Here is a 70,829-nt window from a genome sequence, read left to right as displayed (position 1 = left end):
CCCCCATTCCCATACACCCCTCAGAGAGGGTAAGGCACATTGCTTTGCAGAAAGTCCGAGGCCCTCCCTACTATATCTAGGCTGAGCAAGGTGTCCATCCAAAGAGAATGGATTCCAAAAAGCCAGAACAAGCAGTGGGGATAAATCCTGGTGCCACTGCTAGTGAGTGGCCCCACAGTCTACCCCAGTCATACAACTGTTACCCACATTTGAAGGTCTAGTTTGGTTCTATTCTGGTTCCTTCCCTGTCTGGCCAGAGTTAGAGAGCTCCCATTAGCTCAGGTAAGCTGTTTCAGTGGGTGTCACCATCACGGTCTTGAAATCTTTGCTCATATTCTCACTCCTCCCACTCTTTGGACTTTGGGAGCTCAACCCATTGCTCTGCTGTAGGTCTCTGCCTCTGTTTATATCAGTTGCTGGATGAAGGTTCTATAGTGACATTTAAGATAGTCATCAATCTGACTACAGGGCAAGGCTAGTTCAGGCACCCTCTCCACTATTGCTTAGGGTCTTAGCTGGTGTCATCCTAGTGGATTCCTGGTAATTTCTCTAGTGCCAGGTTTCATGCTAGCCCCATAATGGCTCCCTCAATCAAGATATCTTTTTCCTTACTCTTTGTTTTTGTCCTTCCTGCATCTAGAAGATCCCATTCCCTCAAGTTCTCCTACCCTTCCCCTTTTCCCCTCCTCCTTCGTTTCTGCCCTTCCTTCTCTCCCAACCCCCATGTTCCCAATTTTCTCAGGAGATCTTGTCTATTTCCAATTCCCAGAGTTATCTATATATGTTTCTCTTAGGGTTCACTTTGTTACATAGCTTCTTTGGGGTCATAGACTATAGGCTTGTTATCCTTTGATTTGCAGCTAGTATCCACTTATGACTGAACATATTCCATACTCATCTTTCAGGGTATGGTTTTCCTCACTCAGGATTTTTTTCCAGTTCCATCCATTTGTGTGCAAATTTCAAGGTGTCATTGTATTTTACCACTGAGTAATACTTCATTGTGTAAATGCACCATGTTTTCTTTATCTATTCTTCAGTTTAAGGGCATCTAGGTTGTTTCCAGGTTCTGGCAATTACAAATAATGCTGCTATGAACATAGTTGAATAAATGTCCTTGTAGTATAATTGAGCATCCTTTGGGTATATGCCCAAGAGTGGTATTGGTGGGTCTTGAGGTAGGTTGATTCCCAATTTTCTGAGAAACTGCCATACTGACTTTCAGAGTGGTTGTACAAGTTTGCATTTCCACCAGCAATGGAGGAGTATCCCCCTTACTCCACATCCTCTCTAGCATAGGCTACCATTGGTGTTTTTGATCTTAGCCATTTTGACAGGTATAAGATGGTATCTCAGAGTTGTTTTGATTTGCATTTCCCTGACAGCTAAGAATGTTGAACATTTCCTTAAGTGTCTTTTGGACATTTGAGATTCTTCTGTTGAGAATTCTCTGTTTAGATCTCTACCCCATTTTTAAATTGGATTATTTGAGATTTTGATGTCTAATTTCTTGAGTTCTTTATATATTTTGGAGATCAGTTCTCTAATGTGGGGTTGGTAAAGATCATTTCCTATTCAGTAGGCTGCCTTTTTGTTTTATTGACAGTTTCAGGAGGTCCCATTTATTTATTTATTGTTGCTCTCAGTGTCTGTGCTACTGGTGTTACATTTAGGAAGTGGTCTCCTGTACCCACACATTGAAGGCTACTTCCCACTTTTTCTTCTACCAGGTTCTTTGTGGTCAGATTTATATTGAGTTCTTTAATCCATTTGGACTTGAGCTTTGTGCATGGGGATAGATATGAGTTTATTTGTATTCTTCTACATGTTGGCATTCAACTATGCCAGCCCCATTTGTTGAAGATGCTTTCTTTTTTCCATTGTATAATTTTAGTTTTTGATGACAGCTTCTATTTTCTTGCAGGTTATAGGTCTATTTAAATTGTCCAAGTGGTCTTAATTTAATTTTGGTATGTGGTATCTATCCAGAAAATTGTCCATTTCTTTTACATTTTCCAATTGTGGAGTTCAGGTTTTTGTACTAACGATTCTCTGGATTTCCTTGGTGTCTATTGTTATGTCTCCCTTTTCATTTCTGATTTTGTTAATTCGGATGCTCTCTCTCTGCCTTTTGATTAGTTTGGAGAAGGGTTTGTCTATCTTGATTTTCTCAAAGAAACAGCTATTTGTTTCATTAATTCTTTGTATTGTTTTCTTCTTCTATTTTACTGATTTCAGCCCTCAATTTGGCTATTTTCTGTTGTCTACTCCTCCCAGGTGAGTCTGCTTCTTTTGATCTAGGGCTTCCAGGTGTGCTGGTAAGTCGCTAGTGTGAGATTTCTCCACTTTCTTTACGCAGGCACTTAGTGCTATGGACTTTTCTCTTAGCATTGCTTTCTTAGCATCCTATAGGTTTGCACACGTTGTACCTTCATTTTTGTTGAATTCTAGGAAGCCTTAAATTTCTTGCTTTATTTCTTCCTTGACTCAGGGGTGGTTCCATTGAGCACTGTTCAATTTCCATAAGATTGTAGGCTTTCTCCAATTCGTGTTGTTGTTAAATTCTAACTTTAAACCACAGTGATCCGATAAGATACAGGGGGTTATTCCAATTTTTTTTTGTATCTGTTTAGATTTGCTTTGTTGCTGAGTATGTGGCCAATATTTGAGAAAGTTCCATGAGGTGCTGAGAAGAAGGTATATTTTTTTGTGTTTGGGTGAAATGTTCTGTAGATATCTGTTAAGTCTACTTGAGTCATGACATCTGTTGATTCTCTTATATCTGTTAAGTTTCTGTCTGGTTTACCTGTCCACTGGGAAGAGTGCAGTGTTGGAATCTCCTATTATTAGTGTGTGGGGTTTGATGTATAATTTAAGCTTTACTAATATTTCTTTTACACATGTGGGTTATAGCACAATGCCTGCTCTATGTGCTACGTGCTACTGTACAATTCACGAGCTGGGCAAGGGCCTGGAGATTGAAACACACACAGACACACAGAGACATGGGTAACACCAAGAATACTCCAAGAATGCCCTCTTTATTGTGTTCCAGCTTATATAGTGCTTTTCCCTGACTAATAGTATTGCCCTAACTCTCAGCTGCAAGCCCACCAGAAACCACTCCCCTGCCATCAGGAACACTCATGCTCAGAGCAGCTGTAAAACAAGTTGTTTGCTCAGAGCAGCTGCAAACATAGGAAAACAAATTGTTTACTCTGGCAGGCAGGGGTCACAGGAAATTCAGGGCTTGGGGATCCACAGTCCCCAACAGTGGGTGCTCTTGTATTTGGAGCATAGATGTTCAAGACTGAGACTTCATCTTGATGGATCTTTGTTTTGATGAGTATAAAGTATCTTTCTCCATCTTTTCTGATTGATTTTGTTTGAAGTCTATTTTGTTAGACATTAGGATAGCTATACCAGTTTGTTTCTTAGGTGCTTTTAATTGGAAAATCTTTTCCCAACTCTTTACTCTGAGGTTGTATCTGTCTTTGAGGTTGAGGTGTGTTTCTTGTATACAACAGAAGGATGATTCCTGATTTTATATCTGTTCTCTTAGCCATGTCTTTTTATAGGTGAATTGAGTTCACTGATATTAAGAGATATTCATGACCAGTGATTGTTAATTCTTGTTATTTTTTTATTGGTAGTGTTTGTGTGTTTCCCTTCTTTGGTTTGCTGGTGTGAGGTTATCTGTTGCCTGTGTTATTGTGGGTGCAGTTACCTTCCTTGGGTTGGAATTTTCATTCTAGTACTTTCCTGTAGAGCTGGATTTGTTAATAGGTATTGATTAATCTGTTTTTTTTCACAGAATATATTGTTTTCTCCACTGATGGTGATTGAAAGCTTTACTGGGTATAGTAATCTGGGCTTGTATCCGTGGTCTCTTAGTATCTGCAGCACATCTGTCCAGGACCTTCTGACTTTCATGGTTTCCATTGAGCAGTTGGGTGTTATTCTGATAGGTCTGCCTTTATGCGTTACTTGGCCTTTTTCCTTTGCAGCTCTTAAAATTCTTTATTCTGTATGTTTTGTGTTTTGATTATTATATGGCAGGGGGAGTTTATTTAATTCTTTGATCCAGTATATTTGGTGTTCTGTAAGCTTCTTGTACCTTCATAGGGATGTCCTTTTTTAAATTGGGAAAGTTTTCTTCTATGATTTTGTTGAATATATTTTCTGTGTCTTTGAGCTGGAGTTCTTCATCTATCCCTATTATTCTTAGGTTTTTTTTTTTTATGATGTCCCAGATTTCCTGAATGTTTTGCTATAGGCCAAAGAAGCTTTTATTATCAACCAATGAGAACAACATATATTTACAGTGTACAGAATGGTTATCCCGCAGCAACAATGTGTTAACGTTTTCTTTAACCAATGGATCTATTTTCTTTACTGTATCTTCCTCCTGAGATTCTCTCTTCCATCTTTTGTATTCTGTTGCTTATGCTTGCCTCTGTAGTTCCCATTCATTTACCCAGATTTTCCATCTCCAGCATTCCTTCAGTTTGTGTTTTCTTTATTGCCTCTCTTTCAGTCTTCAGTCTTGAACTGTTTGAATTGTTTGCTTCACCTGTTTGATTGTTTATTCTTGGTTTTCTTTAAGAGATTTATTTATTTCTTCCAATTTTTTTGTTTCTCTCTTCCTCCATTTCTTTAAGGGAACTTTTCATTTCCTCTTTAAAAACCTCCATCATCCTCATAGAGTTACATTTAAAACCATTTTCTACTGCTTCTTCTGGGTTAGCATGATCCAGTCTTTCTGTTGTATGACCACTGGGTTCTGGTATTACCATGTTTCTTTTTAGGTTGTTAAATAAATTCATACATTGGCACCTATCCATCTCTTTCTCCAATTGGTGCTGGCAGTGTCTTTGCCTCTTGATCCAATTTTTGCAGTTGCTGTCTGTGTGTTTGGGAACTGTTTTTGGTCTGCTCTGTAATGTCACTGTCTATGTCTCAATGAGCTTCTGAGGTCTCTTTTGGCCAGCTCTCTTGGTTTACTCTCTTAGTCCACTCTGTACAATCACAACCTGTGCTTCAGTTACTCTCTTGATCCTCTCTGTGTAGTTGTAGCCTGTGCTTTAGAGTTCCTCTGAGGTTATAGAAGGGTTTGGGGGCAGAGTGGGACTTGAAGTTTACAGGGTCTAATTGATGGGGTAGGACTGTTGGAAAAAGCCTACCTGCAGGAGACTTGCCCGCTGGCTGGCTAGAGAAGCTAAAATTCTGCAAATGATGCATTTATTTTATATACTGACAGTCATTACATCTTTAAAGTTCTTCAGGTCATAGAAACTGTCCCCTGCATTGGAACTAGTAACTGTCAAGTTAAAATACTGTTTCAGCAAATTCAAGATGTCATTCACCTAGATAGTGTGGCTAACTCCACACTCCGATCTTCAGCCAAATTTTATTTGTTACAGCACAAACAAAATATCACCACAACTGCTGATGTAGCTTAGCTTAGTGTATGGTGGTAGAGCATAACAAAGCAGACTATTTTTACCTATTATTTAGGTTTATTACTAACTAGCTCTTACATTTAAACTAACCTATTTCTATTAATCTATGCATTGCCATGTGGACATGGCCTTTACTGGTCTGTTGGCATGCTGTTTCTTGGTCAGCTGCTCAAATCTCTTGACTCTACCCTTCTTTCTTCCTGTATTCAGTTGGGCTTTCCCATCTAGCTATATTCCGCCTTGCTATAGGCCAAAGAAGCTTTTATTATCAACCAATGAGAACAACATATATTTACAGTGTACAGAATGGTTATCCCACAGCAACAATGTGTTAATAAAACATCTGGTTTCTCTAGTGCCGTGAGCGTGAGGACATTTTGCCTTAAACAACTCCCACCTGGAATGGAATCCTGTTACCTCTTATGGTACACTACGTATCTAGACCTGCACATCCCACAGACCTGGGATTTTGTCTTCTAATCTCCATTTCTGATTTTCCATCCCCACCTTTGCCCTGGCATCCAACATTTTGTTCTCTGCCCATGTAACCCCCATTTTGTTCTCTATGTATTTGAGTGCTGTCATTTTCAGATCATACCTGTATGTAAGGTTGCACAGCGTTTGTCTTTCTGTCTGGCTGTTCACCTCTACACAATGACCCTTCTCCATCACTGATCTCCTCTTCTATGGAGACAGGGTGCTAGATAGACTCGGGAGCTTACCTTCAGTGGAAAGCTGACTACTGGGACTCATTGACTGTCCTGAAAGGGACCCATAGGGACAAGAACTTAGAGTTTTCATCACTGACTCCAATGCAATACCAGCATCAAGTAGAAGCTGACATACAGTTATCAAGAGGATCAGGGGTTCCAGTGTAGGACACATTGGGATGAACAAATGGAAGAAAGAACAGACAGATGCATAAAGGCAGGTTTAGTGCCCCAGGAAGGACCTGGAAGGTGATACAGTGAAAGCAAAGAGATTATAGGACAAAAACCTTGAGTCAAGTTCATGGAGGCCAGCAATCAGCTGGCCATGGCTAGGGGCCACCCACCCTATCCTCCCTGTGGGAGCAGCTAACCAGTCCACCATGGGCAATAAACTGTCAGGACCCCATGGAAGATATAGAGAGTCCAATAACAGTGGGGTCCAACCCTTAGCATCATTACTCTCAGGACACAGCTGTCCCCACTCTCGTTGTCTCTTACTCAGTTTCTACTTGCCCCCTTTCACTATCTCTTCTTCCTCTTCTTCATTTCAATAGCTCTTCCCTCTTCTTTTCCTTCACTCTCTACTTTTCTTCCTCACATGCTCCCTGTCAATCTCTCCTCCCCCCTCCATTTTATCACCTTGCTTTTTCTTTTCTTTCACCCTTCTTTTATCCCACAAACAGTTGTCCCCAACTGTAGCTCAGGTTCCAGCTCTAAAGACAAAGACAGAAAAAGCAAGACACTTAGCTATCCAGAAGCTCGGAGGACACAGATCCACCTAAAAAGTCTTTCTAGGTCAACTTTCTGGTTTCTTTGAGAGCTTTCAGCAAATGCTCAAGGAACAATCCACAACACAAGAAGAATCAAATCCTGGTTGAGAGTGGGCAAGACCTTTGGTTAGTTCCCATCTTCCAAGCCAAGGCCTGAAGGGCTTTTTGTAACCCAAATTCAAGACCAGGGCAACGTTTTGGTGTTTGTTTTTAAGATGTATTTATTTTATGTGTAAGTGTCTTTGTTTGCATGTGTTTATGTGCATCATGTGTGTGCAGATCCCTGAGGAGATCAGAGGAGAGTTTGATATCCCCTGGGACAGGAAGTTACAAGCAGTTCTGAACTGTATTATGGGTCCTGGGAATCAAATTCTGGCCCTTTGCAAAGCAGTAAAGGCTCTTTGCTGCTGAGCCATCTCTCTAAGCCCAGTGTTTTATGTGTATAAATAATATTTCACCATGCAAGATTGGCATTCCCGAAAGTTAAGTGAAAATCTTTAGACTCTAAGATTATAGAGTTTAACCAAGTGCTGCTTTTAGTTTTGATAAAATTGTATGTGCTTGATTTTTTGTTACTTTTGTTTATCTTACGTGCAAAGGCTTCCCTGCTGGTGGCTCTAATGTGAGAACTGGGGTAAAGCAGATGAATTATCTTTCTTTCTCTGCCTCTCTCTGCCTCAGTCTCTCTCTTCCTCCTTTCTAAAAAATATTGCAGCTGAGTTGTAGCTCAGCAATAGAGAACTTGCAAAAGTGCAAAAGGACATTGCATTGGTGTGCGGTGTTTTAGGATAGCTTCTTCTGTCCTGTGAGGAGGGTCTGGGGGCTGTTCTGTCCTTATAGGCAAGGAAAGTCTAGGGAGCAGAGCCCCTAAACTTCAGCCTATCCTGGTTCTTGTGTGGCCCCAGTACTACAGCTTGGCCTCTCTGGTCTCAGTAGCCTTTTACAGACAGGGAGCTGAGATGTGTTTGGGAACAAATACCAGCTCATTGCTTAAGTGCTGGAATCATTGGGACCAGGAAGTTGCAATGACTGGTATTAGCAGTCACGTCAGGAATAGGAAATCCTAGCCTGGGACAGATAATCCTTAATGCCTCACTGAATATTTTCAATGAGAAATTTATTCCACGACCCTTATGGGCCCAGTTTTTGTCCCCAGCAGAAAAGTACTTTGCATTCTAGAAGACTTCCTGTATACAAAGAGGGATATTTCTTCCAAGGTATCTCAGAGCAGCCAGCATAGACCTGGGACGGCCTCGGACAGTCCAAACTCTCCCCAACAAGAGCCCATTATGTGAGCTATGTAACGTAACTGCAGACAGTACTGTCAGCCAGCCCAGTGTGAGCACATTCACATGTGTTTCTCACCTGTTTTCTCTGCACGTGAACAGCAGGGAGGTGAGGTGCAGTTTCCAGTTCCACTTCACAGAGAAGGAAGAAACCCCATCCCAGGTCACACGGCCAAGCAGTGGAAGGAGTGATTTGAACCCAGGTCCTCCTGGTCCCAGTGACAAGCTTTGATCTGATCCCTCAAAGTCCTCTCACCACCCTCATGATGCCCCAGTCACTCCCCTTCATATAATTCCAAGAACATCTAGGTACAAGTTGTTAGTTAGCCTAGGTGAAGTAGGGCTGGTGAACTAGGGCTGGTGAACTAGGGCTGGTGAACTAGGGCTGGTGAACTAGGGCTGGTGAACTAGGGCTGGTGAACTAGGGCTGACCCATCAACAGGCCTGAGGTCACCACTCCAAATCCATCACCCCAGGCTGTGTTGCTGGGATGGGAAAAAAAAAAACCCTCTAAAGGAGATTTCAGCATGACCCTTCTCTCAACTGGGAACAGTTTGTGGAACACGGTGACAGGGAGACAGGAAGGAGTTTTGCATACAGAAGCGAGACATATCAAGGCCACAGTAGAAATATGATTACCGTAACTATCAGAATCACAAGGTCATAATATCCTTTGCTGGGCTTGCTAAGTCACAGTGTCCCAGTTCTATGCTACTCCTACCACCGCCCACCACCACCCCACTTGTTTCTCTGTTTTTCCGGCTTGAGATGGCCTCAGGGCTTGGTGACCAATTCAAACAATGGGACCTGTGGAAAACAGGACATACAGGCCTAGGAACAGCCCTGCCCTGCCAACTGGCTGCAGTCTGTTGGAGGAAAGACCCAGGCACTGGATTTCTGTCCTTGTATGACCTTACACCTGTGGGCCTTTCAGAAATCTGTTTTTTTCCCACTGGAAAATGAGGCTCTCACAGCTCACAAATCTGCCTCCTAATGACTTGCAGGCTCAGGAAAGACGTGTATCTAACCTGATGGTCAGACAGCCGGCAAATGGCTATATCTATCTCTAGGAAGAGTACTGATCACTGCTGACCCCAGGAGACTGTGTTCTGTTGGGGCAAGACCCTGCCTTCCCATCTCACCAAAGCCCCTTCCTGTCTGAACCTCCTTCAAGGTCGTTGGGAGGTAGAACAAGATGAAGCAAGGCAGTTCCTGGTGGCAAATAAAGGGCAGAAATCATTGCCAATTGTCTGCCTATAGAGGCTTGTGCTTCTGCAGTCTACACTCTGAAGAGCTGTGCACATGAGCCACACAGCCACAGGGTTTGGAGGTAGAGCTGGGGATCTGAAATTCATAGTGGGGTGAGCTCACCAGATGTGAGATGGAGCTCACCAGATATGAGATGGAGGTTACCCTTGAATCCTATTGTTCAACTATTTCTGCCACTGACATCCTGGGGAGCCATATACCAACTTCTGTCAGAGTCCACAATGACATAAGTCTTTTATTTTTGTTTCTATTATTTTGTGCTTGTGTGCGTATGATGTTCATGTGTGAATACAGATACATGTGTGACTATATACACATTGAGCTCAAAGGACAACCATCAGGAATTGCTCCCTCTTTCCGCCATTCTGTGGACTCTGGAGAACAAGCATTGGTCATTAGGCCTGTGGAGCAAGTGCCTCTCCCACTGACCCATCTCTCAAGAATATGGCATTTAGATGTTTTAAAACTTTAGGACATTTTATGATAGTGAGACACATCTGCTCCTGGCAGCACCAGTCTATTTCAAGAGGAAGGTGGGCATTGAAGAGGCTCCTTTTGGAGTTTGTTAGATGAACTGGACATGCAGGATCCATAGAGAAATGACTGCTGAACTCACCTAAAGGTGAGACGATCCTTCAGGTGTAGTATTGAGCGCGGGGCCCCTTTGTTCCGTCCCGCCCAGCTAGCTTACAACCAAAATAATTACACAGAAACTGTATTAATTAAATTACTGCTTGGCCCATAATCTCTAGCCTCTTACAGATAACTCTCACATCTTGATTCAACCCATTTCTAATAATCTGTATGTCACCACGAGGTCGTGGCTTACCGGCATGAGTCTAACCAGTGTCCATCTTAGGCAGGAGAAGCATGGCGTCTGCCTGACTCTGCTCTCCTTCCCAGCATCCAGTTCTGTCTTTTCCACCTATCTAAGTTTCTGCCCTATCAAACGGCCAAGGCAGTCTCTTTATTCAACCAATGAAAGCAACACATCCTACACCATTTGGGGGTTCCTGCTTCATAAAAGAGCCTGTGAGACTTTCTGCAGGATACAGAAGAAAGTGACTGCAAACTGCAATAGAGGCAGAACTGTCTTTGAAATTTTCTGTTTTGTGGGAAAGTCTAATGGACACTATAGACCTGTATGCTGAAGATGGATGCCCCAACAGTACAGAAGAACTGTGGTGACTGTCCAGGTAGCGAGATATCTGTCAATTCTAGAGTTTTGAAAGTTGCTTACTTAGCTTCTCTAGGATCATGAATTATAGGCTCAATGTCCTGCTAATGAGTGAGTACATACCATATTCATCTTTTTGGGTCTGGGATACCTCACTCAGGATAGTGTTCTCTATTTCCATCCATTTGCATGCAAAATTCAAGATGTCATTGTTTTTTACCGCTGAGTAGTACTCTAATGTGTATATATTCCACACTTTCTTTATCCATTCTTCCATTGAGGGGCATCTAGGTTGTTTCCAGGTTCTGGCTATTATAAATAATGCTGCTATGAACATAGTTGAACAAATGCTTTTGTAATATGATAGGGCATCTCTTGGGTATATTCTCAGGAGTGGTATTGCTGGATCCTGGGGTAGGTTGATCCCGAATTTCCTGAGAAACCACCACACTGTTTTCCAAAGTGGTTGCACAAGTTTACATTTCCACCAGCAATGGATGAGCGTTCCCCTTACTCCACATCCTCTCCAGCAAAGGCTTTCATTGGTGTTTTTGATTTTAGCCATTCTGACAGGTGTGATGATCCTAGAGAAGCTAAATAGAAGGTGAACCTCCCCCCCCCAAAAAACATGTAGTTATCCTCCTGGATATTGGAAGTATACAAGATTTCCAAGCAAAAATAGAGAGCTTGGGCGTGGGGGTGGGACGGGGGTAAGGAGAGATGGAGAGAGAGGAGTGAGAAGGGGAAGATGGGGAGAGCGTGGGGGAATGGGACAGTTGGGATGGAGGAGGAGTGGATATGGGAGCAGGGAAGTATATATGTATATATCTTAATTAAGGGAGACATTTGATGGTTGGCAAGAGACTGGACTCTAGAAGGGTTCCCAGGTGTCCAAGGAGATGTCCCCAGCTTGTTCCTTGAGCAGCTGAGGAGAGGGAGCCTGAACTGGCCCTATACTATAGCCACACTGATGAATATCTTGCATATCACCATAGAACCTTCATCTGGTGATGGATGGAGATAGAGACAGAGACCCACATTGGAACACTGGACTGAGCTCCCAAGGTCCAAATGAGGAGCAGAAGGAGAGAGAACATGAGCAAGGAAGTCAGGGCCGCAAGGGGTGCGCCCACCCACTGTGACAGCGGGGCCTATCTAATGGGAATTCACCAAGGCCAACTGGACTGGGACTGATGGAGCATGTGATCAAACCAGTCTCTCTGAACGTGGCTGACAATGAGGGCTGACTGAGAAACCAAGGACAATGGCACTGGGTTTTGATTCTACTCCATGTACTGGCTTTGTGGGAACCTAGTCTGTTTGGATCCTCACCTTCCTAGACCTGGATGGAGGGGGGAGGACCTTGGACTTCCCACAGGGCAGGGAACCCTGACTGCTCTTTGGACTGGAGAGCGGGGGAGAGGGAATGGTGGAGGAGAAGGGAAATGGGAGGAGGGGAGGAGGTGAAAATTTGTAATAATAATAATAATAATAATAATAATAAAGAAAGTTGCTTACAATGCACTTCCTGTTTACGTAGGTAATATTGTATCCTTCTGGAGTCTTTGATAGAGTTGAAGAATAGATAGATAGTTATAGTTATAGTTTTCCTTAGTTATGATAAAAGATTAAGTAAATAGAAATATTTTAACTGTAATTTTTGCTTGATAACTGTTTTGTTATGTGTAATTTTACTATATTAAAGTTAAAAACCTTCCTTTTTATTTAAATAGAAAAGGGAAGGTGATATCAAAGTCCCCTCTGTGTGCTGTGATTAGCATTAATGAATAAAGAAACTGCCTTGGCCTGTTGATAGGGCAGAACTTAGGTCGGCAGGGAAGACGGAACTGAATGCTGGGACAAAGAAGGGCCAAGAGGGATGCCATGGATCCGCTGCCAGAGATAGACATGCTGAAACCTTGCTGGTAGCTCATGACCTTGTGGTGATGCGCAGATTATTAGAAATGGGTTAAAGTAATATGTAAAGTTAGCCAATAAGAAGCTAGAGCTAATGGGCCAAGCAGTGATTTAATTAATACAGTTTCTGTGCGATTATTTCAGTTCTGGGTGGCCGGGACGAACAAGCCGTTCCTTGCAACACAGTTAAAGTTTGTGAGCTTTCATCTCAAATCAGTTCTCCCTAACTTCCTTGGCTTATTCTCTTAAATCAGAGGAACTGGATTCCTCCCTCTCAGTCCACAAGCATCCTGACTTGTACATTCACACATCATCACCTCCTGCCCAATGGTAACGTGTGCCACACAGTCACACTATAAACATGGCTGATATTGGTCAATCATTCAACCATCCTTGTTGGCTCTGTAAGGAAGAAACACTCGCCATGGTCGTGAACTCACTTATTTTTCTCCTTTTAATTTGTAGCCATTGGTATTTTCTACTCAGAGAAATAATCACCTTAAGGGTAGATTAAACAAAATCGCATAGGCAGCTAGTTTATAATAGACATAATTCTGTCAGCAAGATGAAAGAGGAACTTCGTTATGGCCTCTAACAGAAAGCACCACAGTGGCTGACTCTGTTCAGGAGGGTGACTGGAGCACTCAGAGAGAGGGAGCGTGCCTGGGAGGGTGGATAGAGCAACACGAGAGCCACAATTCTACTGTGCTCATTGATCAACCAAAGCTGGTTGTTTCTCCTCTATGAGTTATCAAATTATGGGCTAGCCTTGACAAACACTAGGAGCCTTCTCAACAGAGTATTCTTCCATGGATACATTCTGAGTCTTCTTCCCAGCACTTACTGAATTGTTGTTACCCCTTGTTGGCAGCCTCAGGTTCAACAACTTGGGGCCTTAGTGTTGGCACAAGGTCCGTCACTGCCACTCAAGCATCCTGGGTGACCTTTGGGTTGGAATAACTTGGCTAACCTTAGGTATTTTCGTTGGAGTCTCCTTGAACTATCCTAGAAACTGGGGTTGCATCTCATCCTGCCATCACAATATAAGGGCCACTGTCACCCCTGCAACCCTAGAGAGAAGCAAGCATTCCCTGTGCATCCTTCGCAGATCTGTGAGTATGAGTTCTCCTAGAGTGACCCCTATGCCAGGGGTTGCAGGAGGCTTTGGGGGCAAGAAGCAGAAGGAAGACACTGTTTGTGTCAGGGAAGTTTAGACTCTAACAAATTTGAAGACACAGATGACATTGTGTCAGACTAGTGACAGCCTAGGTTCTTGTGGGTTCTGTTTACTGTTCAGATTTTATTCATCAATGACTTGTCTTAGTGTATGGAGAAAGGCTTCTTACCGGGGTCTAGGCTTAATGGTGACACAAGCTGTACCTATTTCCCTAAAGATAGTGTTGTACCAAGCTTGGTGGAGTCATGGTAGTGGGAGCCTCAATCTGGTTTCTGGGGAGGGACCTGGAATTAGCTTCATGGAAGGTGTGAAGTTTCACTGACTCTACAAAACAGATTTAGATGGCAAAATGAAGAGGAAATCTATTTCAAACAGAGAAGGCAGCAAGCACAAAGGTCCCATGCATAAAGAGCAAAGGCTAGAGTTGATTGGTTTTCCAAGCCCCACCCTCTACTCCCTGACCGTGTCTCTAAAGTTTCTCTACCTTCCCTGCCCTGCTTCCTTATTTTATTAAGTTATAATTGTATTTAATTATGTTTATAACTTTTTAAATTCACCATACAAATTGATGGGCTTACTGTGGCTTTTTCCTACATACTCAGTTCTTGTCTCTTTCCCTCCCCTGCTGTCCTTCCCATCCCCACTCCTTGCTACTGGCTTCCTCCTCCTTTTACTTTCATGTCATGTGTATTACTAGCTCTTTCCCCCATCTTCTCTTCCCTCAAGATTTTTTCTTTTCCTCTCATAGTCTCCTTATTTTATGACCTCACACAGTCAACACACACATATATGTATACAAACATACGTACACAAACTGGAAATTCGGCAGAAAATAGGGTGTTTACCTTTCTGAATCTGGCCAATTTTGCTAAGCACAATGGCTCCAATTCCATGATTTCATTTTTTTTTGTTATGACAGAATAAAATTCCATTGTGTACTTGGTCTCACTTTCTCTATCCGCTTCTGAGGGTGGGCATCTCTGCTGGTTTTATTTCTTACCTATTGTGAACAGAATCACGTCTGTCTTGTAGGAAGGTTAAGTATGAGATGAACAGGAGTTCACTGTAGGTTCCTGTTCACTCTTCTTCCTTCTATGACCATCCAGGTATCAGCATCAAAGATGTTCCAACTTGGGAGCCTTGTTGTCCTCTGTGGTCTGCTCATTGGAACCTCAGACTCACTTTTGGGTGGCTTAGGAAATGCTGTGAAGGATTTGGACGTTGGAAATGTTGTGAAGGATTTGGACGTTGGAAATGTTGTGAAGGATTTGGACGTTGGAAATGTTGTGAAGGATTTGGACGTTGGAAATGTTGTGAAGGATTTGGACGTTGCAGGTACTGTTGGAGGTGAGTCAATATAGGTCCCATCTGCCTGCTGGTCCTAGGAGTAGCCCTAATAAACACTATGCCTTCAATAGCAGAGGCTACTGGGAGGAGGCAGTGTTGTCTTCTATGGGTATCTTACTGAGAAATGTATAGCACTTACTTATCATATTAGAAATAAACAGTGCCATGACATTACATCCTAATAGAGTCTTGTGTATATATATATATATATGTATATATATATATATATACAGAATAAATTCACCAAAATGAGATTTCAAAATTTTAAATAGTATGTACATCTTAAGTAATGGTACCTATCCCACTTTCTCTAGCAATCTGTGGGAGCCTGTCCCCCAACCCTGCTTCATTTTAAGCACTAATATGGACAGCATTAACTGGTTTGCTATTATCAGAGATGAGCAGATGTAACTCATCTCACTTTCCATTTCTCTAATCCTAACCTGTTGTGGGATTTCCCTCTGTATGCTGTGAATACCATTGGTTAATAAAGAAACTGGCTTGGCTGATAGGGTAGAACAGAACTAGGTGGGGAAAACTAAACTGAATGCTGGGAGAAAAAAGGCAGAGTCAGGGAAAAAGCCATGGAGCTGCTGCTGGAGACAGACACGCTAGAACCTTGCTCGTAGGCCATGAGCCTTGTGGTAAAATATAAACTAATAGAAATGGGTTAAATTAATATGTAAGAGTTAGCCAATAAGAAGTTAGAGCTAATGGACCAAACAGAGATTTAATTAATACAGTTTCTGTGTGGTTATTTCCGGAGTCTGGGCAGCCAGGAAATGAACAAGCAGTCTTCCTACTACACTAATCATCCTCTCATTTTTCTCATCTTTACTACTGGTTTGCGCATTTTAACTATAGTGTGTATCAAAATTATTAGAATATGTTTCTGTAGTTAGTTTGACATTTTCTTATTGGTCTTCATTGACTGGCTGGAAGTGACATCAACCCACCTAGCTTGGATGTTCATAAACTTCTTAACTTCCTACTTAATTGCCCCTCTGTTCTCTGCCATAGAAGAACTGGGCTAACTAACAAGCAGTTCCTATAGGGACAGGAAAGCTCTGCACACACTGCCTTCAAACCTTGCCAATAACTTTGAAAGTTACCTAAGAGCATTCCACAGCTGGGGAACTGCAGCAGAGAGAAAAGGGTGTCAGATTCAAGGTTACCTAGGGAGTTGTATGGCAATATGGAGTTGTCTAAGCAATGCTAGCTGCATCATCATCTTAGGTAGATTCTGTCAGCACAGAGCCGAGTAGAATTATTGTGTTTATATCTGTGTGACTAAAAGTGTTCTTAATATTTATTTTCAATTGTATGTATGTGTCCCTCTGTATATATCTGTCTGTGTGCCCCCAGAAGCCAGAAAAGGGTGTCAGATGCCCATGAGGTACACATAGTGATGAGCCATTCAACATGGGTTTGGGGAATGGCACTCTGGTCTTCTGCAAAAGCAGCAAGTTCTCTAATGCTGAGCCATCTCTCCAGTCTCATGTCTGCATGGAGAACACAGAGAGTGTATGGTCATATATGAATACTTTTCTTTAAAAAAATCAAGTACACACACACGCATGCATGCACATATGCACACACATACAAACATGTGCACACACACACATTACAAACATTCTTAAAGGAAGAAGTGAAATATTTTCCGTGGAAAAGATACTCAGTACAGACAGGAAAGCTGTCTTCAGAAACAAAGGTTAATCTTTGTCTTCACGGTTGTGCAATTTCATTTCAGCAGTTAAAGCTGGAGAATGAGCTGAAACATCACAGTAAAACTGGGGCAAAACATATACAACACCAAGTTTCTGATCCAAGTGCTTTCCACACAAAGAAATGAAACAGGTTACAAAATGTGGAGAAATTAGTAGCATTATTGTGTTACAATAAATATTCCAAGGCAGCATTTTAAGCCGTGTGTCCTCTTGAAGATAAGGGATTGTTGTTGTTTCATTTTGTTTGTCCCTAAGCTGGGATAACTTGTTTTCACGGTAGAGATAATTTTCTGCACAATCATCCCTCACATGCCCTCACACTTTACACACGCCTCTGGCACACGCCATTCATTTCATTAATTCCCTAGCTGTTCTCTGAGATCTTCTGTTAGGATGCTCTGCCCTCTTCCTCCAATGTCAATTTATTTTCTCTGGACCTGATTCCAATCCATCTTTGAGAATACCTGTTTTTCATTTTTACTGGCTGGAACAGTATTCTCCCTCTATGTTTTTTCTTGGTTCTAGATTATTCCATTTCTTAGTTTATTCTCTCAATTGCTTGATTAAGTCTTTCAAACCCTTGTGAGCATCTCACTAAAAGGGACAGATCCTTAAGTCATCCCTGAAAACAGGTATACACAATCAACTTCAACTGCTTGATTGCTTTTTTTTTGATAAATGCTCAATATGTATTAGTATTAGGACAACCTAGAATCAGTGCATGGAGCCATCTCTGTGGACACATTTCCTAACCGTAGGAGTCTCGGGTTTCTCTTCTGCACAGTGGAGATGGTGGCAATCCCTCCCTCACTGACCTGATGCAGAGACTGATTGCCACAGCACAGGGAAACTGACTTCCTTGAGGCCAGGAGGATGGGAGCTCCTTCCCTAGTGGTGCAGGCACTCATTGATGACTGTTTTGACAGATGTCCTTCAGAACCTAGATGTGGGATCTCTTCAGAAAACCACGGATTGGGCATTAGCCAAGAACAACATTCTAGGAGCTTTGAACTCATTGGACCTCAGCAAATTAAACCCCTTTTCATCTCAGAATGGTTACGGGTGAGTCGGTGCTTCTTTGCTCCCAGAAAAAGGACTATCTGACTACCCAGTTTCAAAGTCAAATGGATAAACCTTGTCTTCCCACCCCAGAGCTGAGGACTTCTGAGGCAAGGCTCATTAGAGCTTGAGTTAGTCTGAGACAGGGCTACAGGGCCAGTTTGGAGAGTTTACACATCTGGATTCCCACATTCTGTAATTTCAGGTTGAAGGTGATTGTTTGTATCTTGGTACCTAAAGCCTTTCTTTAAGAATGACACAGCTCTTCTTGAAAGAAAGCTGGGAGTAAAAGTCCAAGTTCCTTCAAGGGACAGGAAACTAGAATCCACACTCCTTAGTCCCAAGCAGTGGCTTCATGAAATTTAGAGTCATACAGTCCTGGGTTGAAGTTCTGTCTCTGCTGACTATTGTTTCCCTGGCTCAGTCCACAGCACCTGAGAGTATAGAGGCTCACACTTGTGACCAGGATGTGGTAGAACAGGAGGGCGATGGGCAGAGTTGCAGGGCTGCAGGGAGAAATGACCAGAGGGCGATGGGCAGAGTTGCAGGGCTGCAGGGAGGAATGACCAGAGGGTGATGGGCAGAGTTGCAATGCTGCAGGGAGGAATGACAAGAAGGCATTTGTGGATTTTGGGCAGGTTGCGAATTAACAAACTCAGCTTCCTGAACTTGCAAGCTGAACCATCTTCCAACCTCCAAGGCATCAATCTGAAGCTTCCCCTGGTTTTGGATGCCTCTGTGACTCTGTGAGTATGTCACTTGGATTAGGGGGTGGAGTACAATATAACCTATGTAAGTAGGCACTTAATTCCTAGTTACTCTTTGACCTCTGACCCAAATTTCCTAATCTCTAAAAGACAGGACCCTCTGAGGCCTAAAATCTCAATCTTTAAATAGTCTAGTGAAAACATGCCATGTTAAGTGATTGAATGTTGATACAAAATGTGTGTGTGAAGCCGGGCGGTGGTGGCGCACGCCTTTAATCCCAGCACTCGGGAGGCAGAGGCAGGCGGATCTCTGTGAGTTCGAGGCCAGCCTGGTCTACAAGAGCTAGTTCCAGGACAGGAACCAAAAGCTACGGAGAAACCCTGACTCGAAAAATCAAAAAAAAAAAAAAAAAAAAAAAAAAAAAGAGAAAATGTGTGTGTGTTGCCTGTGTTCACTCGTGTGTGTAAAGTTTTACATGCTCACTCACATTTGTTTGTGGAGTTGTGAGGTCAACATCATGAATCTGCCTCAACGTGGTAAGTACGCCAGACTAATTTCTCAGATGGATTCTCTCACAGTACTTGGAACTCATAGGTTTGGGCTAGACCTCCTGGATAAGTAAGATACAATTTTTAAAGTTTTTCCACTTAAAATGAGAGACACAGAAAAATGGCCAAGTCAAGAATCTGTGTAGCAGAATCTCTAGAGATTGGGGGGGGGGGTACCCTTCAAAGAGAGCACTTGCCCAGTATATGTGAGTCTCTGGCCTCAATCATCAAAACTGGGGGAAGTGGTGTTTGTATCTGATACACTTGTGAAGCCATGAGCTGTGTGATCCTGTGGTAGTTGTTCAGCTTCTCTGTGACCAGGATTTCATGCTCAGAATTCAAGAAAAAATGTGATTTGTCTCCTAGAACCATTATAATGATTAGATGGAGTATACCAGATATAATATTTTAAATTAATGCCCACAGGTAATTTGTGTTACACAATGTTAGCAATTAATTTTTATTATTTGTCTCATGCCAAGTAAAAATCTTGCATGTGATAATGATGCATGGCCCAGAGAAGTCTAATTTAAACATGTAAGTTTTGTAGAGTATTTGTAACATGTTGACATTACTGTTGTGATACTGACATTGTCCATAGACATCCTGCACTGTGTCCACCCACGTAGATGAAAACAGTGCAGAGCCTTCTAGACCTCTGCCTGGTGTGACTCCTGTTTTCTGCAGGCCTATCATTGGATCCATGGTTGATGTCTCTATTTCCTTGGACCTTGCAACTTCACTCGGTGTTCAAACCGATGCCAAGACTGGCCTTCCCACACTGAGTATAGGGCAATGCTCAAGTGATACCGACAATATCTCCATTTCCTTGTTGGGCAGGTAAGGCTCATCCATCTCAGTAGAGCCAGGCTCTCGGGGGGCTTTAGGACCTCTGACTTTAATCCTATTCGTATACCTGGGAAGTAGCATCGTAAAATATACAATAGGACCAGCCTCAAGTGTCAACTCTGCCACAGCCATCAGCGCTGTCACTCTATATCCCTCTTTCGCGGCCTCAGTTTGCACATCCGTGGGTCTGAACAGTAGAGATCTATACTCATCACCTTCTGGGATGGAGATATGAGAAAATACACATGTTTAGCCTACAGCCTGCAACATGCTAAGTGCTCAAGAACCATGAGATGTACACTGAGTCTATAGACTATGTCTTTCCATTGCTGAGGCAGGAGGATGAGCCTTTCCAGCCATACTATGCATGTGCCTATGGTACCTTTCAGCTGGGTCAATGTGCCTCATGCTTCTGAACATGTTAACATTACATCCACCTCCAGAGGGAGGCATTTGGAAAATTAGATGCTAGCATGGTCTCTGCTTGTCCTGAAGTAATCTCTACCCTCAGGAAAATCCCTAGAGTGGAATCTTGACATCCTAATCCTGTCATTTTCCATCACTGATTCCTGTTGATACTCATATCTGCACTTTTAATTGTGTGCTTAATATACAGGTTTGACTCAAACAGGGGTCAGAGGAGGTGAAGGTACCCAGTGTCTGGGGAAGGAAACATTACCCTTAAGTCAAGGACTGGGACTGGGAAGATTGGTCATGAATAGAGGGATGGCCCCTGATTCCAGCCTTGATAACTATGTCCTAAGGCCAACCAACCTCCCTCTACCAAAGACCTGATCTCAAACTAAAGACAGAACCACAGTCTGCGAAGCAGATCCAGGGAACTCATGTTGTTCCACTGGGTCTGAATACCCATGGCCAAGAATACTCTCCTGAGGCTGGTCTGCCCTCATTCTCCTTTAGAACCACTGGCTTTTGTTCTGTGCTTCAGGCAAACGTTTTCCTACCACAGATAGTCTTGTTAAATAAAACAACTTACTTGAACTCAATGTATCTTCTCACCTCTCAGGGCCTTTGCTAGATTTTTTCTCTTTTTCTTATAAGAATATTCTCTTGTCCTTCATAGTACTTGTTTCTGTTGTCACCGTGTGCATACACACTTTGTGACAGGGTCTCACTGTACAGCTCTCGTTAGCTTCAATCTCAGAGCTCTCCCTGCCTCTGTCTCCTGAGTGGTGGGGTCATAGGTGGGTGACACCAGACGAGATGTCACACTGTGTATTTAACTGTACCTGTTCTTTGATTGTTTTGTGTGTTGGGAGATGGGGTGTGTGCCTGTGGGCACACATGCACATGTGTCAGTGGCTGGAGATCACCACATAGGCTAAGATGACCAAGGAATCTCCCCATTTCTGTCTTCATGGTGCTGGATTACAAGTGTTTGTTATCAATTGGCTTTTCCTTCTTCCTTTTTGAAAAATATGAATACTAGAGAGGAAACTCAGGTCCTCATGCTTACATGTGGCCTAGGCTATCTCCTTGCCCCTTCACTCTTTCTTCTAGTCAAATATCTGTGATGTTCCAGGCAGGCATTTTTTCTGAGCCCTGGAGATGGATTTGGTGAAAATGAACAGGCTCTCTGTTTCCTACAACACATCCTGAGGAAAAGGCGGGCCAAGGACTATTTGGTCCATCAGGGAATTTAAGGAAAATGGAGATCCCTACACAGACCACCCTACTTAGCAGGACACAATGAGAGCAAACCTTCCCTTCAGTAAACACTCAGGATGGGCTACCCTGGGAAAAGGCAGCTGGGTGAAAGTTGAAGGGGGAAAGGCAACCTCAGTGAGACTTCTTTATAAAAGAGGTTAAAAACTTATTAGTTATTTCCCCAGTGTCCCAAAGCTCAGTCTGGTGCTCTATAAATGAGGCTGGATGAATGATGCACTGAGGAAGCAGCTACTTAGGCGTGAGATGCTCAGATGTTCAGTGATGGTCCTTCCTGACATGGGCCACTGGGAAACAAGCTGAAATGAGTCCAAATGAGTCTGCAGAGGAGAGTTGTGTGTCACATGACCTCTGGAGGACTATTTGGGTCACGCTGAACTCTTGACCAAGCTTTGTAAATCTCTTCTTTTTTTTTCCAGACGAAGCACCCTTATCAACAGATTATTGGATGGTGTCTCTAGCCTTCTTACAAAGTCAGTGAGCAGCCTGCTGCAAAACCAAGTAAGTCACCAGTTCTTGGCACCCAGAGCCAGGCCTGCTGGAGGCACCTCCTCTACCCTCAGTAGTTGGGCTACAGAGAGAGGAGGCAGAAATCACAGGTGCTGCCTTGAGCTGGATACCACATCCATGCCCCACCTGTGCGCGCCACCCGTGCGCGCCACCCATATGCGCCACCCGTGTGCGCCCCGTGTACACTACCCGTGTACTTTAAGCTAATGTTTTCCTGTAATCAACACACTTTTCATTTAAACGACTGTATTTAAGCACCTGTGAATGAGAAGCTGCAGGGAACTGGGCATTGGGGCTCCCCAAAGGCTTAAGCCTTCCGAGGATCTTGAATTTCCAGGCTCAAGAGTTCAAGGTTTAAGGAGTCGGGGGTATAAAGGTTCTGGATGGCGGATCTTCAGATCTTGAACTTCTGAGGTGGGGGGTTCTCAGAAGCCTGGGAGAGTTTTGTCTTGGGCTGCTGCAATTTCATGGTTCCAGATTGTTAAGGTTAACTGTCTTCAAGTTCCTAGAAATGAGCCCCTCTGCTTGGAGAGGCTGGGCAGTGTGTTCCAGCAAAGTCTCATTTGTTTTCCTTCTCTCTCCCCTTTTCTTTCTCTCTGCCTCTCAGATATGTCCTGTGATCGAGTTCATATTCAGCCATGTGAATGTAAATCTTACTCAAAACCTCCTCTGTAAGTCACAGCTTGGGGACTGGAGTGCCTTCCATGGGCTAAGACAACAGCTGTGGGTGTGCCCCTGCCAGGGACCTTGCATCCTGACAAAGTTGGGTCTTTCACTTCTCTTCCCCTCATTGGGGCTTCTTTTGAGGCTTCAGGTCTCCATGATTGACAGGGTTGCTGGGGAAACAGGAATCAGGCACCAAGGGTGTCAGAACCTGGAGGTGATCCTTTTGTGGTTACACAGTCCCTTTAAACAGCCCGTTAGTGTCTTGTGTGTGCTACCTCATTGTGTCCTCAAGAGAGTCTGTATAGTGGGCCACTGTCATTGCCCACTTTAGATGAAAAGTGACACACTTGAAGTCACAGAAGTGACAGAGGAATGAGCAGGAGGGAGGTAACAAGTTGGGTGGGCCTCTGTTCAGTTTCCCATGGTAAATACTGAGGTTTTGATCATGACTTGGTTCTTTCAGCTAATCTACAGTTGCCAGTCTCCCTCTGAAGAGGAAGGAGCCAAAGGAGGGATGCTATAGCACTCCTGCTGGTATGGGCAGTGTCCTACTTACTTTTCTATTGCTGTGATGAAACAAAGTGAGCAAGGGAAACTACAAAAGAAAGCATTTGTTTTGGGATTCAGAAGCCCAGAGGGTTAGAACTCACGACCATCAGACTGAGGGGCATGGCATGCAGCATCAGCTGAGAACTCATGTATTGAGACACAGTCACCAGTTAGAGCGAGCTAACTAGGAGAGGCATGGTCTTTTCAAATCTTAATACCCATCTCTAGTGGCACACCTCCTGCAACAAGGCTGTACCTCCTAAACTTCCCAAACAGTTTATCTCACTGGGGACCAAGTATTCAAACACGTGACTTATGGTGGCAGTTCTCATCAAACCCACAGGCAGACCCTGTCCTGTGCACAGCAGCCTGTCAGGAGCCAGGGCTATGCTCGTTTTGTTTCTGTCACAAGACAAGAGAAAGTGAGACCCAATCCTGACTCCAGGCTGAACTCTGATTTTGAGTACATTGTATCACGGCTAATAGAAACCCAGAGACAGAAATTGGGATTCAACCTGAAGGTCAGAAAAGCAAAGCAGCCAGTCACTGGCTCCTACTTCTACCTCAGTCTGAAATGGCGATTCTGCCTCTAAGAATCTCAGAATGAGACTGTGAGCGAGAGCTGTCTCCTCCCGTTTTATATTCCTCTCTAGTTCTGGGATTAAAGGCATGCACCACTATTGCCTGGTTTCTATGGCAAACTAGTGTGACTACTGGTCACCACGGGTGTGTGTGTCACCACTGCCTGATCTGTAAGGCTGATCAGTGTGACTGTTTTACTCTCTGAACTTCAGGCAAGTTTTATTTATTAAAATACAAATACAAATGAAATATCACTACACTACACCCTGAACCCTGAGCCTGCATCATGAAGCCAGACTGAGCTGGGGTTTTTGCTACTAAAAGAATTTCCTGGGTGGTTTTGACTGAGTTCTGACTTTGAGCATAGACAGTTACCCATGGCCTACATCCAGACTCTGACTTTGTGGGCATGGCTTCTACTCAAAATCTTTTCCCATCTGCATCTGATTCAGAGGAAGGGATGAGAAGGGTCAGGGCCACGGGGGAGAACAAGGCCCCAGATCTACAGCTTTCCCTCTCTTCTCCAAGGACTAATGCATGTGGTACTTCAGGGATGAGTGGATATGGTGAGGCCAGGCTTCCTGGATCTTCTCACTGCCACTGTGACAGCTAATGGCCTGAGGCCGTCTGTTCTCATTCCAGGTTAGTTCCCAGGGCCGTCATCTGACTTCCTGTGGCATTTCTCTCTAGAAATTGCAGCCACCATCTGTACAAGGTCTGCCTGAGCCCGCCTGAAGGACCCTCCCAGACTCCAATCTTCCTGTCCTCACCACCCCAGCATTAAACTATTAACTGCACCTTGATGTATGTGGCTTCTTTTAATCCTTGCAATAGAAGTGGTTGGTAGGGTGTGTGGTGTGTGGGTGAGAATGCAGCTTAGTGGATGAAGCAAATCCAGAGCTGGAAGGCCCATTAGGGCCCTCATCACAGCTCTCTTTTATGGAAAGTGTGGTGGAAACATGGAGAGAGTAGCCACAAAGCCGCGGTGTAAGTGCAGCGGGACCCCAGCCACCAGTCATACATGCGTAACTGTGTATTGACATGTGCTGTGTGCTAGCCAGGCAGTGGGACTGGATTACCTTCGGTCACAACTTTACTCAGAGCTTTGCCATGTCGCCTCTATGGTCCTGAGGACTGGGGTAGAATGAGGACCACCCTGCTCAATGAGACCCAGAAGCACGGACAGACAAGTTCGGGTGGCTATGGTCTTTCCTTCCTGTCTCGTCCTAAGAGCATCTCAAGCTCTTACGGTCTCCGGCCTCACTTATTAGTCCTCCATTGCTACTCCATTACTGGATATCAGAGTGATATATAGGAATCTTAGTCTCCCTGGAGATGCCATGGATCTTGGCAACACCCAGCAGTTCCTGATTCCACTCTAGTCGGGGAGGCTGGCACTAGAGTGGTCTTAATACTTTTCTACATCCTGATGACATGAAGATGAAACTGAGGTTCACCGAAGCAAAGTGATTCAGCCAGGTCACACAGTGAGCAAGAGCCAGAGCCAGGATGACATCGACCCTCATTTACATAATTATGGCTTTGCCTTTAAAACGCTATTCCTGAGCTTCAGCACCAGAAGACCCCAGGCATGAGCTCACTCCTAGTCCCCAGCCAAAATTAAAGGACTCTTACACTCTTCATTGGTTAATTAGTGTTGAGGTCTATATCTTTCTCAGGTGGATGATATCACTTCCCCTATGGGCTATGAGAAGCACGAGGAAGTTCTTTGGGAGCAGAATTTGTGGACATTCCACCTTCTCCATAAAGCCTCTGTTGGATAAACCTACCTACAACCCAGAGACAGTAACTGTTGGTTTGGTCCTTCCACGGCTTCTATGATTTGAATCTACAATGCTCTTTGCCATCACTAAATAACTTGGGTGCCTCTTGCAAGCCCCCATGTCAAACTTGGTTTAACTGTTCCCTTTTACTGTTGGGGGAAACTCCTCCCCAGAACAATTAAACAGATAAAACAAAATTTTCAGGAGAAACCATTAATTAAGTATTATGAAGATTATATCTGAACAAGAGAGACCTCTTGTTTAGAAGAGATGATAGCTCATCAAACAGTGTGGCCTTTCAATCTAAACTAACTTATAAAACTAACAATGCTTTGTTACATGAGGGCCTGCTTGTTGGGGTTTATGTCCTGCCCAGTTCCCCACAGCTGGCAAGACCCAAAGAAAATTCCCTGCCCCCACAAACACTTGTCCCCAACTGTAGCTCAGGTGCCAGCTTTAGAGACAAAGATGAAAAAGTAAGACACTCAGACATACAGCAGCTCAGAGAACACAGACCCATCTAAGAAGTCTTTCGAGGTCAACTTTCTGGTTTCTTTAAATCTTTCAGCAATTTCTCAGGGAACATTCCACTGAACAAGAGGAAGCAAATACCAGTCAAGTGTGGGCAATACCCTTTTTTAGTTACCATCTCCCAGACCAAGGCTTGAACGGTTTTTTGTAACCCAGATTCGAGACCAAGACTTAGAGCAATGTTTCATTTTTTGCTTTTAAGATTTATTTATTTTGTGTGTAAGTGTCTTTGCTTGCATGAGTTTATGTGCATCATGTGTGTGCAGTTCCCTGAGGAGGTCAGAGGAAGGTTTGAATTCCCTAGGATCCTAACTAGAGGCAATTGTGAGATGCTATTTGGGTTTTGGAATCAAATCCTGGTGCTCTGCACAGTAATAAGTGCTCTTTGCCCAAGGGACATTATTATAGGTAAACAAATAACAAGTCGCCTGAAAGTGTCAACATTGCTGAAAGTGAAATAAAAATCTTCAGACACTAACATTATAGAGTTCACTGTCTCTTTCAGCCGTGATAAAATGATGGTGTTTGAACATATCATTTTTGCTTTTCTAATATGCAAAGACCTACCCGTTGTTGGTAAAGGGAATGGATTCTCTCTCTCTCTCTCTCTCTCTCTCTCTCTCTCTCTCTCTCTCTCTCTGTGTGTGTGTGTGTGTGTGTGTGTCTGTCTGTCTGTCTGTCTGTCTGCCTTTCACTCTCGTGTGTGCTCTTTCTCTCTTTTTCAAAAAACATCACAGCTTGGTTGTATCTTGGCACAAGAAAAGTTGCAATATTGCAAAAGACATTGCATTGATGGCTGGTGATTCAGGCTGGTTCATGCTGTCTTGTCTGTGAAGAGGACCTAGGGCCTTATGGGTAAGGGAATTCTAAGGAACAGATCCTCTAACCTGCATCTAAGCCTGGTTTCTATATGACCCCCAACCATATTGCTTGGCCTCTCTGGTCTCAATGGCCTTGCTCAAAAATGGGGCTGAGTGGTGATTGGGAACAAATACAAGCTCATTGCTTAAGCATTGGGGTCAGTGGGATCAGGAAGCTGTCATGCCTAGGATTAGCGGTCATGTTGGGTATGAAGTCTTAGCATGGGACAGACAATGCTTCCCAGGAGACTCTGCATGAGACACTCATCCCACGACCTTTGTGGCCCGGTCTTTGGCCCTGACAGACAAGTACTTTACATTCCAGGAGACTCTCTGTATGCAGAGGTGGATGCCCTTTCCAAGGTGAAAGATGCTCTTTCCAAGGTGACTCAGAGCAGCCAGCACAGACCTGGATGGCCTGACAGCCGATCCCTGCACTACAAGAGCCCTTTGTGCATGCTGTGTTGATGGAGGAAGGTCATTGGTTAAAAAAAATAAAGAAACTTCTTGGCTGGCCCTCATAGGTTAGAACACAGGTGGGTGGAGAAAACAGAACAGAATGCTGGGAGGAAGAGGAAGTGAGCTCAGACTCGACAGCTCTCCTCTCGGGAGCAGACGCCTCAGAAGAGATGCCATGCTCCCTGCTCCTGGGCAGACACACGCGATGAAGCTCCGACCCAGGATGGACGTAGGCTAGAATCTTCCCGGTAAGCGCACTTTGGGCTGCAACACAGATGATTAGAAATGGGCTAGTCCAGGTGCAAGAGTTAGCCTAGAAGAGGCTAGATAGAAATGGGCCAAGCAATGTTTAAAAAAATACAGTTTCCGTGTAATTATTTTGGGTAAAGCTAGCCGTGCGGGCGGCCGGGTGCTGGGGACACAGCCCTGCCGCTCCTATTACTACAAATGGTGCCCAGATGTGTGGACAACTGAATCCACTGAAACCATGAGAAAACCTGGGAAAGAGTAAAGCATGTTTTCTCGGGTCTACTCTGCTTGCGAGAGGCAAGCAAGTGCTCTCATCTAAGAGAGGCTTTCTGACTCAGCTTTAGCTGCAAAACCCTGCAGCTCATTAAGAGGTCCTGCCACGAAACACTTAAACAGTATTGATGAAAAGCTGAACGCATGCTTTTCGGTTTTCAGCTGTACCAGGAAAAAAGCTGCGCCATTTAAAAATGCCGGCTTTCTGGGCCATCCTTCCAGGGCAAACTCTGACTGTTTGAGGCAGGAGGGCCGGCTACAGAGAGAGGACTTGAGTGTTGTCTGTTGTAGCTTGTTTAATGGCAAGGACCTTGAAACACTGTAGACTTGTGTCACTGAACGCGGCTCTGGCCGGTATCTCAGCCACAAGGTTGGAATGGCAGAAAGCTAAGGAATGGGCTACATCTAGCCGGCAAAGCCACGGCTTTAGTCCTACTGAGATTGCTTGGTAAATTAAAGACTCACGTGGTCAGAAAAAAAAGAGAGATATACACTAAAGAGAGATTCAAAGACAAAGAAAATTTCTAAATGGTTTAAACTGTGTTAAAAATATATGCAGACCAAAAATTGAAGTTCTTAAAGTAAAAAACAATAAAAAAAGGAAGAGAGTTGTTGTGTGTGGTAGTACACACCTTTAATCCCAACACTTGGGAGGCAGAGAAAGATTGACCTCTGTGACTTCAAGGTGTGGTAGCACATGCCTTTAATCCCAGTGCCTAGAAGGCAGAGACAAACAGACCTCTGTGACTTCAAGGTGTGGTAGCACACACCTTTAATCCCAATGCCTGGAAGGCAGAGACAGGCGGATCTCTGAGAGTTCAAGGACAGCCTGGTCTACAGAGTTATTCTAGGTCAAAGATACAGAGAACCTGTCTCAAAAAGCAAAAAGTTAAAAGTAAAAATAAACAAAATAGAGGTTAAAATAAAGTGCACAAAGATGAAAAATACACAGAGAATTTTGATACTGTATGCTATTATGCTCTCTTTGAATTGTTTGAATGCTGAGGAAGGAGCAACAGCTGCTAAAAGATATTTGTTTATAAATGCTGCTGAACTAATCCAACGTAGAGATTTTGAAAATTCCTTGACTTTGAAATTTAGATCTAAGGACATGATGCTTTGGAAAGGAGTTTCTTATTTTGTTTTCACAGAGGATGAGACCCTGTTCATTTCTTCTATTCCGATATGGTATGATGGGCCACGCCCTCCTGAAGGGTTGCTGTGAGCATCTTCAGAAAACTGCTTCGCTCAACTGCCAACTGAGATGAAACTAGCACACAGGTTATACCATGAAAGACCTAATTAACGACGCCCCCATTCAGCAGGAAGCAGTTTGGAGAGAAAAAACTGTGCCCATATTCCCAAATATGGTTTATAAATGTTCTTTAACATTTAAAGGGGGATATGATATAGATATGAATAATTTGTATTAGTATAGATTTTGCTTTATTGATAGAGATTTAAGGTCAATTTTGTTATATGTATATGCATATTTCTGCTATTGATTAAGATACTGTGATTATGTAGTTCATTAAAAAATGTAATGTATAATTAAGAAATAGGTTAATGGATAATCATCAGTAATGGTCAAGCTTGTAGTCATGTTAGTTAGATTTTCTAGATATATAGAGATACATTTCAGTTAGATAGACATTCTTCATATCTTTCAAAGACTGCAGAATATGGCATTTAATGTTTTAATAACTTAGGACTTTTCATGACAATGAGACACTCTGCTCCTGGCAGCACCAATCTACTTCAAGAAGAAGATGGGCATCGAAGAGGATCCTTATGGAGTTTGATAGCTATTTGGGCAAGAAACTGTTCTAGCCTGGACTATTGCGTAAACTGGACACAGAGAACCCACAGAGAGAGGACTACTGAACTTGCCTAAAGGTGAGATGATCTTTCGGGGTTACTGATTCATGAAAGAGTCTGCGAGGCATTCTGCAGGACACAACAGATAGTGACTGAACAGACTTTGAAATGTTCTGCTTCATGGAAATGTCTCTGGATACCATGGGCCTGTAGGCCGAAGATAGATGCCCCGACGGTACAGAGAAACTTTGGATGACTGTCCAGGCAGCGAGATGTCTCTGTCATTTCTAGAGTTTGAAAGTTGCTTTTTTCTTGTTTGCTTAGGTAATATTGTATCTTTCTGGAGTCTTTGATGGAGTTAAGAACAGTTAGTTATAGTTATAGTTTTCCTTAGTTATGATAAAGATTATTGTAATTTTTACTTGATAACTGTTTTGTTATATGTAATTATGCTATGTTAAAGTTAAAGCCTTTCTTTGTTTTTGTTTAAACCGAAAAAGGGGAAATGATGGAGGAAGGTCATTGGTTAAAAAAAAATAAAGAAACTGCTTGGCTGGCCCTCATAGGTTAGAACACAGGTGGGTGGAGAAAACAGAACAGAATGCTGGGAGGAAGAGGAAGTGAGCTCAGACTCGACACCTCTCCTCTCGGGAGCAGACGCCTCAGAAGAGACGCCATGCTCCCCGCTCCTGGGCAGACACACGTGATGAAGCTTCGACCCAGGATGGATGTAGGCTAGAAGCTCCCTGGTAAGTCACTTCATGGGCTACAGCAGATTATTAGAAATGGGCTATTCCAGGTGTGAGAATTAGCCTAGAAGAGGCTAGATAGAAATGGGCCAAGCAATGTTTAAAAGAATACAGTTTCCGTGTAATTATTTTGGGTAAAGCTAGCCGTGCAGGCTGCCGGGTGCCGGGGATGCAGCCCCGCCGCTCCTATTACTACACTGTGTAATATAACTGCAGACATTACTGTCAGCCGTGTGCACAACCTGGCCAGAGTGAGGACCTTTACATGTGTTTACCACATGTTTTCTCTGCACGTGGGGAACAGGGAGGTGAGGTGCAGTTTCCAGTCCCACATCACAGAGAAGGAAGAAGCCCCATCCCAATCATGAGTCAGCAGAAGGAAGAGTAAGGATGTGAACCCAGGTCCCCCCAGTTTCAGTGACAGGCTCTGACGAGACCACTGCAAATCCCCTCCTCCTCATCCTCATGAGCACTAGGAACTTCCCTGCCCTTCTTACCAAGGAGATCCAGGCACAAGTTGTTCACCTGTGTAACAACTGAGACAACTCTGGTCTGACCCAGCAACAGGCCTGAGGTCACAGCTCCAACTCCAGCATCCCCAGGCTGTGTTCCTCTCTTCATGAAGTTCCATCATGGCCCTTGGCCTGCTCTGTACCCCGTAGCTGGAAACAAGGTTTTCAAGGGTTTGTGAACCATGGTGGCAGGCAGCCAGGAAGAGGGTCTGCACACAGAAGCAAGCCTTGACAAGGCCACAGCAGGCTCTGGCTACCTGAGCTCCCAGAAGGCACCTGAGTTTAAGGACAGGCTCTCGGGGCTTGCTATGTTGCTGTGGTCCAGCCGGAGCTGCCCTGCAGCCCAAGGCTGCGGTCCCACCTGTTTCTGTGTTGTTCCAGCTTGGTCTGGGCCCAGAGTGTGGCGACCAATTCAAACAACGGGGCCTGTGGAAAACAGGAAATAGGATTAACAACCATAGGAATTGTCCTGCCGTGCCAGCTGGCCTCAACCTGATGTAGTTGGAAGGACCCAGACACACCTCTGTGTGACCTTGGGAACAATCGCCTCAGAAACGTCTTCCATCCACTGACTGGAAAACGAAACTCTCAAACTAACTTCCTGACACGTAGGAGGCACAATGAAGAAGCGTATCTACCCTGAAGCCCAGTGAGCAGTAAATGTCTGCATCTGTCCTCGGGTGGATGCGTGTTGCTCACTGCTGCCCCCCGGAGGCTATGTTCAGGAACAGCTGCTCCTGTGCTCAGGCAGGGTATAGATCCTGCCTAATGATCTCAGGAGAGCCTCCTCCTGTCTGAACCTCTTTCCAAGGTCAACGGGAAACAGAACAAGTTGGAAGGACAGTTCTTGGTGGCAAATAAAGCACAGGTGTCATTGCCAGTCATCTGCTCATAGAAGCTTGTGCTTCTGCAGTCCACACTGGGAAGAGCTGGGCACATGAGCCACAGGGCTTGGAGGTAGATTGAAATTCAGCTCAACAAACATGAGATGGAGGTCGCCCATGAGTCCTATTTTCCGGCTGTCTCTGTCACTGACACCAACTTTGGTCACAGCCCATAATATATTAAACCTAAGAAGCATTAGTCTTTGAGGTTTGTTTGATTTTATTTATTATTTTGTGTCGGTATGTGTATGACGCTCATGTGTGAATGCAGAAACAGGTGTGACCATGCGTCTGTTGAGGTCATAAGATAACTGTCAGAAGTGATTTCCTAATTCCACCGTTCTGTGGGTTCTGGAGAGAAAACAGGTGTCATTTAGGTCCTCATACTGACCTGTCTTGCTGATTCAAGAGGAGACACGGGTTAGCATGAAGAAAACACAAACTTTCACCCTAAAGCATGGACTCCATGTCACAGAACTGTTTTAGATTCTCACTGATGATAATAGACTACTTCTCTACCCATGAAGGAGGTCTTTTCACAGTACACATTTGTCTGTCTTCATGCATAATATTCCAGTCACAATTATCTGGCGAGGACTACCAGAATGAAGCCAATTAAGAAATTGGTTCTTCTTTAAGAAATTAAGGAATTTTTTTTTTAAAAAAAAAAAGCCAACATTTGAGGACTAGAATCCAGAAACCCTAAAAAAAACACATGGAGTCTATGAGTTAGAAAACTCCAGTCCCAATTCTCCTTAGCATCTTTGGTATAGTCTCTTAAACTAGGGGAGCTGAATTCCTCCCTCTTGGCTTGTGAGTTCACACACCATCTGCCTTCTGCACAGTGGACACATGTAGGTCACACAGTCAAACTATAAACATGGCTGCTATCAAGGTAGGAAGGATGTCAATCATTCAACCATCCTTGCTGGCTCCATAAAGAAGAAAGACTCCCCGGGGTTCAGCCCGGTGGCCATGAACCCACTTATTTTCCTCTTTTTATTTGTAGGTTTGTAGGAATTTTCTACTCTGAGAAACAACAGTCTTTGCGGGGAGGACTAAACAAAATCAAATAGAAAGCGGCTTCAAAATACAGCTGTTTGAGTTAGTGAGATGGCAGGGTGACATCATTATTGTCCCACTCACAGTGGGCTCCGCCCAGGAGAGATGATTAGGGCACTCAAACACAGGGCAGGTGAGTAGAAAGGTTGGACAGAGCTACCTGAGAACCACAGTTCTTACCCTATGCATTCCATGACCTCAAGCTGGTCGCTTCCCCTCTCTGAGTTTTCAAAGAGATAAATGGGTTAGTGTAGGCACACACCAGGAGCCTTCCCAACAGAACCTTCTTCCATTGATCTATTCTAGGTCATCTTCCATGCCAATACAAAACTGACACCTTCTTGGCAGCCCTGGGTTGCACAGCTCAGGGCCTTATCTAAGCAGAAGTTCCACTCCATCCATCACTGCCACTCAAGTGTCCGGGGTGACCTTTGAGTTGGAAAATCTTGGCTAAACTTAGGTATTTTCTTTGGAGTTTCCTTAGAATGTCCTGTAACCAGGACTTGCTTCTCATTCTCTCACCACAATATAAGGGCCACTCTCACCCCTAGCAACCAAGGAGACCGTGAAGAGACCTGTGCATCCTTCTCCAAACCAGTGAGTAGGGGTTCTCCCGGTGCGCCCCCATATGAGGGTCTTCAGGAGGCTTTGGGGCATAAGGCAGAGGGAAGGCACTGTGTGTGTTAGGGAAGTTGGACTCTAACAAATTTGAAGATATAGATAATATTGTGTCAGAATAATGACAACCTAGGTTCACGTGGGTTCTGTTGTCTGTTCAGATTTTATTCTTCAATGACTTTTCTCAGTTTATGGATAAGGGCTCCTACCTAGAGTCTAGACTCAATAGTGACAAAAGTCATAGCTATTTCCCAAAGGACAGTGTTGCCTCAAGCTTGGTGGAACCAGGTAGTGGGAGCCTTGAACTATTTTCAGGGAGGGGTCTCAAACTCCCATTAAGGAAAGTTTGAAGTTTCATTGAACAAAGACAACAAATTTAGGTCACAAAGTGCAGAGGAAATATGCCTCGAGCCGAGAAGGCAGCAAGAACAAAGAAATTGAGCATGCAGAACACGAGGTCAGCTTGACTTTCCACGTCTCACCCCATTGCATTCTGGCTGTGTCTTGGAAGTTTCTCTCCCTTCCTGACCTTGTCTGATCATCTCTAGAACAAGTCAACTTTTCCCCTCAGTCATAACTGTACGTAGTTATGTTTCCACTTCCATCCATTTCTGGAAATTTCATGATTTCAATTTTCTCTCTGGACTGAAGAAAATCCCCTTGTGCACTTGGCTCCACTTTCTTTTTCTACTCCTGAAGGTTGGCATCTCTGTCGGTTCCATTTCTTACCTATTGTGAGCAGAAGCACATCTGTCTTGTAGGAAGGTCAAGTGTGAGGGTGACAGATGTTCACTGTGGGTTCTGGTTTTTTCTTCTTCCTCCTATGACCAGGTAGGTATCAGGACTGAAGATGTTCCAACTTGGGAGCCTCATTGTCTTATGTGGCCTGCTCTCTGGGACCTCAGCCTTACTTTCAGGTAATATTGCCAGTGCCCTGAATAATTTGGAATTCTGAATTTGTCTTGAAAATGAGTCAATCAATGCGCTATTAGATGACTGATCCCAGGAGGAACAAATTAATCACTAAACCTGCAGGGGCTGCTGGGAGGGGTGGTGCTATCCTGTTTGGCCGGCTCACTAAGAAACGTGCGGCCATTCAATTCCTTCCTCACCCACTTTTCCTTTTAGAAATAAATGGTGCTATAACGTCATATCCTAATAGTGTCTCGACACTGTACGCACAGGATAAATCCATCAAAGTGAGATTTCAAAATTTTAAGAAGTTTGCATTTTAAATTATGGTCGCTGTTGACAAGTATTCCGCTGTCCACTGTCTCTAGCAGTCCGTGGAGGCACCCACAACCCACCCCACTGCTTCACTGAAAGCACCAACGTGGACACCTTTAACTGCTTTGGATTATCAGACACGAGAGCACGTGGTTCATTTCACTTTGTGTTTCTCTAATCCCAACGCTACTCTCGTTTTTTACATCTTTACTGCTGGTTTACATAATGTAACGAAAGTGTTCTGTCAAAGCTGTTAACATATGTTTTTGTAGCTCTTCGGCTTTCTTAGTGGTCTGTGTTGACTGGCTGGAAATGACGGTTATCACCAAGGTGTCCATAAGGTCCCCACTGTCTAGTGAACGGCACCTCTGTTCTCTGACTTAGAAGGGCATGGCTCCCTGAAGAACAGTTCTTAGAGGAACAGGAAAGTTCTGCACATGTTGCCTTCAGCCTTTCAAATATAAAGAAAGGAGCCATCCTCTCATCCCCGGGCTGGGGAGCTGTAGCAGAGAGAGAAGGGTGTTAGGGCCAGGTTACTAGGGAGTGTGTGGCTGGATGGAGCTCTCTAAGCAATGCCAGCTGCAATGTTAGAGTCTGCGTCATTATATCAGGTAGAGTCTGTCTGCCACAGAGCCAAGCTGCAGTACTGTGATGACATCAATTTGATTGAAAGTGTTTTTAATACTTAATTTTTATTTATGCATATGTATCTGTGTGTCCCCAGAAGCCAGAAGAGGGTGTCGGATCCCCTGGAGTTACAGATAGTTATGAGTCATCCAACAAGTGTGGTGGGAAATGAACTCTAGTCTTGCCCAAGAGCAGCAAGCACTCCTAACTGCTGACCAATCTCTCCAGTCCCACCACTGCATTGAAAACGCAGATTGTATATGCTCATACTTAAATGCTTTTTTTAAAATTATGTCCATACATATATATCACAAACAGCCTTAAAGCAACAAGTGAAATCTTTCACCATTACTTAAAGATATTCAGTACAGAAACAAGTACTAGTTAGTCCTCACAGGCGTATGAGTTCAGCAGCCACAACCAGAGAATGAGCTGAAACCCCACTACACAACCAGAGCAAAGCACACACGCTATCACAATTCTAAGCCAAACCGTCTTACAAGCACACGAAATGAAAGAGATTACAAAATGGTGGAGAAAACAGCAGGCACAACTGAGTTTCGATCAAAATTCTCAAACGTCATGTTAAATCACGACTCCTTTGTTGAGGTTTCCCTTTTTTTTTTTTTTTTTTTTTTGTCCCTGAGGTAGCAGTTGCTGTATTTCATAGGAGAGATATTTTCGACTCCTGCATCCTTAGTTCTGCACACGTGCCACCTGGCACAGGGCAACTGTGCATTTCTCCCCTGGTTCTCCTCTGAGATCTGTTGGGCAACTCCGCCCTCCTGCTCCGATGTCAATTACTCTTTTCTAGGACTGACCCCACGCTGTCATTGTGGGGCCCCTACTTCAGGCACTCACTGAAGTTTGGAGCAGTACTTTCCCTCTGTGTTTTTCTTTGTCTGAGATTTTTCCATTTCTTAGTTTGTTCTCTTAATTGCTTGACTAGGTTTTTCAAACCCCTGTGAGTATCTCAGTAAGAGGGACAGATCCTCAGGTCATCCCTGAAAACAGGTATACACAATCAACTTCAACTGATCTGTTGTTTTGCTGGGAAATGCTCAACATATATTAGTACAAAGTCTTCCTGGAAACCGTGTGGACACAATTCCCAACCTTAGGAGTCTTGGCTTCCTCTTTTGCACAATGGAGATGGTGGCAATCCTTTCTCACTGAGCTGTTGCCGAAAGTGAATGACGCGGCACGGAGAAGCTGACTTCCCTGAGACCAGGAGGATGGGAGCTCACTCCCTAGTGGCACTGATGGATAATGTTTTCTTACAGAAGTCCTTCAGGACCTAAACCTAGATCTTGCGTCTCTTCAAGAAGCCTTGAATTTGCAATCAATCAAGGACAACACTCTAGAAGCTTTGAAAACACTGGACCTTAACAGTTTAAACCTCCTTGGTTTACAGTAAGCTGCTGCTACTTTGCTGCCAGAAAAGGGAATAATCCTCTTAGGGAGGGCAGTCCAGTGTGAAAGACAGATGGGTAGGCCTCTTCTTCCCCACAGAGCTGAGGAGTTCTGAGGCAAGGCTCGTTATAGTTTTAGTAAATCTGAGGTAGGGCTACAGGGCCAGTTTGGACAATTCACGTGTCTGCTTTCACAAGTCTGTAATTTCATGGACAAGGTCCCCATTCCCACCTGCATCTTGGTATCTAAAGCCTTTCTCTATGAATAACACTTTCCCTCTTCACATTTAGCCAGAAGTAAAAGTCCAAGTTCCTTCAAGGGACAGGAAGCCGGAATCCACACCCCATTAGTCCCAAGCAGTGTGGAGTTTAGAGTCACACAGTTGTGGGTTGAAGTTCTGTCTCTGCTGACTATTGTTTCCCTGGCTCAATCCATGGCACCTTAGAGTGTAGAGACTCACACTTGTGACCAGGATGTGGTAGGACAGGAGGGTGATAAGCAGAGTTCCAAGGGCTGCAGGGAGGGATGACCAGAGGGTGAGGAACAGAGTTACAAGGCTGCAGGAAGGAATGACTAGAGGGCGATGGGCTGAGTTGCAAGGCTTCAGGGAGGAATGACAAGAGATAACGTATGGATTTTGTGCAGGGTGAAGATCAAAGAACTGAACCTCTTGGACATGAAAGCTTCCTCATCTTCCGATGGCAATGCCATTATCGTGCAGGTGCCTGTCAGAGCGAATGTCTCTGTGTTTCTGTGAGTATGTGTCCCTTGTATTTACGGGGTGGAGTGCTATGTAGCTGATTTGAGTATGCATTTAATTCCCAGCTACAGTGTAGCCTTTGGCCCAAGTTTCCTACTTTGTAAAAGAGAGGAACATTTGAGGCCTAAAATATCAATCTTTAAAGTATTCTAGTGAAAGCAAGCCATATTGCTTCTTTCAAAAGAATGTATATGTATATATGTTTCTTTCAAAAGAATATACATGTAATGCGCTTTGCTGTGTGTGGTGCACATATATCCTCACGTGTATGAAGCTTCACGTGTGCACTCACATGTGTCTTTGGAGACCAAGGGGTCAACCATGAGTTTTTGTCTCAATCACTTGCCACATTCATTTTCAAGTTCGTGTCTCTTAAAGAACCTGGAAATCAAAGATATGCCATAGACCTAACGGGTAAGAGTAATATAATTTTAATCTTTTTCATTTAAAAGGAGAGGTAAAGGAAAATTGCAGTCAAGATCCTGTGCAACAGAAACTCTAGAGACTAGGGGTTTCCTTTAGAGAGAGCACGTGCCCAGCACACGTGACCCTGGCTTAAATCTCTAGTAATGGAGTACTTTGTAAATTAGATCCATCTGTGAAACCATGAGCAGTGACATCCCCGGGTAGTTATTTAACCTCTCAATGCCCAGAGCTGTTGATAAAATAGAGCGTGATTTCACTCCTAGCAGTCTTGAAATAGTAGAATGGATTAAGCCATTTTATTAAACCATGTAGAGTATTTTAAATGAGTGCCAACAGGTAATGTGTGCTACAAAATAATAACAATTATTTTTGTTATTAGACATAGCCAAGGAAAAATCTTACACATGTTAAACAAGTATGGCATAGAGAAACCCTAAACAAGCATGTAAATTTTGTAGAGGATATGTAACGTGTTGACATCATCCAGATAATGTTGATATTGCCCATACATTCCCTGCACTGTGTCCACACAGACAGACGAAAACCAGGGAAACCCGAAAAGGCTTCTCTGTGTCTAGAGTCACTCTTGTTTTCTGCAGGCCTCTTCTTGGCTCCACAGTGGACGTTGCTGTTTCCTTGGACGTCATAAATTCACTGAATGTTAAAACTAATGCCAAAACTGGCCTTCCCACTGTGGTCATAGGGCAATGCTCAAGTGATACCGACAATATCTCCATTTCCTTGTTGGGCAGGTAAGGCTCATCCACCCCAGCCAGGCTCTCCGGGGGCTTTAGGACCCCTGACTTTAATCCTTTTCCTATTACTTGGGAAGTAGCATCGTAAAATATACAATAGGCCCAGCCTCAAGTATCAACTCTGCCACAGCTATCAGCACTAATACCCTGCTATTGGTCAAAACTATTGACCAAGCTTTGTAAGTCCCTTCTTCATCTTTTGAAGCTTCCGTTTGCACATCCGTGGGTCTGAACAGTAGAGATCTATACTTATCAGCTTCTGGGATGGAGATATGAGAAAATACACATGTTAGCTTAGAGCCCGGAACATGCTAAGTTCTCAAGAACCATGAGATCTACACTGAGTCTATAGACTATGTCTTTCCATTGCTGAGGCAGGAGGATGAACCTTTCCAGCCATACTATGCATGTGCCTATGGTACCTTTCAGCTGGGTCAATGTGTCTCATGCTTCTGAACATGTTAACATTACATCCACCTCCAGAGGGAGGCATTTGGAAAATTAGATGCTAGCATGGTCTCTGCTTGTCCTGAAGTAATCTCTACCCTCAGGAAAATCCCTAGAGTGGAATCTTGACATCCTAATCCTGTCATTTTCTATCACTGATTTCTATTGCTCCTAAAAAAATTTACATCTTTAATTTTCTATTTGGAAAAGTAGGTTTGCTTTAGGCAGGGATCAGAGAAAGTGATGCTACTCCATCTGGGAGAGGAAACATGGCCTGGAAGTCAAGTGCTGGGGCTGGGAGAACAAGGTCAGGAACAGAGGGATGGCCTCTGTCCTAATCTTGATAACCATGTCCCTCTACCAAAGATCTGATCTCTAAGACAAGACCATAGTTTTGGCATGAATACCCAAAGGCCTGGCTCCTGCTGGACACTCCCAGGTCAAGCAGCAGCAGGAAACTATTGTTGTTCCAGGGGGTCTGAATCTCCATGGCCATGAAGACTCTCATTACATGGTTCGACCCACACCCTCCTTAAAACACACTGGATTTTTTTGTGCTCAGATAGGTTTTTTTCCTACCTTGGGACCTCTGCAAGGAAGTGGTGGCTATGTAAAACACCTTTCTCCTTTCTCAATGCACTTTTCATTTCAAAAGATCTTTGACAGATTCCTTCTTTTTCTTCTAAGAATATTCTCTTAACCTTCAGAGAACTTGGACTTGGCCCTGTTGTCATTGTGTGTGAATACATATTTTGAGACAAAGTCTCACTGTACAGCTCTGGTTAGCTTCAATCTCAGAGGTCTGCCTCCTTCCAACTCTGAAGGATTAGGATCAAAGGTTGGTGACATCAGAACAGGTGTGACACTGTATATTTAACTGGACTTTTTCTTTGCTTATTTTGTGTTGGGGGGATGGGGTGTTAGTGTGTGGGCACCCATGCACATGTGTCAGTGGTTAGAGCTCACCAAGTAGGCTAAGCCAGCTGAAGAACCTCCCCTTCTGTGTCTTCAGTGCTCTGGATCACATGTGTTAGCTATCACCTGGCTTTCCTTTCTGTCTTTTCTTTTCTTTTCCTTTCTTTCTTTCTTTTTCTTTTTTTCTTTCCTTCTTTCTTATACAACAGCTAGAGATTAAACTCAGGTCCTCATGATTGTAAGGGATATAATTTATAGACTAGTCTATCTTCTCGGCCACATTTTCTCATTATTGTAGTCAAAAATCTACTTAGTGTTAGGTGGGCATTATTCTGTGCCCCGGAGAACAATTTGGTGAAAACAAAAAGTCTCTCTGTCTCCCAGAACACATCCAGAGGGAAAATAAGGCAGGGGAGCATTTGGTCCCTTAGTGGGGAGCCCTACACCACCCATCATTCTTATGAGGGCACAAGAGGAGCAAACCCTCCTTCCAGTAAACACTCGTAATAGGAACCTGAGGAGATAATAGCTGGATGAGAGATGAAGATGAGAGATGGCAACCTCAGTGAAACTTGTTAATGATGGAGGTTATTGCCCAGTGTCCCAAGGTTCAGTCCAGTGTTCTCTGTAAGTAGAGGCTGAGTGAATAACACTGTGTCAGGGCTGGGAAGAGCATCCAGGTACTGAGTAAGCAGCTATTTAGGTGTAAGATGCTCAGATGCTCAGTGACAGTTCATCCTGACATGGGCCACTGGGCAACAAGCTAGACTGAGACCACAGAGCAGAGTTGTGTGTCATCTGACCTCCTGAGGACTCTCTAGGCCATATCGAACTCTTGACCAAGCTTTGCAAGTCCCTTCTTTTCCAGACGAAGCGCCTTACTCAACAGATTGTTGGATGAAATATCTGGTCGCCTTACAAACGTAGTGAGCAACCTGCTGCAAAACCAAGTAAGTCACCAGGTCTTAGAGCCAGGCCTGCTGGGGGCAGGAGAGGTATCTGTGGGTGTGGCTGTGTATTCAGGACACTGTCTCCTATGAGGTGCTGAGTTCTCTTCGGGAGGTCAGTGGGCACCTCCTCTACCCTCAGTAGTTGGGCTACAGAGAGAGGAGGCAGAAATCACAGGTGCTGCCTTGAGCTGTTGACCACATCCATGCTCCACGCGTGTGTGCCCCGTCTACACCACCCGTGTACTTTAAGCTAATGTTTTCCTGTAATCAACACACTTTTCATTTAAACGACTGTATTTAAGCACCTGTGAATGAGAAGCTGCAGGGAACTGGGCATTGGGGCTCCCCAAAGGCTTAAGCCTTCCGAGGATCTTGAATTTCCAGGCTCAAGAGTTCAAGGTTTAAGGAGTCGGGGGTATAAAGGTTCTGGATGGCGGATCTTCAGATCTTGAACTTCTGAGGTGGGGGGTTCTCAGAAGCCTGGGACAGCTCTGATTCAGGCCATACAATCCCATAGTTCCAGATTGCTAAGGTTAACTGTTCTCAGGTCCTGGAAATCAGCCCCTCTGCTGGGGGAGGGTGGGCAGTGTGTTCCAGCAAAGTCTCATCTGTTTTCCTTCTCCCTCCCCTTTTCTTTCTCTCTGTTTCTCTCTCCCTCTCAGTTATGTCCACTGCTCCAATCGTTACTCAGCGACATGGATTCAAACCTTCTTCAAAACCTCCTCTGTAAGTCACAGCTTGGGGACTGGAGTGCCTTCCATGGGCTAAGACAACAGCTGTGGGTGTGTCCCTGTCAGGGACCTTGCATCCTGACAAAGTTGGGCCTTTCATTTCTCTTCCCCTCACTGGGGCTTCTTTTGAGGCTTCAGGTCTCCATGATTGACAGGGTTGTTGGGGAAACAGGAATCAGGCACCAAGGGTGTCAGAACCTGGAGGTGATCCTTCAGTGTCTTGTGTGTGCTACCTCGTTGTGTCCTCAAGAGAGTCTGTATAGTGAGCCACTGTCATTGCTCACTTTAGATGAAAAGTGACACACTTGAAGTCACAGAAGTGACAGAGGAATGAGCAGGAGGGAGGTAACAAGTTGGGTGGGCCTCTGTTCAGTTTCCCATGGTAAATACTGAGGTTTTGATCATGACTTGGTTCTTTCAGCTAAAGTACAGTTGCCAGTCTCCCTCTGAAGAGGAAGGAGCCGAAGGAGGGACGCCATGGCACTCCTGCTGGTATGGGCAGTGTCCTACTTACTTTTCTATTGCTGTGACGAAACAACGTGACCAAGGGAAACTATAAAAGAAAGCATTTGTTTTGGGATTCAGAAGCCCAGAGGGTTAGAACTCACGACCATCAGACTGAGGGGCATGGCATGCAGCATCAGCTGAGAACTCATGTATTGAGACACAGTCACCAGTTAGAGCGAGCTAACTAGGAGAGGCATGGTCTTTTCAAATCTTAATACCCATCTCTAGAGGCACACCTCCTGCAACAAGGCTGTACTTCCTAAACTTCCCAAACAGTTTATCTCACTGGGGACCAAGTATTCAAACATGTGACTTATGGTGGCAGTTCTCATCAAACCCACAGGCAGACCCTGTCCTGTGCACAGCAGCCTGTCAGGAGCCAGGGCTATGCTCGTTTTGTTTCTGTCACAAGACAAGAGAAAGTGAGACCCGATCCTGACTCCAAGCTGAACTGTAATTTTGAGTTCACCCCAAACCTGAACCCACATCATGAACCCAGACACAGCTGGTATCTTTGTTACCAGATGATTTATCTTCCTAGGAGGGTTTTCTGAACTTTGAGTACAGACACTGGCCCGTGGCCTGCATCTGGATCCTGGCTTTGTGAGCGTGGTTTCTAACCAATCGTTTCCCATTCAGAGGAAGGGATAAGTAAGGGCCTGGGCCAGAAGAGAGAACAAGACCACAAATCTATACATTTCCCTATCCTCTCCAAGGACTAATCCATGTGGCACTTCAGGAGTGAGTGGATAGTTAGGCCAGGCTTCCTGGATCTACTCAATGTCCAGTGACAGCCAGCTCTTGCTGCTGCCATAACAGTTAATGGTCAGGTGCCCTGTGTTTCCATTCCAGGTTAGTCTCCAGTGGCTTCATCTGACCCCCTGTGGCATTTCTCTCTAGAAATTGCTACCACTACTTGCACAAAGTCTGCCTGAGCCCACCTAGAGGACCCTCCCAGACTTCCTTCTTCTCCTAGTACTCTCCACCCTTGCTATTCCCACCTCAGCATTAAAACCCTAACTGCACCCTGGTGTGTGACTTGCTTCAGTACTTGCATTAGGAGTTGTTGGCAGGGTGTGGTGTGTGTGTGTGTGTGTGTGTGTGTGTGTGTGTGTGTGTGTGTATGACATCGGAATTGGGTGGTGGTTCATTCTGACCCTGGAGACTGATGCAGAATGAGGACCACCCTGTCTAGTGAGATCCAGAAGCATAGAAAGACGGGCTCAGGCAGGTGGCTGTGGCCTTTCCTGACTGTCTCTTCCAGAGGGGCCTCTCCACCCCTCTTTATCTCCAGGCTCATTTAACCCTCGCACTGCTACTCAGTTCCTGAATGTCACATCCAGACTACAGGAATCTTAGTCTCCCTGAGGACACCTGAGATCCTGGGGACACACAGGGTTCTTGATTCCACCATTGACAGGGAGGTTGCAACTAAAAAGTCTTTATACTTCACAGCATCCTGATGGCAAGAGGAAGAAACTAAGGTTCACAGAGGCATTCGGGTCTGAGCAAGGGCAGAGCTAAGGTGGCACTGACCCTCCTCTACCATTTATGGAATCATGGTTTTGCCTTTAAAATGCCATCCCTGAGTTTCAGCACCAGGAGACCCCAGAAATGAGCTCTCACTCCTAGTCACCAGGCAAAGTTGAAGGCTCTCACACTTCATTGGTTAATTAGTGTGGAGGTCTGTATCTTTCTGAAGTGTTTTATATTACTTCCCCTGTGTACTATGAAAGAGATGAACACGTTCTCTGGGGGCAGAATTTGTGAATAATCCACCTCTACCAGGAAGCCCCTGTCTTGATAAGCTTACAACTCAGGGACAGCAACTACTACTGGCCTAGTCCTTGATGTCAGGGTTCCTATGGTTTGAATCTGCATTGCCCCGCCCCCCATGGGCTCAAATGTTTGAACACTGAGTCATCTCCTGGCAAACCTGTGTTGGAGAACGTGGGCCCTTTGAGACCAACTCAGCAGGAGAGAGTTGCTGAGCACCCGTCTTCACAGTCATTTGCCTCTCCAGTTCCACTGCTTGCTACCTGATTTGTCAGACATGTCAAAAACTGGTATCCCAGCAGACTCTCCCCCTCCCCAGCTGCCATATCCTCCCCACCATGACACACTTATATCTCTGAATCTGAATCCAAAGCAGCCCTTCCTGCACTGAGTTCTTTCTGTTAAGACTTTGACCACAGTGGCTAGAAAACACTTAATGCAGAGAATTAGTACCAGCAAGGGGGTCCACTTGGCTGGGAAGTCCGGCCATGTCTGTAAGAGATGCACAGAAGAGTCTGCACTGTGAACTAGAGAAATGCCACGGAGCTTTAAGAATGGTTTAATGCACTGTACGGATGGGAGTGGGAAAATCCAAATGTTCACAGAGAGGCTGACGGGAAGACCTGAGCTTTCAGAGTTTCAGAGGGGATAAGAAGGAAGCCGTGAAGAAAGGAGCTAGAAGCCAGTTGTGCTACATCAAGAGAAGAATCTGACTGTGCTTGGTCCATGTAACTAAAATCTGAATGAGGCCAGATTTTAAAGTAGTGGATTAACTTATTTCTCAGAGGAAATTTCAGGACAACCCCACTCCGGCAATGACATGATTGTGAACTGCTACTTTTAGCCAGCTCTGTGGTTACATTTCAGGGTAAAAACTGAAACATGAAAATATGAAAACATGAAGTTTAGTGAAGTAAGGGGGTGGGTTTCTATGAGGACTGTGCATAAGACTGGGAAGGTGAGACTTAGGTGAAACCCTAAGATCCTGGTAATGCCACTACTTAGGAAACCTGCAGACACCTGTTTTAGCTATTTTGCTCATGGATGCAACAAAATATTTGCCTGGAAACCATTTAAGAAAGAGGTTCTTCTGGCTTACAGTTACCAGAGAAATAAACATTCTATTGTTGCAAAGAAAGCATCTTGGGCAGGAGGCCAGCTAGTCACATGGCAGCCACAGCTGGGAATCGGAGTGTGTCCAGAAAAAAGTGACAGGTTATAAAGCCCAGGGCAAGTCCTAGTGTCCAACTTCCTTCAGCAAGGCTCTACCTTCTGAAGATTCTCGTCTTTTCAAACAACAACACCAGCCTGGGACCAGGAGTTCAAACAAATGAGCCTTTTCTGGTTACTTCACATTTAAGTTATGGTAGCCTCTAAGTGGAGCCCCTGTGTGCTGTAGGAAGAGTGACCACTGGGGCAGAGATCTCTAGGTAGATATGGATTCCTTTATCTGCAGGATCCTATGAGGGCTTGACAAGCATTGGGGCTGCTGTGTTTGCAGATGGAGACTGAGGCCTGGAAAGATGGTGGGGGCAGTCCAGCATCAGACAGAAAGGGCTAGGTGGAGCCTGGTGGGACCTGAAGGCTCTACGGCAACAGGCTAGAGATCTGCAGCTAGGATCTCAGCCTTCTCCACAGTACCAGGAACAGTGTCCCCGATCAAGGTCTCAGCATCTATGCTCAGGCAGGATCTTGACACTCAGTTCTTCTGGAAGTTCTCCTCGCTTCAGTTAGCAGAGATTTGCTAGGGGATCCCAGAAACCCTTCCTTTGCCACCCAAACTTGTGGCTTTGAACCTCATGGGAATACAATACCTGATGAGATCCAACTCTCATGTCTTATGGAACACAGAAATAGAGTCCCTTGCCAAGACAGGTTAAGTCTCCCTCAGTCTCTCTAGTTTATGATGCAGGAAACTAATGTGGATGGGTTCAGTGAGACTCTGATGACCCAGGCTATCTAGGATTTAGGGAGAGCAGGGGAGCGCAGGCAGCACCCCCTCTTCTCCAGTGGGCTACCAGCTTATAGAGGTGGACAGGCAGATGACTATAGACCACAATGCAGACTTCCACTGTGCCACTCAGACGGATCAGCTGCTAAGAGATTTGCACCTCTTTGTAACTTGGGAAGAAGCCATTGCTCCTGCCCTGTGGTTGACATCAGCAAGACCAGGGGTACAAACAACACCTCCAGATTACTTTGTAGGAAACACTAAGAGAAAGGAGTGTGGCCCTGGAAAAGTGTGACGGATAATCTTGCTTGTTATCTTGATGGTGTCTGGAATGAGCTAAAGTCCAGATATGGAGGGCATACCTGTGAGAGATAGTCTGCTTCATCTGAAGGCCATGAATTCGCTTCTATTCTGGACCTTTGAGGTAAGAGGACACACCTGTGATCTGAAACTTGAGGTGGGAAGACAACACACCTTTGAACTAGGTCTCCAAGCAGGAAGACACACCTTTAATTTGGGCCACACCTTCTGCTTAAAGCCTATATAAGGGCATGGAAGAAGGACCATGTGTTCGTTTGGAGGAACTTTTGACTTTGGTACTTTCAGTTTAGAAAGCAAGGGACTAGTTTAAGTACTGATTAGTGGGCCATACTAGTAGAATCATGGAAGACAGTATGCAAAGAGTTATTTGAACTGTAGGGGGATCACTTAAGAGGTTTTAGAGGAGAAGAATTTTAGTATGTTTCCTACAGATTGTTCTTGTGATATTTTGGTGAAGAAAGTGGCTGCCTCATGTCCTAAGAGTCTGCCTGAGGCTAAAGTGAAGAATTTTGGATTAATTCTGTTGCCAAAGGAAATCTCAAAAACAGTATAAACTCTGTTGTGTGGTTTTTAGTGCTAACTCTAAAGATGTATAATGGAAAGGAGCAAGCTGAGCATAGTAAATCACAAATGAAAATTTTAAGGAGAAAAAGAGCACCAGGAAGTGGCGTAGAGCTAAATCGTGTGTACAAGGAGATAAATGGATTAAGAAATGGAATAAAGAAACCGGCCCATCCTCCTCAGCGCCCGTCACTGCCAGGAGCTCTCTCTGTGTGTCTTGCTGCTCTGCTGCCATCTTTGACTGGTGCACTTCCCAAACCGCTCTAGCCAACACTGCAACAGCCCCAACTCCGCGGCCTCCCTCTGCCCTCCATTCTCCAGGGTCAGACCTCTGGGCGCCTGCCCTTAGGCTCCGCCCCTCGCGATGCCTCACACAAAGCCCTCCCTGTGGGAAACCCAGCCGCTTTCCGCCCTCTAGTGGCTCCTATGCAAACCGCACCGTAGGGGCGAAGGTAGGAGGTTGGTGGATGTAAGGAGGGGCTGGTTTTCCCACAGGCCTGAGGGAGGTAGGACTCTTGAAGAAGTCAGATCCTGCAATTATTCATGGTCTCATCCTTTAATTTCGTTAACTTATTTACTTGTTCATTCATTTCCTCCTTGAAGCATTACCTAGTGCTGTCTATGGCTTGATGTTCTCCCAAGTATCTTGTCTTCTTGTTGCTTTTATTCTTTGAACCTAACAGTCCCATGCTCACAACCTCTCCTTGGTTTCCTCTCTTACCTTAGTAGAAGTCTCCTGGCTTGCCACTTGTGTACGAAAAAAAAAAAAAAAAAAAAACAGTCCTTCCAATTTTCCCCCCCGAGACAGGGTTTCTCTGTAGCTTTGGAGCCTTTCCTGGAAGTACCCCTTGTATACTAGGCTGGCCTTGAACATACAGAGCTCCACCTGCCTCTGCCTCTGCCTCCCAAGTGCTGGGATTAAAGGTATGCGCCACCATAGCTTTTTCTGCTTCAGGCCCCTTACCCTTGATGGTCCTGAAATTGACTAAGTAGACATTGGTGCTTCCTCACTTCCTCTTTACCTCTGCTCCAAGGGTTTTGTCGCAAACATACTCTGCCTTTTAGGTCCTTAATTTCTATGCTTTACCCTGCCTAGGATGTTTTTCCTTTCTGCTTTACTTTGTTAACTCTTGCCCATTTTCAGGTTTTACTTGCTAAGGGACCTTGAGGAATTCTTCAGCTCAAATTCTGCTCCCTTTTGAGATAGGGTTCTCTAACTCACTGAGATCCACCTGTTTCTGCCTCCCAAATGCTGGGATCAAAGGTGTGTACCACCACCACCTGGCCTGACCCCGCCTTTTTTGTTTGCTTTTCTGTTTTTGAGACAGGGTCTGTAGTAGTAGGAGCGGCAGGCTGCGTCCCTGGCACCCGGCCACCCACATGGCTAGCTTTACCCGAAATAATTACATGGAAACTGTATTCTTTTAAACACCGCTTGGCCCATTATATCTAGCCTTTTCTCGGCTAACTCTCGCACCTGGACTAGCCCATTTCTTATAATCTGTGTAGCCCACGAGCTGGCTTACCAGGAATGATCTTAACCTGTGTCTGCCTGGAGTGGGAAAATAAGGGCAATTCCTGACTCAGCTTCTTTCTCCCAGCCTTTTGTTCTGTTTACTCCTCCCACCTATGTTTTAACCTATGAGGGCCAAGCAGTTTCTTTATTGCTTAACCAATGAAATCAACAGATTGATATATGACACTCCCACATCAAGGGTCTCTCTTTGAAGTCCTGACTGTCCCCTAGAATTCAGTGTATAGCACAAGCTGGCCTTGAATTCAGAGATCTACCTGTCTCTGCCTCCCAAGTTGCTGTGATTAAAGGTTTACTCCAAGCCGGGCAGTGGTGGCACAGTCCTTCAATCCCAGCTACACAGGGGAAGCCTGTCTCAAAGGACCAAAATAAATAAATAAATAGATAGCAGTCAGACAGACAGACAGACAGACAGGTAGGCAGAGGAAGTGCACCACCACACCTAGTCTCTGGAGCCCTGTATTAAAGGACCAAAACAGACAGACAGAAAGACAGACAGACAGACAAACAAGCAAAGGTGTGCACCACTCCACCTAGTCTCCCAAATCACATTCTGAATTCTAAATTTAAAGTGTGTTCCACCACGCCTGGCTTCCAACCCTCTTACTAAAATTGTTAATAAACGAAGTCCAGTTTTCTATTAGCACTGTATTAGCACTGTAGGTATCTTTCTTGGAAATTGGGAGGTATACCTCACCCTGTCATTCAGTCCACTCCATCCCCTGTTTCTCCCCTATCCCCTGCTCATTCTAAGCTCCTTCCCTCTCTAGCTCCACCTCCAGCCCTCCCTCACCCAGTCCCACCCAGCCTTCCTTTAACACTCCATCTGCTGTTGCTTCTTACCTGGTGGTTTCATTGTGGTATAGACTGGCGTTTCCTGTGCTGAAGAGTCTACAGACTGAGGATAGAGATGGAAGGTTGACAGCCAAAATGATCGCGGGCCATTTCTATTTTCCTTAATATCTGCTCACCACCTACTTCTGCATATGACCTAAGATCCTAGTTGATGTGTTTGTTGTTGTTGTTTTGTTCTTGTTTGTTTGGTTTGGTTTGATTCTTCTGAGAGCCATGGAGCCTTCCTTGTTTCTTGGTAGTCTTGACTTGGGGAGGTAGGGTGCTTGGTGGACAATGATCCCCAAAGCCACCCCATGCCAGTGGCTTCCCAGTTCATTGTTTCACACTCAAGATGAACAAGAAAACACAGATAACTAGAAGAGAGAACTCCCAAAATGGGGCAGGTCTCAGGGAAGGAATCCTGCAGGGCTGCCTGCCAGGTGATATTTTGTGGATCTAGGGTGGGAACTTGGTTGAAACTGAGATCATCTTTATTGGGATTGGCCAGTTTTGGATGCCTGGAAGGAGCAGAATAAACTCCATTTTGAGAAAGAACTCCATTTTAGACAGGACCTAACTAAGGGGGCCAATGCAGCTCAGCAAAGTCATAAACATTCCCAAGAAACTGTGCCAGCCCTGGTCAAAGTGACCCCACCAGGGTGCCCAAACAACATCTGTTTGCATCTGCTTGCTTCAAACGTTCTTGTAGGTACCTGATTAACTGCTGTTTTGAAATTCCTCTATACCCCAACCAAGGAGCTCAAAAGTTGTATACTTTTACCCAATTCCAAAACGCCAAGACTTGTGCCACCCCCTTCACCCTCCATCCCCACTTTGTGGGTTTTCCCCTTGAAACCCCTCTTTCCCTGAAGCCTCAGGGCTGTTTTCCCCCACCCACTGCAGGGGCCTGTAGGATTACAGTTCAAGCTAGCTTGTTTTCATCGGATGCTGATTGCATGGAGGTCTTATTTGGGGGTTCTGTGACATAGGCATAACAGCCTCACAGGGTGAGCTGATGCAGGGTGACAGACATATGTGGTTTCACCAGCTCATGACACATTATGATCTCTGCCTTGCTGCCTAAGGGAAGCTAACTCTCATCTCGTTATGAAGATTGAGATGTCAAAACTGTGGGATGTATTAACTTAGCAGACCACTAGCCTGCATGAACTTTAAAACTGTTCACAGATAGCACCTGAACTCTATAGGTAGATGCCTCCCTGCTTTGCTGTAACCCACTTTTCTGAATCCCCATAATATATTTGCTAAATGCATTTATTTCTGACTTTCTTCTGTCAAATGACCACAGAAGTTCACATGAACTTCTTCCATAGGAGAACATGTCATTATGGGCAATCTGAAACATTGTTCCTGGGACATGGTCGCTCATATTTAGCTCAGAATATATTGTCTCCGGTGCCATTTGGAATAAGATCTGTGCTTTTAAATTTAAAAAAATTTTGAGGCCAGTTGTGGTGGTGCATGCCAGGTGATTTGCTGAAGGAGGCACAGCCAGCACAGGTCATCTGGCAGGTCTGGTCTTTTCTAGACAGATACCATATACCAAAATTAAATCAAGACCAGATGAACAATTTAAATAGACCTATAAACTGCAAGGAAATAGAAGCTGTTGTCAAAAACTTCCCAACCAAAACAAGCCCAAGGCGGGTGGTTTTAGTGCAGAATTCTACCAGAACTTCCAAGAAGTGCTAATACCTACACTCCTCAAAGTGTTCCACATAATAGAAACAGAAGGAACATTCCCAAACTCTTTTTATGAGGCTAGAGTTACCTGATACCAAAACCACACAAAGACCCAACCAAGAAATAGAATTATAGACCAGTCTTACTCATAAACATTAATGCAAAAATACTCAGTAAAATACTAGCAAACTGAATCCAAGAACACAACAACAACAACAAAAAACATCTACCATGATCAAGTCAGCTTCATCCCAGAGATGCAGGGGTGGTTCAACATATGAAAATGTATCAATGTAATCTATCATATAAATAAACTGAAAGAAAAAAACCATATGATCATTTCATTAGATGCTGAAAAAGCATTCAACAAAATCCAACACCCCTTCATGATAAAGGTCTTAGAGGGAACAGGGATACAAGGAACATATCTAAACATAATAAAGCAATATGCAGCAAGCCGACAGCCAACATCAAATTAAATGGAGAGAAACTCAAAGCGATTCCACTAAAATCAGGAACAAGACAAGACTCCGCTCTCTCCATATCTCTTCAACATATCTCTTAAAGTTCTGGCTATAGCAATAAGACAACAAAAGGAGTTGAAGGGGATTCAAATTGGAAAGGAAGTCAAACTTTTGTTATTTGCAGACGATATGATAGTATATATAAGTGACCCCAAAAACTCTACCAGAGAACTCCTACAGCTGACAAATACCTTCAGTAATGTGGCAGGATACAAGATCAACTCAAAAAAATCAGTAGCTCTCCTATGTACAAATGATAAAGAAGCTGAGAGGAAAATCAGAGAAAAATCACCTTTCACAACAGGCACAAATAACATAAAATACCTTGGGGTAACACTAACCAAAGAGATGAATGACCTATTCGACAAGAACTTTTAGTCCTTGAAGAAAGAAATTGAAGAAGATACCAGAAAATGGAAAGATCTCCCATGTTCTTGGATAGGGAGATCAACATAGTAAAAATAGCAATCCTACCAAAAGCAATCTATAGATTCAAAGCAATCCCCATTAAAAAATCCCAACACAATTCTTCAAATCAGGTATGCTTAATAGATTAGGTGATAGCCCTCAAACCCTCAGAGAGATCTGCTGAATACAGTAATTAAGGTGTTTAATGAAAAAGGTTTCCCATGATAGACAGAAATACCAGCTTCTCATCGCAGCAGCCGAGGCTGTCTCCAAAGAAATGTTCAGTAATGGACTCCGCCTGGAGCTGCTTCAAGCGTGGTAATGCTGACCACTGGGCAAAGAATTGCTCCATGTCTCACACAACATCAGGGCCCTGCCCAAACTTTGAACACTGTTGATTTGACCATTCAACTTTCCCTTGCCAAGGTAGGTCAAGAACTTCCCCAAGTTCTCACCGCACAGGAAAATCCTTCAGACCTTCTGGGTCTGGCATTCAAGGAATGATGCTGCCCTGTATGGCCGTGACAGGCTTCATGCTATCCTGCATGATAGCCAAAGGCTAATGGCCTCTTCCCCCAACAAAGCCACTAAAACACCGTGAAGCAACCCAGGCTGGCTGTCTATGTGGTGGGTAGGTTTCTGATTATTTCAGTTGATACAGAGGCTTTTTGGTTTATACTTCCTGCCTAAATTTAGCTTTCTCAGATCTCAGTGACTGCTTGATGGAGAAGCTAAGTTTTTTTTTTTCAATTTTAATATTAATTCACATTTATTTTAAAACAATTTAACATGAATTTTATGGTAGACTGTTATTCAAAATCAGTAACAGTTCATTTAAGAAAAATTCCACTTACTAAGTAATTTGCCACCCACTTTGCAATATGCCATTTTGGAATTAAAGCTCAAATGAAAACTCCAAGTGGTCGTGTAATTGAAGTACTTCAAGTTCCGCTTCTTAGTCATGCTCCATCACTATTTATTTCAAATCCACTTTTAAATTGCAGGGATATGTTGTGCCACAGAGTTTGAAGACAGAAGGTGCGTCAGAAAGGCATTTGAACAATTCAGAACCCCCGTGAACTGGCTCTCAGTGAGAAGCTAAGTTTTATAAGACTCAGAAACAGCAGGACAGCCATGGCCAGCTCCACTCCTCAAGGTAGAAGCTGCCTACTCTGTCTATTTCATATGTAAAAATCAGACCTTGTTTTCCTTAAGTCTTCCACTGAGAAAGGCAAACTTAGACATGTCTACCTTCCTGACAGGTTTCAGGCTGAGAAAGAAAACTTCACAAAACAGGTTTAAATGTAAAAACGAACTCATGCTACCATGCTGTTTTAACTTTTTACTTGAAAGCACCAGCGTCTGAACAAGATACACCAAGGCCAAGTTCTCAACACAAAGATATCTTAGTATTCAGCAGAATCCTAAACAAGTAGTCTCTAACACTAGTGAAGGAATGGACGTGAAGTTTAAGTGAGAGCAAGGAAGAAGAGAGAGAGCTTCTGTGCCCTATATGAAGGTTTCAAGAAGAATACGTGGTTGAGATTAGAGGTGTGTTATCCCACCTCAGTGATCTGGATCAGAAGTGGATCGTCCCACTTGAAAGGATCCAATTAAACAAACAAAAAAAAAATCACTAACAGGTGTGCCCTACCAAATTTGGCTCTAGCTAATTCCAGATGTAGTCAATTTGACAACCAAGAAGAGATATCACACACTCCATATTCTGTATATGAAGGTCAGATGAAGGGGGATTGAAAAAATTTCTCATGTACAGAAAGAAGATGGCAGAGCCAAAAAAAAAAAAAAATCGACATCTGTCTACCACAGATGCAGACTGTAACCGTGCACTGCCAGGTCACTAAATGTCATTGGGGATTGGTGAGCAGGTCCGCCCTAAGGAATTGACTGCTCTGAACTCCCAGCAGAGCAGAAAAAGTAAAGAAAAGCTGTCAACGAAGTGGCTGAAGATAGCCAGTGGCCCCAAGGCTCTAGCTCTAAGTCTTTTGGCTCAATATTCATCACTGCTGTCCTCCCGTTGGTCCTTGGAAACCCTGCTTAATCCATTCAAACTATTCTCAACTTTCACCATCATAGAAGTCCCTTTTGCATGCTAGACACAACCCTGCAGAGGAGCAAGAGCTGAGCCACCAAAAGAAAAGGGTCAAAGTGAAGGAGCAGTTCATGTGTTGGTGTGGTTATAAACTTGGGCGTGGGAACACAGAGAGTGCTAACCTCTTTAGCATCCCTATGTGTGTCCTTCCTTCATTCACTCTTCTGTGATTTTGTAGTTAAGCATCTGCAAGGGGCCAGCCACTGTTGGACATTCTAAGACCACCACAAGGAAGAGCACCTACAAGGCTCTCTGTGTCCCAGGGATTTTGTTCTATTCTATCTAACCAATCATGAATGAAAAATCCAAAGCCTATGACATTGTAGAGAGGGTTTGATATTTTAGGAAGACAGAGCAGGAGGCTATGAGAGTAAGAGGATTGGAACTGAGAAGCTGACAGAGACAGAAGCAGTTCGAGGATGAGAACTTCCAGGTGAGCCATGAAGGGCAGCACAGAAGGAGCTGTGCTGGGGCACGGGTGGAGGGTGAGATGTTAGAAGGGTGTGAGGCAGGAACGAATGGGTTTTCTTGTTTAAGCAAAGAAAGAAGACACAGTGGCTGGCATATAGGGACTTCACAGTGAGAGGACATTTTACAAGCATGATGTTGGAGGAGGCTCTCTAAGAGGCGCTGGCTCTGTTCATCTCATGGATCATGTACTAATTTGTGACTTCTCTGTGCCACTTAGACTCTTGTCAGATGTTGCAACTTGAAACTCCTCAGAATGATGCACCAGAGCTTGGGACATGACTTAGCCAAAAAATTTCTAGCCATGCAAGCGTGAAGACCTGAGTCTGAGTCCCAGAACTTCCATCAAAAAGTCAGGCTGGTGCTATACGCTTGTGGATCCAGTGCCGGGGAGTGAAGTTAAGAGGATCTCTGGGGCTAACTGACCAGCCAATCATGAACACTCAGTGAGTCATTGGTCAAATGAGAATCTATCTCAAAATTAAGGTGGATGGGACCCAAGTACCAACTCCCAACATTGATATCCAGTCTCCATGTGCACACCTATCCACACATTAACACACACACACATAACACACCTGCACACACATGAACACATACACACCATCCATTGTCTTCTGTGGTTTCCTTTTCTTCATAAACCCCATTCCTGTGTGACTTACTGCAGTCTCAATGCTCATTTCTGTCTCACCCACTAGAATGTAGGCATGTTCAGACAGAAGATGCTACTGATTTACATCAAGTGCCAGGATGACTTTCAGAGTCATAACCTGGCAAGGGGAAAACAATTGAAACATTTGTTGTAGTAAGTGCTAGTGTGCCAAGCGCTATGGAAGCAGATGAGCGAGCCCCGCAGCCATCACAGGGTCTTCAGGAGGCTTTACTGAGGTTGTAGCTTACTGGTAAGGATCCAGTGTCTCCCTCCTTCAGCAGCTACATGACATCTCTCTAACTCCGCCTACCCTCGCTCTATATCTCTTCCAGCATGGCTATACTCTTCCCTGATATAGGCCAAAGGAGCTTCTTTATTAACCAATGGCAATAAAACATAAGCATAGTGGAGGCTGCTCGTTCGTTTCTGGCTGCCCAGACCTGAATAACACACAGGAACTCTATTAATTACAACACTGCTTGGCCAACAGCTTAGGCTTCTTGTTAACTAACTCTTACATCTTAAATTAACCCATTTCTATTATTATTCTGTGTATCACCACAAGGCTGTGGCTTACCAGGTAAAATTCCAGCATCTGTCTCCCTTGGCAGCTACATGGAGTCTCCCTGACTCCTCCTATTCTCTCTATATCTCCGTTTGGATTTTCTGCATGGCTTTACTATATTAAGCCATTGGCCAACAGCAGTTTCTTTATTAACCAATGGCAATAAAACATATTCACAGCATACAAAGGGGAATCCCACATCAAAAAAGAAAAAGGGTTAGGAGATGGTTCAGTAAAGTGCCTTCCTTCCAAGAGCAAGGAACTGAGTTTGAGCCCCAGAACCCACATAAAAATGCTGGTTGTGCCGGGTGGTGGTGGCGCACGCCTTTAATCTCAGCACTTGGGAGGCAGAGACAGGCGGATCTCTGTGAGTTCGAGGCCAGCCTGGTCTACAAGAGCTAGTTCCAGGACAGGCTCCAAAGCCACAGAGAAACCCTGTCTCGAAAAACCAAAAAAAAAAAAATGATGGTTGTGCAGGTTCATGTAATTCTAGTGCTGGGGAGGCAGAGGCAGGAGACTCTGTCATTTGATGGACAACCAGTCTAGCCTAATCGGTGAGTTCCAAGTCAATAAGAGGTCCTGTCTCAAAAGAGGCAATAGCATTCCTGAGGGTGACCCCCTGATGTCGTTCCCTGGCCTCTAGTCACATGAACATATACATGCATACAAACACACCCAACACACAGGTACCTCCCTCCATACGTAAACATGCATGTGTTTTAAAATACAGGAAAGGAAGGAGTTAAGACATCTGAATTTGCAGATGGCATGATTCTATAATTAAAAGACCCTGACGATGCCACTTGGGAACTCTCAGACCTGACAGAGACTGCCAGCAAAACAGCAGAATACAGAGTCAACATAATAAAAGCCAGCAGCCGTTATTATATATATGCCAATATAGAACTTCTGTATATGCCAATAAGGAACTTGCCAGGAAAGAAACCAGAGAAAATAACCCCATTTGCACTAGCTTCAAATAAAATTTTCAGAAATAAACCCAGGCGTAGAAGTAAAAGACCTCTACATTGAAAATATAACACACTGAAGAAGACACTGGAAAGGCATTTCATGCTCATGGATGGGCAGATAACATTATGGAATGTGTAACAGAAGTTTACAGATTCAATGCAATTCTCAACAGTTAGATGAAATTCTTGAAAAAAAAAAGAATCCTAAAATCACAAAAGACCCTGAACAGTCGAACAATCCTAAGCAGAAGGAGAAACGCTGAAGCTATCTCAGTACTTGATATCAAATTATACAACAGATCCATAGTAATCAAAACAGCAGCTAGCAAAAAAACCAAAAAACAAAAACAGACAGATAAGTCAAGGGAACAAATGTAACAAATAAACCCACAGTTAGAGCCACCTAATCTCTGACAAAAGGTGTCAAAATTATGCATTGGAAAAACAACAGACAAACAAAACAAAAAAGAGAAAAAAATTATTTTTACCCACTAGTGCTGAAAACACTGGATAACCATGTATAGAATAATGAAACTAGATCCCCTTCTGTCACCCAGCACAAAAATCTATTCAAAGTAGATCAAATGCCTTAAAATCAGGATCTGAAACTTTGAAATCACTAATGGAAAGCATAGGCAAACACTTCAGGACTAGACAAGGACATTATGCAGAAATTAAAAACGGGGTTACACAGAGTTAAAAAATGTCTGCAAAGCAAAGGACACCATCTCCATTCTCACAGCCCAGATCCAAACCACCCTGACCTTCCCCATCTCCTCTCTCACAGCCCAGACTGCCCTGCCCTTCCCACCACGCTTCTCCACATGGGACAGTTGGTACTTACTTCATTCATTGTTGCTTTCATCTTATTCTGATACCTTCGCTGGCAACTCAGAAGTAGAGTGTCCCTTCTCCGAACCAGGCTTTGTGCATGTCATGTGGTTGACATAGGTGGCAGAGAGGGGAGAGGTGTAATAAAATGGTTGCTTGTTCATTCCCCGCTTATTTGTTCCCAGCCACCCAGACTCCCAAAATAACCACACAGAAACTGTATAGCTCTAACTTCTTAACTGCTAGCTCTTACATATTAATTTAACCCATTTCTATTAATCCGTGTATTGACACGAGGCTGTGGCTTACCGGGTAAAGTTCCAGTGTCTGTCTCCGGTAGGGCTACATATGCTTCTCTCTGACTCCACCTCCTTTCTCCCAGCATTCAGTTTAGTTTTCTCCACCTAGCTCTGTTCTGCTCTGCTCTAGGGCCAAAGCAGTTTCTTTATTCATTAATGGTAATCACAGCACACAGAAGGGACTCCCACATCAGGGAGAGGTACTCTGGCACTCACACAGAAGTCAGAGACATAGCTCCAGATTTAGGGAGAGACTCTATCTCAAAAAACAAGGTAGAAAGGAGTTGAAGATACTATGCATCAATCTCTGACCTTCCCAGGCACAAGGTGGATACACAAAGAAGTGTATGTACACCTACATACACACACACACACACACACATACACACACACACACACACACACACACACACCATGCACACAGGGGCGGGGGCAGAATGAATCAATTTTATCCTAGTCAAACTGCTTGAAAAACAACCTCCCTAGACACAAGTTTTAGCATTAGGTCAAAGAACAGCCTTAGGGGGTCCAGAATAATTCTGGTACCAGGAGTCACATTTTAAACTAAGTGTTCAAAGATAAACTGAAGTAGTCATCATATTTTCAAAGTGCTACCCCTTCTTAAAAAAAAATAAGGATAAAAAGTTGGTGCTGAAGAAAGCTGCTTAGGAGCTGGAGAAGTGTGCCTGCATCAGGTCTACCACTGTCCAGGTGTGATACCTCTGAAGGAGCGGGCATCTTGGGCGGGTCTGGAGAAGGGAGAGCCCACTTGGGTAGCAGTCTGGCCAGAGCCTGGCTGGAAGCTTGAGCTGGTTTCTCTGCCTCCCAGGTCCCTCACTCAGGTACCATGGAGGAAGGAGCCCTACCACAACAGCAGCGCCCTCTAGGGAGTTACTTATGAAAAAGCATCCCTTATCCCACATCATCTTCTCTTAGAGCAACCAGAACGCAATGTTGCACTGGTCAGCCAACTTGTGGTCTTCCTATGGGTCTCAGGTCAAATTCATGTCCCCAGAGAAATCTTTCCCCAACACCCTCACTGGATAAGTCTCTCTCCCTGTGCTACCCTCCTCCCCAAACAGGACACACCTCCAATCCCACCCAGCTGCAGTGGCATTTGAAGACTGTCAGTCTGTCTCCATGTGAGCATGCCCCATGAGGACAAAGACCCTGCCTGGCCTCTCACCAGGATACTGAAAACAGCACCCAATGACTTTACCACCTCCACCCAGGAAGTTACATTCTTATTAATGGCAGTCTTTATCTGCCACTTATTCCTCATGTCTCAGGCGTTATCTTGGGACACCCATGCTTTCTGACATTTGTTATGCTGTTCTGGTCTACAGATGAGGAAGCTGAGTCTCAGGTAGATACGGACAAGGATGCAGGAGATGAAAGTCTATGAGCACACTCCCTTCCGTGCTCACCCAACTCTGACATCTGTACTGTGGTCTTCTGTCCCCTCAGCCAAGAGGCAGAGGCAGGAGCTGAATCTTGTCTTCGTGACTGAAACGCATGCTCTCAGCTGCGTGTCATTCTGCAGCCAGCTGGTTCCCAAAGCAGCAGCCATCCTGAACACGGCCCTCTCATCCCTCCTACTATGGTCTTGTCAAATGCCAAGGCCTGTGAGACCACACTCTCCACCTTATCATGTCATGAGACTCTATGACCCTGAGAACTACAGTTACAAGAACAGAAGACAGACAGCATCCCAGCCACCACCTCTCCCCCAGGCACCTAAGAGTCAGAGCACCAAGTTTGCCCCTCAGTAATGCCCACTCTGCTTCACTTTTCTTGACAAAAATAATGAAATTCTAACTACTTACATAAGACCAGGAAAGGCACCAAAGTGCACTAGGAAGTAACTGATATTCTTCAAACATTCTCAAGGGGGGCATTAACTCTGAGAAAGGATCTCAAACAGTGCAATACCAACACCCTGAGCTAAAGTTCTCAATATGATCTCTTGCAAAACCAGAGTGCACGGCCCAGGGTGGGCCAGTGCTTCTGTGAGATCTGTTTTCCATCACTTGACCTGGCCTGTCCCCCCTGGTGTCAGAGAGAGCACACAGACAGTAGCAATTCCTTTGAGGAAGGCTAGGGAGATGACTTAGTGAGCAAAGTGCAGACGGACAAACATGAGGGCCTGGATTCGGATCCCCGGTACCCATGTAAAAACTAGGAGCTTCAGCTGGGATTATGGGGAAATGGGTAGATCCCTGGAGAGCATTGGTTAGCCAGTCTAGCAGAATCGATGAGCGCCATGTTCAACGAGAAACTTCGACTCAAAAATTAAGGTGGAAAGTGATTGAGGAAGACACCCAAAATCAACTCTGGCCTCCACACATACACATGTGTACCTCCACACACAGAGAGACAAATACAGATGCTAAACACGCATTCTCTTGCACACAAGGAAGATAGGATAGGCAGTCCGAGAGGGTGCAAGAACCCTGCTAGGCTTCGAGTGGGGGATACATAACGTTTCTTGTTGTGTGTAATAGCAGAACTTCAAGCAGAGGTGTGGCATGGTCTAATTGACAAAATAACAGTTGCCGTGGTCATAGCGTCTCTTCACCACAGTAGAACAGTGATGAACACAAAGGGGTTTGTTGTGAAGATAAGCAGCTGACCTTGCTTCCTGGGTGCCATCTGGTGAGCACGTTTCTTCTGCCGTATGTTCCCCCATAATAGAGTACCCCACTGCAGGTTCCAAAGCAAACAGGCCAAGCAATCAGTGACTGAGACCTCAGACGCCAGAAGCAACCATAAACCTCTCTCCTTCTGTTTGTCTTAGGTATCTTGCCACTGTGGCTTAAACTGAGGACCAGGGGACACCTTCGCTTCTCTGTTCAGCTAGTCACTCAAAATTTCATTGGCACTTAGTCTCATTAGTCCTTTCTTCCAGGAAAGTATACATCTTGGTCCAGATTAATGTTCATCTTTACCCCCAAGAAAGTATAAGCCTAAGCCTCTTTAAAAAAAAACTTCCACATGCAGAAGAATGAGACTAATCTAGGCATGGGGTTATAGGCCTTTAATCCCAGCACTTGGAAAGCAGAGATAGGTAGATCTCTGTGAGTTCAAGGCCAGCCTGATCTACAGGACCAGTGAGTTCCAGAACAGTCAGGAATACATAATAGAGAGAGCATGTCTCAAAAAACAACATCAACAACAAAAAAAAAAAACAAAAAAAAGAAAGAAAGAAAAGAAACTCAATCCCTATCGTTTACCACACCAAAAAAAAAAATCAATTTAAAACTGATCAAATACCTTAACATAAGACCCGAAACTTTGAAGTTAATAGAGAAAAACACAGGGAAGACATTCAAAATGCATTCACAACTAAGGGCTTTCAGTACACTGATAGCACAGGAAATAATCCCAACAATTGGAAATGGGATTCTATGAAATTGGAGAACCCAAAGACAAACATATAGTCATCCTCCTGGATATTAACCTTCATCAGGCGATGAAAGGAGACAGAGACAGAATCCCACATTGGAGCACCGGACTACAACCCCAAGGTCCAAATCAGGAACAGAAGGAGAGAGAGCATGAGCAAGGAACTCAGGAACGTGAGGGGTGCACTCACACACTGAGACAATGGGAATGTTCTTTCGGGAACTCACCAAGGCCAGCTGGCCTGGGTCTGAAAAAGCATGGGATAAAACCGGACTCGCTGAACACAGCGGACAATGAGGACTACTGAGAACTCAAGAACAATAGCACTGGGTTTTGATCCTACTGCACATACTGGCTTTGTGGGAGCCTAGTCTGTTTGGATGTTCACCTTACTAGACCTGGAAGGAGGTGGGAGGTCCTTGGACTTCCCACAGAGCAGGGAACCCTGACTGCTCTCCAGGCTGATAGAGAGGGGGAGTTGATTGGGGGAGGGGGAGGGATATGGGAGGCGGGGAAGAGACAGAAATCTTTAATAAATAAATAAATACATACATACATACATACATAAATAATAAAAATCCTTTGCACAGCAAAGGAAATCACCACCAGAGAAAAGACACAACCCATGGAAATAGAGGGAAAATCTTTTTTCACAACACATTAGATGGTGAGTTAATATCTAGGATTTGCAAAGAACTACAAAGTTGAATATCAAAACATCCAATCATCAGGTGGTGGTGGTGCATGCCTTTAATCTCAGCACTTTGGAGGCAGAGGCAGGTGAGTCTGAGAAATATTCACCTAGGCAGTGTTTATCTGTAGTTGGATGGAATATTCCTAAGTCTTTGCAAAGAAGAAAATGCCACCATTTCTGATGATGTGACCAAACCAGGAGGCTATTCTGCTATGTGAAATAAGCCAGATGTTGAAAGACAAACACTACACGATCTCACTTTTAAGTAAGTTCTTTAAAAGTAGAAAGCGCAGAAATAGTAGAAAAGGGCCTACAATGGGAGAGGGAGACAGGTGAGGGTTCAGGGAGATAGCTTTGCAGTTAGGAGATGCATAAATTCTGGAGGTCCCCTTCCCCCCCCCAAAAAAAAAAGAAAAAGGGAACAAGAAAGTTCTATTCCATTTGGACAGTGCTGGGCTGGTCAACCCCACTCACTGAAGCGTCTGTGCCAGGGTCAGGGAGAGGACTCCTACTGGATGACCCAACAGTAGCTCTGGTGAGTGTCTCCAAGCAACCAAGCTTGCCTCTGCAGCCCTGGCCTCTTGCATCTGCTGGCCATGTGAGCTAGCCCTGGGAGCGGCTGCCAGAGCCATTTGCACCACCTCCCACAGCATGCTGGGGGCAGCTGTGGAGCCACCTGCCTGAAGAAAGCCACAAGCCCGCCCATCTGGGCGGCCATACTCACAGTCAGCTGCCTGGCTCTGCTGGACCCTTGCTGACACCTGCAGGCTCAGGTGCCAGCTCCTGAGATGAATCCACTCTGCAGGTTCCTGGTCCTCCTCCTGGCATTGTTAGCCTTGCCCTCAGGCCTGCTCAAGCAGCCTTGGCCCGGACTGACCACAGCCTACAAGAATGGAAGGCCTACCCTAGCGAGAAGTGAGCTTACCCCTGGGCATGGCCTGCTGTCCATAGGGTGTGGGGAAGGCACAGCCTGGGCCCCACCACTAACTGCTGAACCACCTTGGGTCAGCCTCTCGTCTAATCAATTCATTTATTTATTATTTGTTTGTTTGCTTGCTTATTTATTTATTTTTCCCTTTTACCTTAAGTAAACAAAATCGAGTCTGAGTTACACTTTTCCAATTCATGGCATACGGTCTCTTGTTTTATGTCATTTTCTCTTTCTCCCTTATCCTATTCCCATTCCCTTACAGACCTTGTCAGGAACTGCCATGTACTTAGCATGTGTGTCTATGTCTGTATCCAGCAGGGCATGGTTGTGCATGTCTTAAATCCCAGCACCTGAAAATCAGAAACAGACAAATCTCTGAGTTTGAGGCCAGCCTGGTCTTACATGGTAAGACTCTGTCTTAAAACAGCAAGCCTTGCCTGCATCCTTTGCAGGAAGTGTTTTAATTCATATGACCCTGACTGGTCACTTGCTCTGCTTTTCACTTCTTGCTCTACTGCTGGCATCTCAGTTGCCTTGGCTGCTGCACGGAAGCCCACACATTCATTACCTCCATGTAATTAACTGCTCCCTCGTGCCTGTCACCTAAACTGTTTGTATCTTCCCATTGCTGTAAGCAACAATGACATGAATGACCTTGGACATATCCCTGTTAGAACATGTGGGAGAACTCTTCTTGGATAGAGATATCCAGAAGAGATGTAAGCTCGATTTAGTTAAAAATGTTGGAGTCTTCTTTAAACTGTTGTGCTGTTGTACACTCATCTCACTTGTAAGAGAACATATCTCCCCACTACTGGAGGGCATCCACCTGTATCAACCAGTCAGTGCTGCGAAAGCAAGATGCCATAGATAGGGTGGACCTGGGGTGGTGGCAGTGGGGTCAAACAAAAGATGGTTATTTTTCACATAGTTCTGGCAGTTGAAAGTTCAAGTTGAAGGTGCTGATATGTTTGGTATCTGGGGAGGGACCTCTTTTGCTGGCTTATGGATGGCACCCTGTCATAGTCTTTCAGAGAAGGATTATACCTGATGTCTTCCTCTTCCAAATACACCAGTTCTATCAAATTAGGACCGACCCCTTGACCTTATTTAAATGTATTTACTACCAGGAAGGCACTATATCAAACACGGTTGTTCCTAGATACCCATGGGGATTGGTTCCAGGTTTCCCCTTAGATCCTAGAACCTTTGGATGCTCAAACCCTTTGCATAAAATGGTACGGTGTTTTCACAGAACTGATGCAAATCCTTCCTCACACTTGAAATCATCTCCAGATTACTCATTAGATCTTAGACTATGCAAATACATGTAAATAATTTATGAATTATTCAATAGATAACAGCAAGAAGAAAGACTGGGGATGCTCAGGACACAGGCAAATTTTCCAGATATTTCCAATCCATGGTTGATTGGATCTGCAGACAGAACAGAAGGTGGGCAGTATTCCTGCAAAATGGCACCTGTTGACTTCACCAAACAAGAACAGTTTTAAAATCACCAATATCTCATGATATAGTTTGTGTTTGGAGTCTGAAGGTCTCCCCACATCCGGGAATCACTCTAGCTGTCTCTTTCAACACTGTTCTAGTTTTACCTTCCACACTGAGGATGTTAATCCGCACAATGGATATTTATCTCTGTGTGCATCTGTGCATGGAAAGTAAAGAATCAACTTCATTTCTGCCCACATGAGTCAGCTTCCCAGACCATCTACTAAATGGCCAAACGGCCAAGCCAAGACTCCTCCTTGTTCTCCACCTGCTTAGAGAGCTGCCTCTGTAACCTAACACTTTCATTGTTGCATCTTTGTGGATCACTGCTTTTTCTGACAGACTTTTCCTATTCTTACGTATGAATTTTCAAGGGTGTTGAGTTGTTCTCAAAGTCTTCCTCTGGACATCTGATCACACCCACATTCAATCTGTCTGTATATTTAGAAGAATGAGTTTCTTCACAATGGGAGACCCTGCCCATAGGCTTAGTGTGTTGTTAATCAGATTTTGCTCTATGCCCCATAAAATCTTAGAAAAGTTTTGAGCGTAGTTTCTCAAGTTGATTTCTTGAGAATGTGTAGTTTTTGTTGCAGAGTAGATGACTTTCTTTTTTAATTTCTTTTATTTGCTTTTATGTGCATTGGTGTTTTGCCCGCATGTATTGTGAAGGTGTCCGAGATCTTAGAGTTACAGGCAGTGGTTAGCTGCATATGGGTGCTGAGAATTGAACCCAGGTCCTCTGAAAGAGCAGTCAATGCTCTTAACCACTAAGCCATCTCTGCAGTCCATTTCTGTATCATAATCCAAACTGATGGTTTTGGTTTTTGCTTTTGGTGTTGTTGTTGTTTCCGAGAGATCCTCAGCCACAGTTTCTACTAGGAAACTTCTTAAAATTGATTCATTTCTTCTCTGTGGGAGACTTGGAGACATGAATAAGTGCTCAGAAGAAAGAGGATCCCCTGGGCTCACACCAGGCCTATTTTCCCTGTACCCCACTCTTACACAGCAATATGAATATCACCATCCCTTCTCCATTCCCAGTTATCGCACAGGGCCTCCTGAAGCACAACGCTGAAGGCCGAATCCAGAGTATGCAACTCCTGGACCGTCTGAATGTCTCAGGGATAGTGGCCCCAGGGATGGTAGGCTGGCTGATTGGTGGCATGAACTTCCAGCAGCAGCAAGAGATCAGGTGAGACCTTGAATCCCTCTCTAGACTCTGGGGGCACTCTGGGGGCACTCTAGGGACCTCTGGGTCAGAGGACAAAACAGAGAGCAAGGCTTCTGAAGAAGGAAGGCATTCAAACTCAAGGAAGGCAAGACACGAAGCCCGAATGTGAGCAAGCTGGAGGCGTCTGTCGGGAGCTGTTTGGGAAGGTGGCACAGCAGGGCTGTTAGCAATAACAGCTCAGTAGCAGATATGTCTGCAGTACTTCAAGCCCACCTTTGCCCCCAACTTTGGGGAAATTGTTTGGCCATTCCAACCTCACCTGTAAAATGGGGACACAGAACAGAGCCTGGATAAACATCTGGGTATCAAACAAGGCCAGGGCTGCAACTAGACCCTGGAACCCCTATTCAAGTGGGGCATAGCTTTGTGGCTCCGCATAAGTAGTAGATTACACTGCTCACAAATCTTGGGTTCTCATCAGGTAAACAGTCACAGTGATAGTCCTACTGGAGGAGAGGCTAGAAACCCTGACAGTCCTGCACAGAGCTTCTGTGGTAAATACATGGGATAGATAACCCTTGGGAGCTGGGGTTTCCATGGCAGTACTGGATACATCCCACCCAGAGCCACTGAGACTGCTCCCTTGAACCTTCTACTTCCCAGGTCTCCGTTCTGCCCTGGAAGTGCCATTCTATTGTATAGTTTGTATCTTATTCCAAGAGTAGGGACCAAACAGGGGACAAGGGGCTGTATGAAGGCCACCCAGGCTGCCTAGGTAACCCAGGAAGGAACTAAAGAGGTGGTGTGAGCAGTGGAGGTGCTCACACTCATGCATATTGCAAGTAGGTCAAGGTGGTTTGCAGGCAGCAAGTGGGGGTGGAGTGTGGAACCGAGGAGCTTCCCTGCGGAGTCCCAGACAGATGACACAGCAGTCTATCGTGAAGGGAGTCTCGGTCTGAGAGGGGGCCCAGTGTCCTGGGATGGAGGGTCCTGTCCGTCAACATCTGGCTCTGGACTGCACAGTCCACAGCTGTGGGGAATGTTTCCGGAGCCCTGGGAAAGCTGGCCGCCCAGGCTGCCAGAGTCTCTGCACCAAGCTCTGATTCCCAGCCCCTCCTTGCAGCCAAGGCTGGCCTCGCTTCTGAGTTGCCATGCCTCACCTTGGTGGGGCTTCTCCTTTTTCTACGGGTAGCATCAACATCACAAATGTGCAACTGGACTGTGATGGGATCCAGATGGCGCTGCCTAAAGAGTGGTTCTCGACAAACATCACACTGGAATTTGACATTGAATTCCGACTGTGAGTCCTATCCAACAAAGCAGTGTTTCTCAGGCACTATTCCTCCTTCTTGGGGGACCTGGGAGCTCAGGGTGGGGTGAGGCAGGGTGATAGACTAGGAAAGCCATATCAGGGGACCCCAACTCAAATCCTGACTCCCTGCACTGACTTACTGTGGCCTGGGATGAGTCACTCTGCCCTGAACCTTGGTTTCTTCTTCTGCAGCAAAGATAAGATGATGCTCATAGTGAAGGGGTCATTTGTGAGATCACCAGGAAGGTCCCATGGAAGAATGGGGTAGCCACTCTTCCTCTCTCTCTGCTCATTTCTCTCCTGCTCAAACTTCCTGTAAGGGAGTCAGGAGCTGCACCCACTTGGAAAAGTTCTTAAAATAGCAGCTTACTCTAAACTCTTGAATTTCCCAAAACTCCTAAAATGACCTCCTTAAGCAACTTTCAAATGTCACTCCAAGTTGGAAGTGGGGAGGGGTGTGGGAGTGGGAGTGGGTTCAGGGGTAGAGCCCACGCTTAGCTCGCCCGGGTTTTGCATTCCGTTTCCAGCACCAGAAAAAGAAAACCAAGCATAGAGGTATCCACGGTCCATGGCTGCTTTCTCCTTACTCACTAACCTAGGCTTTAGCAGACACGGTTGTTGGGAGGACAGTGGGTGGTGCCTGGCTTTGCTGCTCTTCTTGCTGGCTTCCCCCACCTCCTTCTCCATCCCTTCTGCCTCCTCCTCTCTCACCACAGGCCCTTCAATTCTAATATCATCAAGACGCATGCCCGCATGGGCCTTGCTGCAGAGTCCTGGCTGGAGAAAGATGAGTTTGGCCGGAGGGAGCTGGTGATGGGCAGATGCCACATGGAGCCCAACAGTGATGGTGCATCTATGTCCACTGAGTAAGGCCTCCCGCCCTTTTGGGGTATCCCAGACCCATGAGCAGTTGTGGCTTATATCGTCCCCCCATGTCCTCATGAGGCCAAGGCAGACTTCATCACTTCACCAGGACTTGCTCCCCCTGTGCCCCTCTCCCAGAAACCCTATGGTCACTGACCCCACCCCATTCTCCACCCACCACAGAAATAAGTCTCTCCCCTTGGTTCCCACCCCAAAACCTTTGAGAAGAATAGCAAATTCAGGAAAGCCTCCTGAGCTTTCTGTCCTCACCCCTGCCTGGTTCTGTGACCATTTATCCTCTGCCACCGGTCACTCGCATAGCGATATCTCTCCGAGAATGCCTTTCTGGTCTTTTTAAGCACCTTATGAAGATATGTCCAAGTATTGCTCCAGAAGTCCCTAGTGCCAGGCTCCCAGCCTAATGAGACACCAGGATGAGCAAGGCAGACACAGGAGTTGCAGGGAGGTCTAGGGATGGCGGATCAGCTGTGTGTCTCAACACACCACGGTGAGGAGTGTGCTTACTTCTCCCTGTAATTCCAGAGTGCTGGGCCACAACGCTTTCATGCTTGCCCACATAATCATCAGGCTGTGGTGCCAGCTTAGGCTGCAGCAGACATTGGCAAGGAAGAGGAAGACCATGAACTCTAGTGCTTTCCTGCCATGGTCCTGCGAAGAGTCGGCACTTACTCTCTGCGTGACCTTGGCCATGTCATGCCCCCTCTCTGGGTCCCCATTGACTAAAGCTAGCAAGAATACCTCCCTAGAAGGTCAAGTAAGGATTTGGAATAGGAGAGTGTATTCAGTACCTACCTCCCAGCGTTGGTGCAGCCTGGACTGATTTATTCTGTCCTGAATTCCCACCTCTTTTCCTAGGGAAGTCCCACCCAAGATGAAACATTTTCTCCACAACCTCCGAGAAAGCCTGGGGAAAGTTATTCCGAACCTAGTAGAAAGTCAGGTAAGGTATCCAGGAGTTCCACCTGCCCTGCAGGCTTCCCTGAGTCTGAGGATCAAGGCACACGTCTGGGTAATTTAACAGAGATCTTCTAACCCTGGGCTTTGGGACCTAACAGCAAATCCCAATTGCCATGAGATTATTACCACAAGCAAAGGACAGCCACCCTAAGTTTCCCATATCCTCATGTGTGGCACAGGCAGCTGAAGTCCCCACCTCAGAGTTGTGAGGCTTTAGGCTGTGGGGCAAGGATGTGCTGTTCATGGCTCCTAATGGTTGACTGAATCCTGCTAGAATCCAGGGGTTCAGGGGTTTCTTGCCTCAGAAACCTCAGTTCCTTCTTATCCCTGATTAATCGTCTTTGTGGTGGGGACCTAGGTATGTCCTCTGATCGGTGAGATCCTCCGGCAGCTGGATGTGAAGCTGTTGAAAGGCCTCATGGGTGAGTTGGGGTCCAGCCTGGGAGGCCTCTTTGGGACTGGCAGATACTAAGGGAGGGGCCCTAACTCTCATATACTGTGAGAATATACTATAGGGACTCTATTGCAATGTCCCCCCAAGAGAATGGGAAGAATAGAAGGAACCCCTGCCAACCAGGTTGTACCCTACCCAGAGAGTCTAGCTTTCCCCAAGAACTCTATAAGTCTAGTAGGGAGAACACTCTGATCTAAACTCAAGATGACTCCTGCCCCAGAGACAGGTGGACTGCTTCAGCCCCTGTTCTGATGGAGCTCACCGTCTTGGGAATAGAAGGCAGGAAGTCATCCATCAGGGATGTCAGTGATGGGAATGTTCTTGGCCCCAGTCCTTGGAGGATGGACGGGAAAACTCTCCCTTCTCTGTGGACCTGGGGATCAGAAGGGTCACCTAGAAACCAAGGCTCCCCTTCTCCTTTTAGAACAGGTGGCTGCTCATAATCTTGGTCAACTCTGAATCAGCCAAACCCCTCGGGTGCCAGGCTTGAGGGGCCTCCCACTACCTGCCTTCGGTCAGAAGAAGGTACTTCCGGTTGAGACCTTAAGTCTCTCTTAATGTGGGTTTTCTGCTGTCCCCTGGAAACATGAGCCCCAGGTTCCAAGACATCCTGTCCTCTCCAACAATAAACGCTAACTCTGAAGGATACACTAGCCCCACCTGGAGGGTACACCACCACCTCTTCACCCCACCCTGCCTTGAGCTTTAGTGTAAACATCCCTGCTTTGCTTGCCAGCCCAGTAATGGTGGGGAATGCCCACTCTAGCCTGTTGTTGGCAGCCAGGGACCTTGCTCAAAGCAGGGAAGGGCCAGTGATGTCTCCATCCTCATTTGCTTATAGATGTTTAGCGAGTACCTACTCTGGGCCATGTCTGTTGCTGTGCTCCCAGAGGTCACAGAGGAAGCATAAGAGCAAGAAATCAAAAGAGACCCAGGATCAGACCAGATTCAGCTCTATAAAGGCAACCAGTGTCCTCAGTACCCACGCAAAAGAAGGCAAGAGGGCAAGCTCAGCAAAGCTGGTTTGGGGCACAGATGAGTGGGTGACTCCTGAACTTAAGGACTCACTATCTGTGTCTTAGACAAAGACCCTCCCTTTGGTCATTGTCACCTGCAATGTGGGACTAACGGTTTTTCAGGACCCACAGCACACTGCTGACGTCAGGGAAATCACACCAACACTTCAGGACACTGGCCCCATTCAGTCAAGCTGAGCTTTGCACCTGGTTAGTCATGTGGCAGGGTCCCCACAAGGTGTCAGAAGACAAGGGTGTTGTGGTAGCCATGCTTACAATAGCCCTAAAGCAGCAATATTCCTGATCAGCTACAGAAGACTGACAGGCAGGTAGGAAGGCAGCAGAGCCACATGCTGTGACAAAATAGTTGACAAAAATGGCAGCCCACTTCACACAACAGTTTGGGTGAACCTTCCGAAGT

General features: G+C 44.9%; 3 protein-coding genes across 4 annotated transcripts; all 3 read left to right on the top strand.

Moving 5' to 3' along the window:
* The first annotated feature begins 13,646 nt into the window (after nt 1-13,646).
* Nucleotides 13,647-24,796, top strand: Bpifa2 (BPI fold containing family A member 2). Of its 2 annotated transcripts, none has more exons than XM_041670101.1 (9): nt 13,647-13,703; nt 14,875-15,115; nt 17,769-17,904; nt 18,540-18,647; nt 19,845-19,997; nt 22,112-22,193; nt 22,810-22,873; nt 23,332-23,402; nt 24,690-24,796. In XM_041670101.1, the coding sequence occupies exons 2-8, from the start codon at nt 14,890-14,892 to the stop codon at nt 23,358-23,360; spliced, it is 798 nt and encodes a 265-aa protein (XP_041526035.1). In that variant the 5' UTR covers nt 13,647-13,703; nt 14,875-14,889; the 3' UTR covers nt 23,361-23,402; nt 24,690-24,796. The 2 variants fall into 2 exon arrangements, with proteins under 2 accessions (XP_041526035.1, XP_041526034.1); XM_041670100.1 differs by having other exon boundaries at nt 13,648-13,703; nt 24,642-24,796.
* Nucleotides 24,797-34,648: 9,852 nt separating this feature from the next.
* On the top strand, nt 34,649-43,532 carry LOC121460375 (BPI fold-containing family A member 2-like). The gene is made up of 8 exons (XM_041670735.1): nt 34,649-34,745; nt 36,936-37,065; nt 37,711-37,818; nt 38,851-39,003; nt 41,237-41,318; nt 41,981-42,044; nt 42,471-42,541; nt 43,409-43,532. Exons 1-7 carry the CDS (start codon nt 34,649-34,651, stop codon nt 42,497-42,499), a joined length of 663 nt encoding a protein of 220 aa, XP_041526669.1. The 3' UTR covers nt 42,500-42,541; nt 43,409-43,532.
* Nucleotides 42,527-69,851, top strand: Bpifa3 (BPI fold containing family A member 3). Its single transcript, XM_041670734.1, has 8 exons — nt 42,527-42,541; nt 62,935-63,082; nt 65,655-65,805; nt 66,977-67,084; nt 67,813-67,962; nt 68,837-68,921; nt 69,297-69,360; nt 69,817-69,851. Exons 1-8 carry the CDS (start codon nt 42,527-42,529, stop codon nt 69,849-69,851), a joined length of 756 nt encoding a protein of 251 aa, XP_041526668.1.
* The last annotated feature ends 978 nt before the right edge of the window (nt 69,852-70,829 follow it).

Source organism: Microtus oregoni, unplaced genomic scaffold (genome assembly GCF_018167655.1).
Source record: "Microtus oregoni isolate MIOR12 unplaced genomic scaffold, Mior012 000020F_ref0000438, whole genome shotgun sequence".
Taxonomy (NCBI): domain Eukaryota; kingdom Metazoa; phylum Chordata; class Mammalia; order Rodentia; family Cricetidae; genus Microtus; species Microtus oregoni.
Note: the sequence above shows the minus strand (reverse complement) of the source record. Positions and strands in the feature narration are given on the sequence as shown.

Coding starts and splice junctions, on each gene's coding strand:
- LOC121460375 (XM_041670735.1), top strand. CDS start 34,649: ATGTTCCAACTTGGGAGCCTCATTGTCTTATGTGGCCTGCTCTCTGGG. Junction 37,066..37,710: donor TTAAACCTCCTTGGTTTACA/GTAAGCTGCTGC, acceptor GATTTTGTGCAG/GGTGAAGATCAAAGAACTGA. Junction 39,004..41,236: donor TCCATTTCCTTGTTGGGCAG/GTAAGGCTCATC, acceptor CTTCTTTTCCAG/ACGAAGCGCCTTACTCAACA.
- Bpifa2 (XM_041670101.1), top strand. CDS start 14,890: ATGTTCCAACTTGGGAGCCTTGTTGTCCTCTGTGGTCTGCTCATTGGA. Junction 18,648..19,844: donor TTGGATGCCTCTGTGACTCT/GTGAGTATGTCA, acceptor TGTTTTCTGCAG/GCCTATCATTGGATCCATGG. Junction 22,194..22,809: donor GCAGCCTGCTGCAAAACCAA/GTAAGTCACCAG, acceptor TCTGCCTCTCAG/ATATGTCCTGTGATCGAGTT.
- Bpifa3 (XM_041670734.1), top strand. Junction 63,083..65,654: donor AAGGCCTACCCTAGCGAGAA/GTGAGCTTACCC, acceptor CTCCATTCCCAG/TTATCGCACAGGGCCTCCTG. Junction 67,085..67,812: donor TTTGACATTGAATTCCGACT/GTGAGTCCTATC, acceptor CTCTCACCACAG/GCCCTTCAATTCTAATATCA.